Source organism: Lates calcarifer, linkage group LG21, assembly GCF_001640805.2.
Source record: "Lates calcarifer isolate ASB-BC8 linkage group LG21, TLL_Latcal_v3, whole genome shotgun sequence".
Classification (NCBI taxonomy): Eukaryota; Metazoa; Chordata; class Actinopteri; family Centropomidae; genus Lates; species Lates calcarifer.
The window spans coordinates 4,605,747-4,677,835 of record NC_066853.1 but is presented as its reverse complement, the minus strand read 5'-3'; the positions used below and the strand labels follow the sequence as shown (position 1 = coordinate 4,677,835).

The 72,089-nt window shown below is 41.4% G+C and overlaps 1 protein-coding gene across 4 annotated transcripts; it reads right to left on the bottom strand.

Annotated features, from left to right (window-relative positions):
• Nucleotides 1-34,005: 34,005 nt before the first annotated feature.
• On the bottom strand, nt 34,006-71,558 carry ets1 (v-ets avian erythroblastosis virus E26 oncogene homolog 1). Of its 4 annotated transcripts, none has more exons than XM_018698900.1 (10): nt 71,334-71,558; nt 69,858-69,959; nt 65,891-66,038; nt 46,060-46,179; nt 45,122-45,322; nt 44,753-44,830; nt 44,071-44,316; nt 42,377-42,637; nt 37,595-37,713; nt 34,006-37,277 (listed from the first exon to the last, which is right to left on the bottom strand). In XM_018698900.1, exons 1-10 carry the CDS (start codon nt 71,541-71,543, stop codon nt 37,062-37,064), a joined length of 1,701 nt encoding a protein of 566 aa, XP_018554416.1. In that variant the 5' UTR covers nt 71,544-71,558; the 3' UTR covers nt 34,006-37,061. The 4 variants fall into 4 exon arrangements, with proteins under 4 accessions (XP_018554416.1, XP_018554417.1, XP_018554419.1 ...); XM_018698901.1 differs by having other exon boundaries at nt 69,858-69,956; XM_018698903.2 differs by lacking the exons at nt 65,891-66,038; nt 69,858-69,959; nt 71,334-71,558 and adding an exon at nt 57,881-58,267.
• Between the last annotated feature and the right edge of the window lie 531 nt (nt 71,559-72,089).

Here is a 72,089-nt window from a genome sequence, read left to right as displayed (position 1 = left end):
TTTCCCTCTTTACCCTCACTGATAGACTTTGATACAGTTCCCATACCCTGTCCCCCAGTGGCAGCAGTTCTCTATGATATAATCCATCCCTCACCAATTCACTCTCTTGCTCACTCTCTTTCTCTCTGTGTCTCTTTGGCTCACAATGCAATGAATAAAAGTGATGATTTGTTATCATACTGACTTTGCAGGGCTGGTGCACACTGAGGTCACACTGCAGAAAACCTGTGAAACCACACTACCCAAATCTGACATTCTTGTGAAAATAAACATGGAGATTTGTCAGTTTCATTTAAAGTCTGTAAAGATCGTGTTGATTTTGATTTTCACTCCCTTTCCTTATTGAAGCTCCGCTACAGAACACTCACATAATAGCAACAAGTCATGAAAGCAACATTTGAGAAAAACAAATAGTAGTTTCAGTCTGGCTTATTATTGTAACTGTGGCCTTTGAAAAGTATCACATGGTTTACATGCATGTAAAGGCCTCGTCTGTGCCTTTCCAGCTGCTGACAGTACAACTTACTCTGAGCAGCTATCAGCTCCATCCTCTCAGCATCCTCTTAGGAAGGAAGCAGGGCAAGCTGCATTAGTGCCTCACAAGCTTTGCACTGCCATCTCCTGCAGGGACACTGGTTATTTTTGGACTGAGGGTGGATCACGTTACGACTACGAGAAGACCCCTCAGACAGGAAATCACCCAGCACGCCACCCAGCAGCTCCTGCATTCTTGGCCCTCGGCCCGACTGACTGAGCACTAGTTTGTGATTCAGCCCCGTACACAGACAGCGATCACAGAGAGGAAAGCCCAGCAGAACAGGAGAGCCATCTTCTTTTCAACTCCGGATGACCTCTTCCCCCATTGAAGTCAGCGCACACACAACCCATCAGCCCTGTGTGACATGAATATATATCACCACACCCAGTGAGCTCGGGCACACAGAGGTTCACAGTGCTTGAGCAAGATATGTTGAGCATATTTCCAAATAGAGATTGTTATAGATCAATATACATTTTGCCAAGCAAACATGCAATTGACGCCATAGTTATATTATTTTTGTTCATTCTAGGTTCAAAATTTGTTGTGTACCCAAAAGCATTTTAATAAATTTGAAAATATTTTACTCAGCACAACATTACAGAAAGAAAATGCTGGCACGCAGCATGTTAATACCCCATGCATGACTATCAAAACTGTATTTAAAATCTATGATTTATGATGAATTTGTGTTATTTCAGATTGTATTTTATTTGGTTTGTCTATTTGGCTTACCATAAAGTGACAGATGGAGATACATAATAACTCCACCCATCAGTATCAGGCCAGGCCATGAATTCATGCATGCTTCTATTACTCTATAAGCATCAATAAAGCTTATTTTTCAGTTTCTCACAATGAAGCAGGCTAATGCTTACACAAATTATGGTTTAATCCTGCAATGGTCTGAGGAGGTGAAAGCAAGATTAAAATCAAGTTTCTACATGACTGAAATATTTCCTGGATCATTACCGTACGCTGACAAGACACTGCATAATGCAGTCATGTGTTGTGCTATTTGTTTCATGTGAACATTCCTGGGGTTAGCTGAATAAACCACACAGTTATTATGTGGGAAATATCAAAGGCTGTGCGGCCACCAGGGCTGAAGTGGAGAGCGTGGGAGGTTTGTGACATACCCCCTGATTTCTCTCCATCTGCCCACCGAAAACACGCATGTGCTGTGTTTGTGTGCGTGTGCGTGCGGCATTTGTGCCTGTCTGTGCATGTGGCTCGGAGCGGGGAGACATGCTGTATCTAATGAGGTTGTTTGGCTGTGTTGCAGTGGACTTCCACCTAATTTCGATGAAGCATCACAACACCCTCAGCCAAACTCCTCCCAGGGGGAAACGCTCAGTAAGTCCATATGAAATGTGTATTTTAAAATGGGCAATATATCCATGTTGTTTTGACACAGAGTGTTAGAAATGTGATGTGTGTAAAATAATTATTCGATCAGCCTCGAGTCTGTGCCAAATTAAATCAAAGCTGGACAACTATGTTTTTCTTTCTTACAAAATAATCAAATTATTGTGATTTCCTGGATACAAACTCCTCAGATTGACTTTTCATGGTTTTGGTTTTTGGCAGAGCTCTTTTGTTTGTCTGTGCATCTCAGTGTGTTTGAGAAAAGGAATGTGTGCCAGTGCCTTGGTTTATTGGTGTTCACATCAGTCTGACCTCAGGGTGTAAATGGCTGTTTCTTTGCCGTTACTTCACCAGCTCAGGTTGCAATTCCTCTCTTGGACAACACAAGACGGAGGTGACCACTGCCCTGACTAACAGTCCCTGCTCTCTCACATGCAAATTAAGAAATGCACCAAATCTCCACATCACTTCACAGCATTTGGCACCCATTATGGATTGTTTATGTATGGGCAAATAAAAGTTTAAATGGATACCAAATGTACTCTTCCCTCACATACACTTCTTCCATGTACATACACACATGTGAATACAAACACTCTGCACTCTTAAGTATAAAAGGGAGCAGTTACATACTGGTGATGTTAGAAACAGATATCTGGAATTGATCTAGTCAGCTCACATTTGACCCCTGCCCTGTAAACACACATGAAAATATGTGTGATCACCTCTTATTTGCAAGGACAGAGGGACACTTGACACTATAATAAATGCCATAAATGTGAATGTCCTTGTGAGCATGTGTACAGTCCCCAAAAGTGCAGTTGTCAGAGAGATATCCTGTGGTGTGGGGTTTCAGCTCAGTAATGAACATCGTTGGCCTTTGCAGGTCTGTGAATGTTACTGACACCTATATTACTGAGTATTTATAGGTCTGGTTTGTAAACCTCGGCACGACACCCTCCTTTTCCACTGAAATGTGCTTTTCTACAGATTTGCACAAGCCAATAAAGCAGACAGAGTGCATCCTACCCATTACTAGCCTCCTATGTATACTGGCATCACAAGTAAGGTAATAGGTGTAAAGAGATGGAAAGCTATGTAGGAGGATAACATGTAACTCAAGTCTAGTCTCATTCATCTCACAGTTTTTCTCACTTTAAATAGCAAATAGCCTCACCTTTCAGTTCCTATCTATATGTGATGAAGGGCATGGTGGTATTCATCCACTCTGTGCAAAGAACAGCTGCTCAGAAAGCTAAAAAAAAAAACAGCACAGGAGCAAACTATAAATATGGGGATTAAAGGCAAACTTCTCCCCCATACTGGCTTGTGTACAGTACATTCATTGGTTGGAAGGTATAGAGAGAGTGAGGAAGAAGGAGTCAACCCCCCCATGCCCCCCTTTCATCATTTCCCCACTCCCTCCTCACTGCTGCTGCCCGAGAACCCACCTTCATTAAAACTCACTAGAGGGTTATGAATGGGCCTGTCTGGCGCACTACACGGCCTTGAAAGCCCAGCTGGTTCCTATTACAGACTCTCACAGTGCACGTGTGTGTGTGTGTGTGTGTGAGAGAGAGAGAGAGAGACAGACAGAGAGAGAGAGAGAGCTCAGTCATCTGACACTGAGGGGTAACAGGTTCTGGTTAATCCCTGGCAGGTAGCTCTGATGAGACCCAGAATTCAGGTGCGGCCAGAAAGGAGCAGAGGTGGGGTAAGGGAGGGCAGAGACTGTCTGTAGATAGAGAGGAGGTGGGGAAGAGAGCTTTTCAGGCCTTATAGGGTGTCCATCTCATCCCCCAGGACCTTCATCTCCATTTCTCCTCCTGATCACATCCTCCTCATCCATGTCCTCCACTTCCTTCCTTCTTTCTGTTCCTCCTGCTTCCACTCTCCTCCTGTGTCAACCCCCTCCTCCCCCCAGTTCACATCAGTCACCTCTTTCACTTCCGCTCGTCCTCTTTCACCTGCCTGCCCTGTGTAATTTATAGTAATAAAAAAAAAAGAAAAGAAAAAAGTGTTGTCCTCTTTTCTGGTCAGACATTATTTTCCTGGCTGCAATCCAAACATGAGGATGGGTTATTGGGCCCCAAGCCAGGCATTTTGGGCCCATTTTTATGAAAGTGTATAAATCTGAGTGAGCCACACAGGGGAGGTATATATGTTCGGTCCCATGGCCTTTTGTTCTCATGTTAGTCTCTTATTGCAGCAACGGGGGTGGGGGGGTAAGGGCTGAAAAAAACTGTTCAGATGAACAGCCCATGGTACAGTAGCTTCATGTATCATCCAAACAAGAGTAGACTTCATGCAAGTCTGAGTCTTAGTGGTCGATTTGTTAAAGAGAATAATGGGAGTTACAAGATTACTATCATTATGAATCATAATTACAACATAAATCCATGTAATCCTATCATCTCTAAATTATATTCCTTCATAGCCTTTAATGCTGTAGGCCCACATGAAAGGAGTCCTTAATGTACATTTACTGAGAAGGAAAAAAAGACATAACAGCATGACTGGTGTAAAAGTGTATTGGTGATATTACTAGCCATATGTGCATTGACGAATATCATGCTTCTTTGAGTGACAGATGCTAGCTGCACAGCACTGGGGTCATGGTGACAAGGGAGATAAAGAGGACACGTCTTAATTTATGATAGCACTTTGTTCGACAGTATGGTTTAAATTGAGTCTACTTACACTGCTCACCCGCCCTGTCCCCACTTTTATATTCCCAGGCCTTAGTAAATTGCCTCACTTGCATCAAGTTTTACATTCTCATGCCCTCCCAACCACCAGACCCCCCAACACCCACCCCTGACAAACAGATTTTTTCCCCTCTCCCCTCTTTCTTTCTCCCATCACCAACACCCTCATTCACAATAGCAGCTTATACCCCCCCTCCATCCATCCTAAATTGCTGCACAGTGCAACACATGTGCTTCCAATTAGTTTTTCTTTCGTGAAGAAGTGAGGGTCCTCAGACCACCGCCTCCTTCTTGTATTCACACACCCCCACTTTAGTTCACATGAACACATATGTGTACAAAACATTAGGAACACCCTCTTAATATTGAGTTACACCGCCCTTGGCACAATGCACATCCTAGTAGTCTCAGTGCTTAAAAGTCCCTTTTATTGCCTTCTCTGTATTTAATGTTTGAAGAGGATTTTGATGTAATGGGTGAACTTATTCAGTGACTCTTCATTCTATCAGACAGCAAGTACTCCAGCTAGACAATACAAATAATTACTGTATGTTACCTGTATATGCTCCTAAGATACAACCATAAGTCTTTATAGTTTGTCTCTTACTGTACTGATCTGACAGAGTCATTCTGTAAATGTTAAGATCCTCTCCAACAATGTGAAGTTCTGGTTGTGACCACTAGAGGAGCCCCTATGACACATGAACGGCACAGTGACACTCAAACACTCAAACTAGTTGTTGGTGTAAGGGTCTGTAGCAGGGAGGCTTGTTATTTGTCACTTCAGTGAAATCCTTGCAATCAACTTTGCAATCATCGTCCAACCACTAATGGTTAATGTGGTATCCTCCTGCCCTCAAACAGCCGAGGACTCTTGGAGATCTTCCATAACACATCATTCAATGTTAGACTGTACATGAACTTTTATAAAATGGGAGAACATAAGCATATGCACACACAGACACATTAGTTGATTGTTTACCGGTGACTCACATAGCAGCATTGTTTAAGTGTAGTTGTTTTCTAGGCCGCTGCTGCAGCAGCTTATGATTGAAATTACTGTTGCCAGGGAAACGCTCTAATTTGGCTTCATTGTAGACATTGTGGTTTGAGCAACAGGTGCCTGTTATTTTTGGTTGCTTTGTTGCAGGGTGCTGTGTTTTTAAGTACCTTTGTTTGTGTGTGCGTGTCTGCAAGGGTGTATGCACAGAAGTTTGTGTGCTGATGTGTGTCCTACCATGCTACCTTTGCATCTTCACAGGGACAGAAATACACAGCCGCAAGCTGAGACAAGCAGGAGCAAATAAGGCTCCGCGGTTCGCCGAGCTCCGCACCCATGGGATCCATAGCATTTGTTTACCAACCCCCCTTGAAGGTGTGAGATTTAAAAAAAAAAGAGGTTCTTTAAACCTCGGTTCACACAACCAAACCAGGCCTGAGGAAGAAAAAAAGAAAACAGGTTACCAAAGTTGTTGTGTGCTCTGAATCAACCGCCACTCAACGTGACCTTTCAATTTTTCCATTGCTCTGTTTAACTAAGCTGATGCATAAGGGTTTGAGCTGACAGGTAGGTTAAGTAGATACACTCTGATTAGACTTCGCAAACACCAACCCTCTATCTGCAATATGAAACTGAGAGTAGTCCATGCGTAATATTAATTTAAATGACAGATGTTAAGACATCAGATCTTGAGATATAGATTTTACTAATAATTGACATTTCAGAGATCTGCAAACTATATGCTAAATGATTACCGTTGTGGACTGTGTTAAACCCACATAGAGCGTAGACAAATTTCAGTCAACTAATATGAAGTTTAATGAAACTATTAAGTTGTTAAGTTGCATGTTTTGTTTTTTTCAGACTAAAAGGCAGGCTTATTTTTTTATTGCTGCAATTCCATGTGCTTTATATAATGTTAAGAAATGCATTAGAACAACATTTTAAATCTGAAAAAAGGGAAATAATATCAAATAAAGAAGAATAATTTTGGATCAAATTAGCACTGTTGGGGTGCAGTAATAAATTAATTAGGTTGCCCTGAATTCAATAAGAAAAAAATGTGCAAGAGACATTTTTAATTTAAATCTGAAAGTGGCTTAAGTTGCAGGAAGTTGGTTCCATCTGTATGCACCGTAGCAGTTAGCAGTGTTTGATTCTTACTTGAGGCACTATACCAGGTGACTGCCTCTCTAGGATCTAAGGAAATTGATGGGTTTATATTTTCCAGCATATCAGAAAGTCCTGCACAGTCCTGCCTGTGGAGTTAAGTCTGACAAAGACATACACACACAAAAAAAAATATCTTAAATATACATGGACAGTGGTCCTAATGGTTGTTTGGAAGAGAGGCTAATGGGTTTTGCACAGCTCAACATTTCAGCCATCCATACAGAAAACGACTGCAGACAGTGGCAGGGGAGAATTTCCACCACAAAGCTGTCTACAGCTCTGTGCTGCAAATTCTTAAAAGTGCTGAGAGCTTACTAAAATATTCTGATATTAACAAGGTCAGACCAGATTCTTCAACCATCACACAGCAATTTAAACTTCTGGTAGCAGCAGCAAACTCAAAAAACAGAGGTAGCAGAGAGAGCCACGCAGTGATGTTTAGCACACAGTGCTGTTAAGGAAAAAGAGACACACAAATCACATATGCACTCATGCTCATGCATGAATATTGACACACACACACACACACACACACACACACACACAAATGTACCTCACTCTTGCCTGTCCCTTCACACATTCAAGGCATTCAGTGATAAATCTCTTGCAACCAAGACGGGGGTCTTTTGACCTTAGCCAATGTGTCCACCCACCACAGGCCCCAGGGAGCCCACCTCCCTCTGACCTACTGCCTGGCTGATCTATGTTTGAGAGAGAAACAGGGAGAGAGAGACAGAAGGAAAAAAAAAAAAAAACGGCAAAGAAAAAGTTCTCTTACCCTGTGACCTCTCTCCAGGCCCCGAGCAGGGAGTGGGGTTGAGCCCACCACGCCACATGAGGCTCCACTGCATGGTGCTTTCCTTCTCTGTTATTCCAGCTCTCTGGTTACAGTCCTAAACCCAAGGGGGTCTTTAACGGGGGCCTTGGGATCACAGGCCTGACTGTTAACAGCTCCAAGGTGAAAGGCCTCGGACACTGCCCTAAGCCCTCCATGTTACATACTCCCCTGGCTTAGCAAACTCCTGGGAGACTTCAGCCTGCTCCCTGGGGTTCTGTGCAATGCCTAGTTTGTGCCTAGCTTTAGGGATATCATGGTATTATATTACTGCTTGTGAGCACTTTGTCAACATAGCATATGACACATTCATTCTTCAAAAGTATGGCTTTAAATGCATAGATAATTTAATATCTTTATGTTACCCAGTAATTATCAGCAATATTTACTTGATTCTGACATGTCACCCGACCACCATCAATATTGTTTCCTCCTCACAAAATGATGGATTGCAGAAGAGAAAGTGAACTTCTAATCATTCAAATATATGCGTGCTTGTCAGTTAAATATTCAGCTTTTGTTTCAGCCCTTTTCCTGACCCAACAATTTATCTTTTTGACAGTGTGGCGGTGTTCGGCTCAGTGAAATTTCCATTATCTCTCAAACCATTATCTGCTTATGTACCACATTTGAACCTGTCAAAATCAATCCAAACGTGGTAATTGATGTGTGATCCATAGCAGGCCTAAAGACCTTCTGCTCTTTTTGTCAAAATTACACTTGTCATTTTCTATCTGAAGACATGCCTCTCAAGATAACAGTTGTTCTTTTCCCACAGGTGTGATTTGTCTCTTTTGTCATTTCCATTTGACTCCTCAGCTCCCCCCTCTCAGTTAATCACATTAGTTTTAGAGGTATGTGCCTCTTTATATATTCAGAAAATCTACAGTTGCAAAACATGTAACGCTAAACTTCATGGCATCTAAACCAAGTTAGATAAATTACATATATAATTAAATAATTGATTAAGATCCTCTATCCTAGTCAACAATGGACTGTGTTTTGCTGAATAGTCAAGAAGCAGAGCGTTACTTCAGCTACTTTCATCTTTGCTTGTCAGCAGAGAAAAATATAGCCACAACAAAGGTTTTGGTGTCGTATCCATAATCAGTAAATCTCACACTCACAGTTTAATATGTCCTCATTTATATCAAGAGTAACAAGTTTTTTGTTGTTGTTTTTTGAACATACACCCAGTATGACTCAACCTGTGCAAAACAGCATTGGCAGATGGCACACCGCGATAATAATTATACTGTTGTGTCTGGCCCGGCTGAGGATTTCCTTTGGGAAGTGTCTGGCTGCAGTTGTAATGATGCTCCATTCAAACTGGGTGGAGGTCCACTGCTTAACAGCTTAACAGCCTGCTTTAGGTGAAGAGCAGGATGACCCTCTTCCCTCAGACACACATATACACCAGTGGGTGTATACACAAAACCCACCCACCCCCATACACACAGTGAGGAGCCAACTGGGTGAGTGATGCCCAAAGTGTGCAGCTTCTATTCAGTCACTGGATTGGGATACATTTGACCAGCAGTCTTTCTATAAATTACACAGTTTTTGTTGTCTGCAGTGTTAACTACATCAAAATTGTTATGTTTTTTACACGTTTCTTTGAGCCAAAACATATTCATTTGATAATGCAACACAATTATTTTGTTTCAGAGACAGTACAATCCTTTGATAAGACCACCTCTTTGATAAGACTGTTTGTTCCAAACAATGGAGTCTTGAATTATCATGCACTTCGGTCTTGTTTTGCAACTGCTCACTTGTGTCTCCCCTGACCCTTGGCGTTCTGCTATCTCAGCCGTGCAGACACATCACACCTACGCTGGTCAGCCAGTGGCCTTGCTCCCCTATTGTCTCCCATCCCTCCAGTTATGACCCCGACCATCACACTGCAGGGGTCTGTTCCTATTTATAATAGGGGGGTTTCCTCCTCTTGTATTGTTGCTGTTTGCCAGCACTTCCTCCTTTCATTCACTGACCTCTTCTCTACTTCCTGTTTGTGTGGTGAATCAGTGGTCATCCCAAGGGTAGTTTTGTAAATTCTCTTAATTACTCAGGATAAAAAGGGTGTGGTCAAGGCAACATATGGAGTGGAAGAAATCTGAGTCATGTCTTGATCCCCTGTGATGTGTCCTATTATGGTTACATTATCCTGTTGGACCAATGTGAAGTAGTGAAGTATGACTTTTTCCTTATGATTGATGGCTCTACAAACTGAGCTACATGCCCACAGCTGTCTAATATGATATCTGAATGATCCTCGCAGACTTCAACATGGTGCTGTCCCGGCTCAGTGGTGAAATAAAAAAATGCCAAACTGCAGGTGGTCACAATAACGCGTGTAACACAGGTCCAGATGGTGATTGTGCAATGTAACATGGAATAGTGACTCACAAAACTTATTGCTTGCACCTGTTGCATGCACATTATCAGGGTGCACTCCATTCATTCCCAACAGAACAGTCTCTGAACTTTTTGATTGCACCTCATACATTATGTGACAACACGTCAGTGATTTCCACTAAAAAAACATATGTATTCCTAACACATCAGTGGATAAATTTTTTAAAATAAATTTACCATTGATATCAACACATTCCTCCTTAATTCAAATTGATATTACACTATTCAGAACAAAAATTATCATCCACTGACCCTGTCTTCAAATCTATTTCATCATACAACCCCCAAAGGCTTAAAACACCCAATTTTTTGTGTTGTTTTGAAGAGTAATCGACAGTAGCCACTACTACTGATGCTAACCTTTTTTATCAACTACTCATATCTTTTCACACTCTTACTCTGAGTAACTTTTCTGTAACTTTTCCCTGCCACCAAGGACCCATTATTTATCAATTTATGAAGATCCAGGCTGGTGGTGTGCAGTCGCCTCTGATTGCAGAACAATCTGTGAGTTCCACTTCAGATCTCATGTCCCAAGAGAGACCTTTTTATAGTTTAACAGGAACCAACCCTCCCCTGTGGCTTCTACTCATCTGTGCGAATGACATAGTTTTCTTCATAATTTATCTCTGTTATTTTCTCCTCTTTTTCATGTTCCTCACGCAAAGTAATCAGCAGTCATAAGGGAGGAGTGAGTATATTTTTTTTTGTGGTGATGGTGAGGGGAAGGGTTAAAAACTGGAACACAATGATACTTTACAGCTTAAACTCCAAATTACAATCACATGCATACACAGTTCTGCCAGTTTTGTGCCAGTCTTTTGTTTTTCATAAACTATGGCCTCAAGTATTTAGATGAGCAATTGAAAATAAACAATACAGTTGACACTGCAATTCAATATCAAACAATCTCCAGGACAACAATGAGTTGAAGTGTGGGCAATGTGAGTGAATGGCTACCACTGATGCAGACTTCACTTTGTTGCCCATTCCATGTTAAAACTATGGCAGGAAATGATGTAAATGGTGACCTGGAGAGGCAAAAACATTGTATAAAGGGAGTCTCATGAGAGTCTGGCTGACAATGGATCAAAATGAGACCAGGAACAATGGAACACAAGTTAGTGACAACATTCACAGCCTCAACCAGATGCTAGTGTGAGAAAAAAAGAAAAGAAAAAAAACTTCAGTTTGATTATTTGGACCTTTGAGCTGTTGAAGCCAAGGCTACGGCCCACCTGGATGTTACAAAGCCTCATCATACAGAGATGGGAGGCTGAACTCTAACTCACGGGCTCTTATCTCATTCCGACATCTGTTTGCACTGGGTCTTCCAGATGTTTCCTGCTTGGCTTCTGCTGATTCTTAGCAGGGCCAAGGGCCTGTGCACTTGCCTGTCCTCCCAGCCCAGTGTTGGTGCTAGACCTTTGGGTCCCATCAAATATGTTTACCTAAGGCCCCAAGCTGATAGTAACTTGGCGACAAGGCTAAATCATATTCCAAATGTCATCATCTGTTAGAGGGAGAGGCAAGTTATTTTTGATACAGGGCAAGTGCTTTGGCCTTCAAGAGGTGCAAATGGGAGGATTTTCTAACTGAAGACTTTCTAATCCAAAAGGACATTATACAGCTGTACTAAGGTACAGCTCAAATTGTCAAATATGATAATCAGCCAACTGCATGTTAGTCATTCAGGCCTACGTGACTCCATTCACTGCTTATTTCAGTACCTAATAATGTCCTTTGTTTTGTTTAAGAGATAGTTTGAATGGCAGCCAAAGTCACCTTTCCACTAAGTGCAATTCCAGACTGAAATATGAACAATAACTTTTATATCTGATGTAATATTTGATAAACAATGCTAGTCTAGACACGTACACAGCCTTTTTAATGAGTCAATATAACATCATGTCATCAGCTTTTTGTAAGATGAGTGCTGACAGAAACTTGGCATTGTCAAAATAAGCAATCATTATGTGACCATGTGAGGTAAGATTGAGTAGAAGAATTTTTGAGAATTTTTCCTGTAAAAATGAATTTGTGGGGATTTATCATAGCCGCTAAAAATCTATATTTTTGTGTTGACAATGGATACCATGAATATTTTTATGTGAAAGGTGTCACATATGTACTGAATCCACAGAGAATTATCTTCAAACTCTGCAGTTCTTCTCAGCCTAATATACTAGCCTTTTTCAGCTCAATACGTTTGTTTCACAACCCATAACGTTACAGTTTCGCTTCATTCTCACTGTGCTCATCAGAACAACAGCACAGTTTAAGGTAGCTGTTTTCAGCAAAGCACTTTAAACTTACCATATCTGCACCACATCACAAGGCCTGAAGAAGTTGGCGAACATGGTGGGGCGTCTGGTGGATATTTTATATTCTTCTCTCATTGGAAAACACAGAGCTTAAAAAAAAGGTACTATTTGTAAACCATCACCACCACATGCACTGGGCATGAAACCACATTCAGCAGGTGAGAAATGTACAAATAGCTCCTTTAAGGGAAAGTGACTATTGGCCAGAAATCCAGCTCCAAATGAACTTATGTTGCAGTGGGATGAATATAATCAGTAACTGTATTTTAGCCAACGGAAAAGGTGACAGTTTGTTTTGTTTTGCTGCCCCAAGTGGCCAAAAGGCTTAGTCATATTGGGCCATCATTTGCACGTAAAAACAACATTGGAAAATAGAGATTCAACGAGAAGCTGTAGAACTGTGAACATTCAACTTGTTTCTGGTAAAATAGATTTTTTAACTCTGTCTTTTATGATAAACAACTATGGGATCTGAAAATAAATGTGAGCTGTTATTGTTATGTGACATGTTTAGCATATGTTGTGTTCTTTTCTTCTTTTCAGATAATATGCAAGAATTCAATTCAATTCAATTCAATTCAATTTTATTTATATAGCGCCATATCACAACAACAGTCATCTCAAGGCACTTTTCATATAGAGCAGGTCTAGACCATACTCTTTAAAATAGGTATTTACAGAGAGAGACCCAACAAATCCCACCAAGAGCAAGCACTAGGCGACAGTGGCAAGGAAAAACTTCCTTTTAAGAGGCAGAAACCTCGAGCAGAACCGGACTCAGGGTGGGCGGCCATCTGCCTCGACCGGTTGGGTTAAGAAGGAAGAAGAAAGAATCAGAACCATAATTCATTAGGAACAGAATTGAACAGTTGTAATAAAAACCCTCTTGACCCTGAATGTCAGCTTTGGGTCTCACAAATTATACAAACTCCATAGCACTTTGGATAAAAGCATCCGACAGATATTATCTTTCACCCATGCAGTAAGCTGATGTCTTCATCAGGCTTTGTTGGTGGCTCACTTGGTCGTCAACTGTTACATTTACATTCCTTAACCATTATCTGTTATGGAGTTGGTCATAAACTAAAAACTAAACAACTAACTATGTTGTATCTTCACTTCCAACCTTACTAGTTACTCTATAAAGTGTCCCCATGGGCTTGCCCAAGCTTTGACCTTTGAAAGATGAGATCTACAGGGATCAGTGTTTTACCACAGCTTGATAATAGTCTGAGACAGTCTCTTACAAGATGCTGAGTTACTCTATCATCTCTGACAGCGGTGGAGGCTGCTTGCCTATCTCCTGTCTCATCCTCCTCTTTCTGATATATGTTTTCTCCCAACTCTCCATCTAACCCTCTTCCCTGCAAAACCACCCTCCAAGTAATATCAGCCCCATTCCTCCTGTACTTCCTGCTACTGTTTTTCTGTCTTTCCTCATCCTCCTGCTCTTTGAACCAACACTAGTGTAGCATTGTAACAATATGGAATTAAGTGGGACATTTACCATCATTTATCATTGTTTCTTATTGAAAAAAACATGCAAGAAAAGTGACACAAAACATATTTTATTACCAACTAATTGACCTACACTGTTATTTTATTAACACTTCATTATATTGCCTCTGAGACCTAACACATACCACTCCCTTGACACATTCTTATAACCATGCAGTGTTTGTATGTATAGCAAAAAAACACACTTATGTTCTGTTTTTGGAAAATAACATCTGCTGACATGTATAGCACAAGGTGTCTGTCACACTAGGCTGCGGTGCTGCAAGGCGAGACGAGTCTGAAGATACACACAGCACATATTACATCATGACACATTAGTGTCTGAAGCCTGCAGACAGATCGCAGAGACATTGTTTGATGGTTTGTCAAATGCGTAAGTGCCACTTCTCTTCACCCACACACACAAACAAACCCAGAACCCTACACCACCCCAGAGAGACAGCGTTCATTGTTTTTTTTTTTTTTTTTTTTTTTTTTTTATCCAACTGTAGATGACAAAAACTTCAACAGAAGAAAGATTGGTATGAGCAGGATAGGAGGATAGCTAACACTGGCAGATAGCTATGTTGACAGGGATATGGTTCATGTAAATGTTTTAAGTAGTGTAAAAAAAAAACAGTGGAGCCAAGGTATCACACTGTTTTGGTGTAAATGGCTTTGTGGTTTTTCAATCTTGCGTCACTGTAAGGCTGCAATTATGTCATTTCTCCTGCTTGTTCATTTGAAACATTTCCAGAGAAGTGAGACTTTGACAACAAAATGCAATCACCTGGAAATGTACTGACAAATACAGAGACGTATTGTTTATGTACATGAGTGTCTGTCAGATCAGTGATTAAGATTTGAGATACATTGTATAGATGTAGCACAGGAAACTGCAGCCTGTCTTAAGCCCGCTATGTAAATCTGTTATCAGTTTTGAGTTTTTTCTATTAAGCGTCTATTCCTGGTGAGTTACAGTGCTCACACCACTGGCACTGACATACATTGGCTTTCAGGCATTGGGATCTATTTAATATCCTCCTACGTTTCATTTGAATTATAAGGATCAGAGCATATTTATAGGATGTACTGCCAAGATGTGTGATTCTTTCCAGACCGTTTGGCACAAGGTTTTGCAGAGTGCCCTGCAGATGGTTCTTTTATTCACCTTATCTGCCTTTTTTTCCCTCTCATTTTTCTTTCATAAAATGCTCCAGCTCAATCTTTTTTGGAGAAAGAAAGAGGAAATCCATCAGATCTGCACTGGTGCACCATACCTCTAGGCTCATAAATTGTACATGCCTCAAAGTAGCAGGAAGCACAGGCCTAATAGGGTGTATCCTCCAGGTTTCCTGTTAGGTTAACCCACTGGGTCTGGGGTATTCTACCTTGCTATTGGATCATAAGACACAACCTCCTCTTGCCCTAACACTTGAACAAAATGAACGGGTCCATAATTCAGTCAAGCTGCAAAGACACCACTGAACAGTTATTATGTACCATATTGTATTGTATAGTTTTTTTTTGCACTTTCTACAGAAACATAAGCCACCAAACCCCAAGCTATTTTAATGCTGTGGTTTGTATTGTTGTCAGTCACAGAGAACAGTTAGATCTGTAAGGTGATTTGAGAGGACCAAACAAGTCACAGTGTTACAGTTAACATCTTGTTTGTGTGATAAAGAATGATCAAAAAACACACTTGTCACCTAGAGATTGGATTTCTATATCATTATAAGCATCACACTCATTCAGATGTGCACATGCAAACACCACTGATTCAATTCCCAGCTCTTCGCTTAGTCTCTAGGGGATGAAGTGTGGCTGGCATTGAAAGGGTTAAATCTGAGCACCGAAGACTCCAGCTCAGAGCACAGAGAGAGAAACAGAGAGGCGATCAGGTGCCCCATCTGGATCCAATCCCACCTGGGCCCAGATAAAAATAGAGGCTGGGTGATGTGCCATTGGCTCCACCAGTCCTTCTTCAAAGGCATTAGGGGCAGGAAGGCTCAATACTGATCCACAGTTTTCTTCTAATTTTAAAATCACCAACTTTTCCATTAATTTTATTTTACAGTACTGCTCAAATTTCGAAAAAGTAAGTCTGTAGGAGCCCCCCCCCCCCCCCGGTTTTCTTACTCTTCATCTCTGTCCTGAACGGGTTGCGGGTGTTGGGAGAAAAGTTCTGCACCAAAGTTCCATTTCTCAGCAGCCGCTGTAAGTTAAGGTTAAGCCAGTAAGGAGATGGCCACGGTTTCATCACTGAATTGAGTTAGGCCTTTGAACCATGGGGGTCACCCCCCTTGTGCCTCTTTTCACAGATAAAATGCTCAGATAGGACATGTTGAAAGGATATGTTTCCAATTTGACTCGTGCCACCCTTATCCCTCTCAGCCCCCTCCTCCCCATCATCTTTCTTCCTATCTCCCTCCCTCTGTCTGCCTCCTGTCTGCCTCGGTGCATGTGTCAGACAGCTGATTAATTCCCCAGAGGAGAGAGGTGGAATGAGAGAGAGTGGGGAACACAAGAGGTGAATTGATAAATCATCTCTTTATTCATCCACAGGTAAATAAAAAAACATGGCACTGCTCAGAAATACATAGATTTACGCCCTGACACCAACAGATGCTCTGCATTAATGTCTTCCTGGCTTTGGTGTAAGACGGTAATTTATAAACTGCTTTTACATGCAGACCCCAGGGATGACTCTTATCTCTTCTGCACTTATGTCTGTAGTTGCTGCAAGAGAGCTTGTGTGTGTGTGTGTATGCGTTAAAATTTAATAACAATTTGGCTTATGGCCACACCCCACTGACAACAGAACTTCAGTCATTAATCGCATAGCATTTTAAAGCCATTTTTGATTTGATTAATGAAGTCTATGATACAGTATGCAACAAAACTGAGTGCACTCCTGGTTAATATCACTAAGTTTAATAATTGTTAAATAAATGTTCATTTCATGTAATTCTATTTGTTTTTAGCCAAAGCCAAAGAAGAATGAAGCCAATTTATCTGAAAAGCAGATCTTGATCTCCCTGATATGGATAATACCAGATTTGCACAAGTCTAGGGAGAGATGTTCTACCATTCTTTACAGATGATGCTTTTCAGTTGCTCTCTCCTGGAGGGGCTTTGCTGCTCTACCTTCTACTTTTTTTACTTTTTTCTTCTTTAAAACTGTTGTTGCAGTGTGTTTTGGATCATTGTCATTGAATTTTCTATTGTTCCAGGATTCTTGCGACCTGGAGTCAATCATTAGTGCTTCGGTACACAAACTTGTATTCAAAATGCAATCCATAAATGTCATCTTCCCTATGCCTTTTGCACTGATGCAGCCTCAGTAGGCAGTGCACAGTCAGCCCAGACAACCAAGCCAGGTCCACACCAAACACGCTGGACCCCATCTGACCCAAACAAATTTATTTTGGGTTAATGTGACCAAAGATTGTGCTGCCCATAGTCAGACCTCTTTCCATGGCCTTTGGCAAAGTTTAATGTTGCAGTTTTGTGTCATTTTATGAGCAATGTTCTTTCACACTGTCTGATCAGATAATCCTTGTGCTAGGTCAGAAGCACTTACCCAAATGTTTTTTTAATGCAAAATTGCAATAATACTGAATTGCACAATAGTGCAAAACAAGGAATAAAAGTAATAAATCAAAAGCATGAATCCAAAACAAAATGAATTATTAAAACAATTACCTCAAATATAATCAATTAAGAAAAAGCCATAAGGGAGTCCGCCTGTCTTAGATCCACAGTTGAGAGGCTTGGACAGCAAAGGCCTGGTCTAGCAATCTGGTTTCCTACCTGTTCTGGCAATTCCTTACCATGTGCAGCCATGTTGCATTAGGCACAACCCAGGGTAAGTTTTGCTGTCTACATTAGATGAGACCATTTTTAAATCACATTTGTCTTTCATTTACATCTCTCTGTGGAGTTCTATGTCAGCACTATCACTGTACTGACATACATATGTGACTAAGCCCATCTGATGACATCTAATCATGATTAAAAACAAACCATTGTAAGTATTTACCATTTTTCACACAGGTTCAGACTCAGCTGTTCAATCTTCACACTGTTTAACACCAACTACAACTGCTTTCAACACAGTGATTATTATTCATCACTCTTTTGTAAACATGAACCATGGCTGTAATGAATAGATTTCGTGCAGATTTCTCTCTGTAAATGTTTTTCTAATTATATTTAACAAGGTATGAAATATGCAACAGGGTGAGAATTGTGTTATGTCAGTTCATTGAGAAGCCCAAGAGGGTTTTGAATTTTCCTTTTGAGCAACATTTGCTTTTTATTCTCACCACCTGTTCTCCCCTCTCTCATCCTCTTTCTATATATACACAATACATCTTAGGTGCTTGGCTTGTTTGCCGTATTACCACAAGCTGGGTGTGAGGCTGATGTAAATTTCATTTCTGGCATATCAGAGCAGAGATTGGTCTGGAAGTGTTAATTTGGTTGGGGGGGGGGGCTGCCAAAAGAGGAGAAATATTCCTTCTGAAAACTCCAAAGTTGTCTTGTGTTTCAGCTGGCTAAGCTAAGCCACTGAAAAGCCTGTGTTCAAGAATTACAACCATTTGAAATGTGTATAGTTCCTGCAGCTTCACTGCAAGGACAGTAAGGGCTTCTGAAGTCCTGCTAGCAGGTGTGTGAGCTAGTTATAGATTGTTATTGTTACCAAACACCTCCAAACCATATAGAGTGGCTCTTTTTTAAGTGTTTTATATTTTTATATTAATTACAGTCGCAGCACAGGGTAGTTCTGGTAAAATAATTTGTCAGGTCTACAGGTTTTACACTTATGCTAATTGCCCTGGTTGTTGAGGTTTGCCCTGAGGACGACAAATGTCCTCTTACCTTCAGGAAGTCCTTATTTTAACCCAAACCACGATCTTCCCCAAAAGCTAACCAAGTAGTCTCTGTGCCAAAACCTAACCAAACTGTGACCGTTCCACAACCTTAACTGAGATGTCACTGTTGTTACCATGATGGTGAAGGTGCCTGCCACATGTGCTCCTGTGGGTCATATTCGAGGATGGGAACAAACAGCAGAAAGTGTTTCAGTAGCTTAAAACTTAACCACATGTGGGACAGAGGATGCAAAAAACCATCTCCAGTCCTGAACTTTGTCTACCCACCAGTCTGACCTTTCCCACGATTTCTACGGTATGTGGAAACATGTTTCACTGAGGATAATCCAATTTCCTCCAAAATAAATTTGGCAATTCAAGTTAGAACTGCATGAACAGGTTGTAAATATGAAAATGTGCAGGGGAGACTTTGGAATTGTAGTAAACCACTATTGACGATGTTGGGCTGAGTAATGAAAAATAGTACAGTTTCTGTACTTTTGTTTTCAAATAATTTGCTTTACTTTACAACTTTAAGTTCATAAATGCTCTCAACATCTTGACTGGGATTCCTTGACCTCAAGATCTTGCTTTCAAAGCAGCTGCCATTATTGCTGCTGAGGCGCCTGTCGGTATGAACCAACCTATTTTGGCAGGGAGGAGATGATTGTGTTGGAACATTATGTTTATACAAGCAGTGTACCATGCTGTTGAACTTACAGTTAATGAATATGCAGCTCTTTGAACTTTGATATTGCAAAATAGCAACCCGTTTGTTAGACATCTGCCCAAAATCGGTACAAAAAGCAAACAAGACGCTATCTAAGTGAACCATCCTGGGCCAGAATTTTGTTATATTTTGTGTTTTGAAATAAGACTCCACCTTAGTATGTGACAGTGTATGACAGGCAGTGGCAGTGAGTTTTTATCAGTTAGACACGTTCAATCAAAACAAAGGATGTCTTGGTTTGTGTGTGTGTTTTTTTCCCTGCAGAGCCGTTGTTTAGAGGAGGGTTGTGGTGCAGGGCCCGTCACAGAGCTGATATTTTAGTCGAAGCTGGTTGAAGGTGCTCAGCTTTGCGGGTGCAGCAAAAAATTACTTCTGGGGTGGAGTTTCTGATAAAGGTGGTTTCCTGTATTTGCTTCTTTTAGCGAGGGACTCTGTGTGTGTGTGTGTGTGTGTGTGTGTGTTTTCAAATGAGAGAAGGAGAGAGCGAGAGAGAACTATTGAGTAAAGCAGTTCCAGTTAAACGGAAAGTGTAGAGGATTGTCAAATCAGCAGAGTGTATCCTCTTGGTCATTCCAAGAAGCTCAGTGTGTGCGTGTTTATGTGTGGTTGTGTGTGTGTGTGTGTGTGTGTGTGTCTGTGTGTGTGTGTCTATTCGTGAATGAAGGTACATGTGCGTGACGATATGCATGTGTGACCACTCCACTCCTAATGCACTCTGTTTACAACTGTAGAGTAAGTTGCTAATGGTTGCCTGGTCAATGACCCTCAAAACAGACCACCTCCGCCCTGTCTCCTCCTGCTCACTAGGCCTTATCTGTGCCACCACTGCCGCCCACTCACTCTCATCGGCCAACAGGGAGGGGTGACTGAGTGTGCAGAAACTGAAAGTGCTGTAGCAGCTTTAGTTACTTTGCACACACATTGATGCCTACTGTAAAGATTTCAAGAGTAAGAACTCCTCTCCGTAGATTTGTGGTCTAAGTCTGAAGCTTCCCACAAGTCACAACTGTGACCAAGAATAAAGTACATATTTATACATATTTTGACAATATGTCACTGAGTAAAACTTAAATATTGTGATCACACAGCATGTAAAATAAAAGTAATAAATTGGTGCAAATTAGTTTGCAAGCATTTGCTTTCACAAACTGGGTCATGACAGGATAAATGTTAAGGCCTCTTTTTTGACTAGACCCAAATGCAGACACAGACTGTGGAGTTGGAAAGTTGATGGGAGAGTGAAAGGGGCACTGGTGATGGCAGGGACAAGCAGGTGAAGATGAGGTGGAATGGTGGAGCCCTGCTGCTGAAAGCAGGTGAAGGGTGTATGGTTGCAGGCAAATGTGAAGCATGGATGGCTAAAGCAGGGTGACAAAACTGGCACTGGAGTGTCAGGCGCACGAGACAACTAACAAACACAAGAAAATCACTGCAAAAAGCACAAGCACAAGCACGCTAAACGGGCAAGCAGCTACTACTGAATGAGCTGGCAGAGACTGGAGGGTGAGCCAGGGTATTTGAGCAGGAGCTGATGAGGTTGATTGAGAGCAGGTGTGGAGTTGAGCCAGGAGCAAGGTGAACAAGACCACGCCCACAACACATACACACACATACAAAGACAGACACAGGAGGAGGAGACACGGGAACACTGGAGGCAGGGCGGAGGTGTGGCAATTAGTTTTTAAACGCCTGTGTTATTTATCCATATAAATTATTGTATTGAAAATATAGGCACTATTAGATTAGATTTGGTTGTACTGGCACTGTACAGAAGTACCAGTACTACTTGATGCCATGCATATAAATTCATAGCTGTTTTATCTCAGTTATGTAACCATATTATGTACACTATGGACAGAAACCAATAAATAGTAACAATAGAATGGGTCTGGTCAGGTTATGCACAGTGTAAACAGCAAGCAGGTATGTAATATGTACAGTGTTAAAGTCTGTGTGAAAGAATTCAGAGATTTGTCTCTAAACACATTATTTATGTTTGAAAATAGTTCCTGAAAACATGTGTAAAGTCAGTAAACTAGTAAAATATTTCTGCATTTTGGAGTTGAACCGTTTCACAGTTTTCAATCACTTTCACTCTCAAGATTTAATGGGCAGGTCTGAAGCGGTGAAAACGCTGGAGCCACCACGCACGTAACCCCGCCCCTAAAACTGCAACCTTATAAATAGCAGTGCTTCGCTACTGTCAGTGCTTCTTCCACTGGACCGCGGGTTATTATAGTTTTTGCTAACTAGATATGCCGTCGTCCCGCATATGTATCCAGTTGTCACTGAGCTGTACTGTTCGAGTGGGCGTGGTTTCCGCCTCCTGCGGACACGCCCCCAGCGTCTCAGAGCAAAGAGAGCTGCTTATTTTTTCACCTAATTTTGTATATTTGCCGATTTTTTTAACCATTCAAATTTAGCTGGGTGATTGATAGCACATTGTTTCAGTGGTGTGACAACTCAGAACACATAAGTGTTACTGCTTTACACAGACTTTAAAGAAGACAGTATGTAGGCTACCATTAAATACAGTTATTAAGATAAATATATTTACATTCATTTTCACTTGATTAAGTAATTAATTTTATGCTGATAGATGCATGATTATGCACCGATACTTCACAAAATGACATTAAATGTTGAATCAGCAAATAGTATTAATGGGTGAAACAAAGAATGTATGCAGAAATGTAAGCAAGGTCCACATGTTGCGTAGGCACACTGAGTTGTTAATATTATGCAGTTGTGCGATGAGTCATTTGAAAAGGATGACTACAGTTTATCTTTGGATATGGGAATAGACATAAACACAACAAAACATTGATGTTAATCTAATTTAGTTGCTATCCCGACAAGATCACAATAAACATTTTCTTTTCCTTTTTTTCTAAATTCAAAAAAAGTGTCGCTTTTGTCAGTCATTCTGATCTGCTTTGTTTCAGTTTGTTGTCACCTGACAGTGAGTCCCTTCACAACACACATCAGCTGTCCTCTGACTCAGTATGCTGGGATGACTCCCTGACCACGCATTTGCTATGGGTATCTCCTCACTGTCCATCTCTCTCTTTCTCTCTCTCTCTCTCTCTCTGGGTTAGTGACTACAGGGGGAGATGGTGAGAACAGTGGGCCGTAGCCTTTCCCAGCCACAGCCCAGAAGATTGCTGTGGAGCAAGGAGCCCACCTCTTGCCTCAGCCCCCAGCCCCCGGCCCCCAGTGATGTGGGAAAAGCCTGGGAGGGTGTCCCACTGAGCGTGCTCAGGCAGTAGTCCCAGGCTCCAAACCTATCACTGCACCAGTCATCCCGGGTCCAGCTTGTTAAAGACAACTTGCTTCATGAGTGTTTTCTTTGCTGTGTTGTTTCACCTTGCCTCAGACCAAACAGAAAGTGCCACACAAGTTGCAGTGGGAGTCAGTGAGGTTGAATTGCGCCAGTGAGTCGTGACTTCTTGTTACCACTTTAAAAGATCTGTGTAAACATGTGTTTGGCTTGCCTGAAAGAGTCACGAGAAGGCTATTGATTGACATAGCTTTAACAGTTGTTTTCCAGCCTTAAATCTCTGGTTACTTCACCCTCATTTTTTGTTACTGCTTTTGTTTTGCGTCAAGCAACTGTTAGAATCATTACTGAAATAACAACCACTTTAAGTGTAATGACTCTTATCCAGCTGCATGGCTAAAATATGAGAATTACACAATGTCCATGTGGAACGAGCGGGATCGCATGGTGGCTTGGTGAGTAATCTCTGGCTAGTTCCAGTGCGTTAAACTGATAAAGAGCAGGAGGATCTGTGTAGTGTCAAATCCTATAACAAACCAAACACACAGACACGCGCAGATAAAATAACTTTACACCAATGCAGCGGATGAGAGTGCCAAAACATGGGGAAAGAGGAATAAAGAGAGATCATTGACCTTCATCTGGGTTTAGAAAGCATTACCATTTTAAGATTCTTGCATGTCAGCAGTAGTCTTTGCCATGGGAATGGGGATATTGTTCCACAGCTTACACCTCCTCTGTCACAATGTTTTCATGTGAGAAGAGTAGATCAAGCAGAGCAGAACTGCTCTGAAGTTCCAAGTCCAATGATTTTTTTTTTTTTTCACAAAATACACAAAGAAGCATAAATCATGACTGCTATATGTTCACATGCACACCCTTCCCTCAGCTGAGATTTAGCCAACCTATTGCACTGATTCAGTGTCCATATGTGAGGGAGCAGATTTTTGTATGGGAAACTCTGTGACCTGAGGAGTGCTTGTCTGCTCCTCAGCGTGTGAACGGCCACCATCCTCCCTCTGTTTCCCCACGCTCCCCTTCCACCCTTTCATGCTAAACATGGCATTATATTTTTCTCTCGTCATCTTTAGGTTTCATTGTGTCAGAGAGGTGGTGACCAGTTGGCATGCTGTGTCTGCTTTACATTAGCTCCGAGTCACCAGGAGAGCCTTGTTTACACTGAGACAGGGACACTTGAGAAAACAGCCAGGAGAGAATTTGCCCTCATTTGTATTTATTTTTTCCTTCTTCTTTGAATGTTTCATCTTGGATCTTGTGAGATCTTGTGTGATACATGCACTGTCAGAGACGGGGGGCAATCCAGCGTAAGCAAGGATTGCCACAGTGTGTGTTTATGTGTGTGCATGCGTGTGTGTGTGAGAGAGAGAGAGCGAGATTGTGGGGTGGGGCAAGGGGGAATGGTTTGTGGTTATGTGAGCAAGCTTCTTGGCACATCATCATATGACTTTATTCTCTCTCACAGTGAGAAAAAAAGGGGATGTGAGCACACAGGTTGTTTTATTGTGGAAAAAAAGATCACCCTTGCAGAGTCACAGTAAACATATGATTACATAGCAACCACAGAGAGTTTTTAAGCCAGTTTATGTAAATATAGGTGAGATACTATTGACTCTGTGGGTTTCCACGATATTTGCTGCTCATTTAAAAATATACTGAAGCCCTTGTCCTGCGGTGGTGATTAAGGGAGAAATATTTTGCTGATGCCACTTACAGTATACCTGAATGGTACTTAGAAGGCAAAGTTACTCATTTTATGCCATTTGTCTGCTTCAGTTTCGCAACATCAGCTGCAATTCAAACTGTCAAATACAGTAGAAAATCAGACTAAATGAGAAACAGATTTTGGTGAACTATTTAAGAATTGCATTATGTGTCAGTAGTAGTCTCTAGAATTAAAACTGCACATAAGCAGTAGGACAACTTTAGGAAAGGTCATTTTAAGATTTTGTTAGGTGTTTTTAATGCGTAATGAACTCAAAGTTCAAAAACTGTTGAAAGACTACCCATTCAGTTAAATCGAGAGGCTTACTAATGTTGGCACACCTAAAAATGAAAAGCAAACACATAATCATAGATTATTACTGCACCCTGGCTTTTTCAAGGTAAGTTCTCCTCAAACTCAATTTAAAAATGTCTCAGACTGGCCACTTTGGTCCCCCAGAATTCTCTGGTCCCTTCAAGCTGCCAAGCACAAATACATTTCCAGACACAAAAAGCATGAGTGCTGGAGGTTTATGTGATATCACTGAACCAAATCCTTCCACAGCCTGAAACAGTTCAGGTCAGTAGTTACTGTAAAGAGTTGGTGGTCATGGTGGGACAGAGAAGGGTGGAGGTGGCTGTGGTGCTCCACAGGTGAGCGACACCTGCTAAGCTTTACCATAGGCACCGGAGCGCTACAGTCCCCTTGGTCACACAGCACTCAGCTAAACATGACAATGGCTCAGTCAAAGTGCTATATTGAGCCTGAGTGGAAATTACTGATGTTTTGGAATTGTAACAAATCATCTACTGGAGCATGATCAGACTGCCTGTTTTTGGCATAATACAAATAATTTATCACAGACATTATCAGCTTGGGAAAGTTTCTTTTTACGGTTCAACAAAGATCTGAATGACTAAATGTCTTTATGATTGTAAATACAACTGCTTTGGTGTCCATAAAAAGTTTAACCAAGAAACAGTGAAAAAACAAGACATGAGATTTAGTGCAGTTAGCCTCACTGAGGCTGTTAAGTACAGCAGTGCTTTGAGATAAACACTAACATAGGAATGATAACATGTTTATAGTGGCAATGCTCACATGCTGATGTTAAGCAGATATATTATTTACCATATCCACCATCTTAGTTCAGCATCTTTGTAAGCTAACATTTGCTAATTGACATGAGACAAAGTACTCCTCACTGCACTGATGGTAATATAATACAAATTTTGCTGGTACATCATTATAAACCACCTGATAGTGATGCTACTAGAAAAGGTATGTTATCACCAAAGTAACCAGGATTCATCCTGAGAGGAAACAGAAATGTTTGTAGCAAGGCTCATAGCATTCTAGTTGTTGAGACACTTCAGTCAACTCACTCAAGGTGGCTCTAAAGGAAGAGTTAGAGGATCACCAAAGTTATTGGGATTCGGCCTCTGGTGGCCATGTATGTATATACTAAATTTTATGGCAACCCTCCCAGTAAAATATTTCAGTCTGGATAAAAGTGGTGGACCAACTGACCAACAAACCAACATTGCTGTTCAGAAAGCCATGCCACTAACAAGGTTAGTAAAAAAGAAATGCATTTAAAGTGCTCAAAAGAATTAAATGTATGCAGCTACTATTTTGTATCATATGTCTCTGTTTCCAGTCGTCATTCTGTTATGGTACCCTCTCCTGATCTTCTGATTATTCCTCTGGTCTTCTCCCTGAGTGCCAAGGGAGCTGCACTTCCCACTTCTCACTATCCCCCTCTCTGTGTTATCATAACTCATAGCCCAGGACCGAGCAAATGTACTTACTGTTATTGGAACAAAAATAGTTAATTCATGTTGTATATATGTGCCTTCACACAAACCCTGAGTGTTTCTGTCCTTTCCCACAAAACTTTAACCTCTGAAGTGCCAAAGGTTGAAACAGCTTGCTTCTCTCACTGTGGTCTTTGCAAAAGGGGATGTGCTTAAATTCCTCATGGGGACAAGACATTTAGTAGAGCTCCAGCCTTTCTAATCAGAAGGAGTTTTACTGGAGTTTTTCCAAACCACTCATTTATAAATCGAACCATTATTCCTGTATTTCCAACCTTTTGTGGTACCATTCCAATTTATCTTGTAAAAATCTCAGTCTGAGCTCATCTGTATGGAGCAATTACTCAGCCACCTCCTCCACAAGGTAAGCCAAAACCGAGCATGTAACATGTCATGAAGCACATCATCAGCCAGTTCCCATGACTCACTACAAACAGTGGGACAGCAGGTGCTGAGATTTGGCTTTCCACAGCCGCCTCCTCTGCTGTACATCTAACTGAACCATACAATATTTGCACTGGCTATATTTTATGTTCTCTGTATTTTGTGTTTGCTGTGCAGGGCCCAGTGAGCTGCGTCAGAGGAAGCAAGTGAATCAGAGAGTTAAGCCAGACAAGCACTAGTGAGCAGCCTGCAGTGAAGAGCATGCAGGGACTGAAGGGAAAAGAGGGCAGGGCCAGTGAAGGCGATTGAAACTGTACCAGAGGGGAAATTATTCACTTACTTATGTCAAAGGATTGGGCCAATCAATGAAATGCATTACCAAAGCAACATGACATTAATATGTCTTTACTTGAACAACATATGAAAGGATGGTGTGTGGATAGTTGATTTAGATTTGATGATGTTCACTGTCTTTCTTTAAAGTACATTGTTCATCTTTGCTTTTGATCACAATCTCAAGCTATCCCAAACTCATTTATCCTCTTATCTATCCTCCATCAATCATCATTCAATCTTATGCATTCACTTACAAAATGTCTGGTATGGGCAAAGGTAATAGCAAGTGAGTTTTTGTGATGTGATGTGAATTTCAACACCTGTGTCTGGTGTAAAATGTACATTTAAACATACCACATGAGTATCACATAGTAAGATATCATGGTACTGAAAGAAAGAAAGAACACACTTTCCATAAATCGTAACAGCAGCAAACTTAACATGAGTCTGACCTTCTTCTGGAGTGACACACTATAGATTTATTAGCTCAGACTGACCCAGGATTAGTCTCGAAGACCAGTCAGAACTACTGTGCTGTAAATCAAGCTCTACCCAGCAGGAGCAGGACCACAAAACCAGTGGTGTTAAGGGTCAAAGATCAACCGAGGGGGCTCAAAATCAGACAGCCACTTGTAATATCTTTATTTACTTGAGGCCACAGTTCTTTCATTACCAACAGTTTCACGGTGTGTGGTTTTTGATGCACTGATGAGTAATTATAGTAGAAATTACAATAGCAGTTATGTGTAATGTGTAATTCAACATTTCCTGGAAGCTCAGTAATGTTAAATCATACATTATAATATACTGTAGATAGTTCATTATTTTTCTTTATTGCTTTCTGTGAAAAATGTTTATATTTTTGGAGGGCTATCCCCTAGAGTTTGGTCCAGCTGTTGCACAGAACTGTTAGTAATAACTCCCAAATTTCGTTTGACCAACCTCATAACCTCCAAGTTATTTCTCCCATGATTGTTTAGCGGAGGGGGCCAAAGCCTATTAAGCAGTGTGCTGGCAGAAACAACACAGTCAGCCTTACTGATAATAGTGAGCTATTGCTAAGAACTGGAATAACTGCTGCTTACATTGTGTGTTTCTCTTTGGCTACAGTGAATCAGCATGCTTATTTCAGAATATCTGTGGAAAGTACCTGCTTTAACAAGCAAGGTTTTCTGCAGTTTGTTGACTTGTTGTAGTTGAAAGTCTCACAATAGGAGCAACAGCGATGACCACACAGGAGGACGGAGCTGTGAATGAAAGACAGAACGCAAGTAAGGGAAAGAATAGCAGAAAGTAACGCTTGTGGTCAAGAAAGTTGACTGGTGGTACTATTTTCTCATGAAAAGGGTGGGATGAAATGCTGAGGGCAGCAGTTGCAAGGATGTTCACTGTGTGTTTGAGTGTGTGTATAATTGAAAATAGTTTTCTCTTTACCTGTTTCTGCCCTTTTTACTCCCCATTCAGTTCAGTCAGGTCTGATTCATGGTCTGATCTGTGAATAGTGATCTATCATTGTTTGTAGTAAAATGTCGAGTCAGTTACATATTAAAATGACAGCTGTTGAATAAACTTGAGTTAGATAATGTCATAATGCATGTTCAGTGTCGCTTAAACAATATGACAAATAGAACACAAAAGTTGTAGGAAAAAGGTTGTCTTTTGTGAGTGTGTGTGTGTGTATGTATGTCTGTGTGTGTAACCCAGACAGCAGGGAGAAAGAGAAGCGGCCTTTTCACTAACATTGATTGGAAGCAGATGTTGGCGAAAGCCAAGACAGAGAAGAAAATGTTTCGGAAAATTCTCAGGGCTCAGCCTTCCCTTTCTGGGCCCTGGCCCGGGCAGCCAATCATTGCACAGCACCCGCTGGTCTTAGGGGTGAAAGAAGCACTCCTATTGGATGGAGATTCAAACGTGGGCGTTGGGAGCAGATGTCCTGGGAAAGTTGCTGAATCCCAGTCGACTCACAGTAAAAGAAAAGCGAAAACATTTGCTTGTTCAACTGGACAGTGACCAAAACCTGTTTTAATCCAGCTGAACTCTCTCTCCCTATCATTCTCCCTTCTAGTACTTGTATGTATCTTAATGCTCCAGCTCTGTATATAGACTTACACATTTCAAATAGAGAGACTTTCAAATACCTATTCAATTGACTCACAAAAGGAAACCTAAGAATATTTTGTAAGAAAAGAAAGCTGACTTAGAGACCTCTCTTTTCTGGTGTCTTCTTTCATCTAGTTTGGAGGCGACATTTGAATGAATGCAGTTGAGAGCTTCCACACCTTTGCCATCTCCCACCACTAATTTCTCCATCCCTCCACATCTCTAAACCCTCCACTCCAGCTTTTCACCCCCCTAACCTTCACCCTCCCATATTCAACCTTCCATTCCATCGCTCATCACTCTTCGTCTCCATCTCCAAACCCTTTCACCTATTCTCTCCCCCCATCATCAGCACCCTGATTCAGTCACACTCTAGTTCACATACAGTCTCACCTGCACACAAAGCCCCATCTTACTCCTTTATTGTGCCAGTCTATTGCCTATTCACAGCAACAGCAAAGCACAAATCAATCATCTTTCCTAATGGAAAGTCCACATTAACATGAGAGGACACTCCATTTCCGTCCCAGAATGCCAGGTCGACTGGTACCTGAGCGTCAGCCAATGCACACCCGGGGGCCAGCAGGCACTCTCATTTCAGGTGGGATAGCAAGGTGATGCCGTTAGGTCCAGGGGTGGCTCTGAGAGTCAATGGTGTATTAACTGAGGATGCGACAACGGCAATAAAAATGCAAATTACCAGCCAAAGCATTGGATGGCCTGGATCTGCCCTTCATAAGCCTGGATAATACAGTCACCACACCTGCCAAGCCATGTGGTTCAACAGATCTCAGACACAACAATACAATGGATGAGGGGAGGGGAGGAACAGAAGAGGTTTAGTATGTGACAAACCATAGCTTTAGCTAAGGAAGAAGCTCTTTTTATTTGAGTTAGTCATAGTAGCCGTCATTCTGTTTAATTTGTATTATTATAATAAGAAAGTTCATGTACAATATTGAAGACACTAGACATCATTTGTCAGTTCTTGAAATTCAATACAAAAATGACTTTTACCTATTATCAGTGATTCAGGGGTTTGCTGGTGAGTGACAGGAGGCAGATTTTCAATCTTGTGCAGGAATCTCCATCTATATTTGAAATGTGTAGCAAGTTATTTGTGCTGGTGTTTCTTGATGACAAATAGCAGATATATGTGGAAGAAAAAACACCCAAGCTTGTCAAAAGTGAGCTGTAACAATCCAGCAATGAGTGGAAAGTGAGCCCAGGTATTTGAGCAGGAGAGCTGATGAGACAATGGGTAGCAGGTGTGGAGATTTTGCCAGGAACCAGGTGAGTAAGCCACACGTATACACATATATATATATACACACACACACACACACACACACACAGAAGGAGGTAATACAGGGGAAAACATGGAAACACAGAAAATGTGAAGACACTGGACAAAGGGTCCCAAAGTGTGCCAAGAAAACATTTTCCACACCGTTACACCACCAACAACCTTGTTTGCTGTGAATGTTAACTGAGGCTCCTGACCTGTATCTGCATAATTTAATGCATTGCACTGCTGCCATGTGATTGGCTAAGCAGATAACTGCATCAATAAGCAGGTGTTCCTAATAAATTGCTTGGGTGTATTTTATATGGCTTTTTGTTAACGTGACAGGAGATGTATAATTTATTTGTGATCCCTTATTCTTCACTCCTCCATTTGTTAAGGTCAACAACCATAATGTTCTGTTTTCATTTAAATAAAAAAAAAAACTTAAGTAACATTTTACTACTCTAGACATTTTCTGTTGGTTCCTGGTCATAACTGAGTTTCTGCTATGTGATACACATTACCTGTCCTTGGTAACATGACTGATGTTATAATGACTGGCCTGGACATATTCATACAAGGCCAGTGCACTGGTTTCCAAAAACCTAATTAGTAACAGTATGGCAGTAGACCAGATCAGCAGAAGACAATTCCATGAGAAGGGTCATATTTGAGAAGACATGGTGCATCTAACTCTGCTTATGTTAGTCCCTGGACACCACTGGAGTCCATACTGGCCCAAGTCAGCCCAACCATGAAGGACAATAGAACATGAATACATCCCCACGCAACTGTGTCTTAACTCAGGCCATCGGGGCCCCTTGGGACACATTGGTCATATTTCACAACTTCTCTGCGTAATGGAACCACTGAGTTGGTCTCTTGTGCGTCACAGGGATTCTCTTTCTACGAAGTTAATTTAGGGCAGAGAGGATAGATATAGTTGTGTTTCATCCTTATCATAGCAGAGGGTCCATTAGGCCTTAAATCTAAAGACTCTAGACTGCTACAGCTGAGATTTTGCCGTAATAAGATAAGATAATCCTTTATTAGTCCCACAATGGGGAAATTTACATTGTTGCAGCAGCATAAGTGATTGAAAAGATAGAAAAAGACATAAATATGAATAAAAGACTAGATAAAAACAAGAGAGTGCATTAGCATAGGGACATTTGGTATGTGTGATACTCTGTGCAACTCTAAAATACTAAAAATGCTTATAGAACATTTCTGTTGAAGCCAAAGGGTGGTCAGGCTGTATTTCAGCTACCAGCTGCTCCACTGATTTTTACAATTCATTGAGATGACATACATATGTACTGTAACATCCTCATATGGAGATTTATGTAACTAGCTTTGGAGATTTATAGCGTGCATACACTCTAGTTTCACCACATAGGCAGTTTCCTCTGGTGCTGTTCACCAACCCTGACGAGTGTGACTGGTTTAAGAGATACAAGGACAGATTTACTAAATCTATTACAAATTACTGTCAGGACCACAGAACTTTACGCTGCTAGCTGCCACATGTTTTCAATTTAGTGTTTAGTATTTGCTAAGACTGATTCTGTAATTTGGCCCAGCCACAGCACTGTCTATTATTTCATTTAAATGTTATGCTGCTAATTAAGACTTGATCCAAGGCAAAGGACGTGTTGGAAAGCAACAGAGTGGAACAGAAAGCTCTGCTACTCCTGTCAGCTTGATAAAGGGGTTGGTAATTGAATTAAAAAATTCTAATAACTGGTGCTTCTCCAAGACCTTCAGTCACAGACGTAGTTTGTTCGGCTGCAGCAGTCAATCATCATTTATGAGTCAGTTTCCATTCCCAGTCTCACATTTCTTTTACTCCCACACAAAAATACATATTGCTTGAACTCAAAACTCTGTTATTTTGCTGCCACTTCACCCCATAAAAAAGTTAAGATCAAGTGTCATTTGACCCATTAGAGTGATGCAGTTTTTTAGTAAAGCAACTGTTGATGTTTTTGCCCCCACCACCACCAGGGATGGGGGCTGCAAATTAGCCTCAACAAAAAATGGAACCATACAGACATACATAGGCCAAACATCTGAATGCACAAAACCCTGCCCACAGAAACATACACATTTAACATGTGACAGACTCATGATAAATACAGGGGGAAATTATGATGTCTTATTGATTTCAGCCAATAAATTCACTGCAGGCATTAAAGTTCTTACTGCAACAGTGTCCCTAACATGGCCAACTTCATGGCTACACCAGCTCATCATTTAATCCCCCTCCTTGTCTTTTTCAGTCATGTTAAGACTACATGCAGGAGACAGATGTAGCTTGGTAAGACCCTTTAGATAAATATTTAGGTTTGAAATCTGACAAACGAGCTGCACTCCAGTGTCAAGAGAGCTGTAAGCTGCTGACGACAGGAGGTGATACTTTCTGTCGGGAGAGGCAGAAATCATCCAACATCTTTCAGCGACTGCCAGGTGTGACAGTTCTCACTTTCTGCACAGACTTCCTCTTCTCTTTATGTCTCTCTCAGCTGTCTTTCACTTTTAAACACTGCTTTAAATCAGTGGAAGCTTTCTTTGAATGAGACATGGGGGGGTGGGGGGCTTGGGATTGGGCAAAGTGTGTCTGCGTGAGCCAGCTTTGTGTCTGGGTTTGGATGTGGAATAAGCAGGTATGAGTGGTATCATAATCGTTTGGATTTTGTTCCAGGTCTGTTGGAACATGCACTGTATGGGCAAGTACTTAAAAACCTGCCTCTCCATCACGTCTGGTCTGGATCATCAGCCCAGTCAGAGCGAGGGAGGTGGAACAGGAGAAGAACCACCTGGGCAACCTCAGCCTGCCCTCTGCCAAGAACATCACCGACAGCTCCCACAGAAGAATATTGGTTTGATTCTGACAGAAGACAGCTCTATCATGTTTGCTTCTGGGTTGCATGTGAAGTATATAAAATCAGTCATGTATGTACAGTATATTTCGGTTCATGTGATTTTTACAATATGTGTCTTATGTGATCAGCATCACTGTCATTTTTAGATTGCTTTTGTACATTGTACATTACATTTGCAATTTATGTACATTTGTCCCAAACTAAACTCACATTTTTAAAGACTTTGTTTTTTTGTTTCTACATTTAGACTCATCTTCTTAAACTGAAAAACAGCCTCATCTATTGGACCTGTATTTTGGCTTTATTGCTAGACTACTACAGCAGGGCCAAACAGCTGTGCAGTTTGGGGCGGCGGGCCATGCCGGTATGTTTTCTATCTACAGTGGAATTTATATGAGCCCGGGGTTACAAGCACATGAATGGGCCCCAGTGTGCTGGTTCTGTTGTGACGTCACCTCATCAGTGCACATGGGACACACTCATTAAGACTGGGACACACCGTGGTCTGCGTGTATTTCAAAGGCAACCTAGACTCCCTTTGAAGCAGCAGTGTGTTGTTTTGAACAATGGACAGATTTGTGACTGTTCAGTGAAAATATATATCTATCCATCTATCTATCTAGTATATATCATTATAATAGTATTAAGAAATGTTGTTGTTGAATAGCACAGTATCATAATAGTGTATGCTCATGAATGAAAACAGTGAAACCACACACAATTATCAAATCTTTGTTCACATATATTTTATAACATTTTGAAGTACATTAAGTACATTTTAGAAATAGAAGCTACAGTTTATAAAACCTTTCCAGCAGAAATCATTGATGGGCCAGCATCAGCCTTTTTTTCTCTAGCAGACAGGTCTATTTTCTATATAAAAAAGGATAAAAAAACAAAAACAAACAAACAAACAAACAAAAAATATCGCTACATTATTTTGTCCTGCGCTACCTTTAAATTCCCATGAAAGCACCAGCTGTCTGCATCTCTTGTCTTTTATAAAATATAAATTATTGAAAAATATTCAAATGTTTGTGAACTAAATACAATAAAAATGATCTCATAAAAAAAATACAGAGACACTATAAAATATACAAAAAAACAACATACAAAACAAACCAAAATAAAAAAAGGTTTTTCCTTCTGAATCCATTCTGAGATATGTATATGCCACAATCTATTGGTGTGTATACACTTGCCTGACTACAGTTCATTAATACATAAGACCTGCAGTAATCTCTGACAGTTAACAACAGTATATTTTCCTGACAAAATAATTTTCAAAATATTAACATTTTAAGTAACAGAATGTTTTCTTTAAGCACATTGATCTTATGAAGTCAACCATACTAACATTATAACCTTGTGTTGGGAAAAAAGAAAACTTTTTTTTCCAGGGCAATGGAAACCGTTACAAATACATTTAAAAATCTGTAAAGCTCTCTTCAACATAAACTGACATTAGAAAAAAAAAAAACAACCTGAACACTACAGTGTTTTGAAACCTTGACGCCAACATGCAGAAAAGAATGAAAGTACAGTGAAGCTTATAACCAATTTATTTGTTGAATTTCTTTGTATCGGATGACAAGCTTGAAGGTTTGTGAGTCAGTGCTTGATGATAGTGGACGAAGCTTGTTACCAATTGAACATTATGAACATATACAGCATCTCTTTTCTGCACTCAGTGGGAAACCCAGATCAGCAAAGGCGTTTCTCTTTGTCCTAAAGCTGTGTGCTTTCCAACATATTAACAAAAACATAAAAGATAACACTTTTCCAAAAATGTGAGAGATTTCTGGTCCCTGTCTTCCAACATTGTGGACGATACCCGAAGCACCGTGGCCAAAGACCTCACATGAGTTTTGGTTATTATTCCTGCTTTGTCTCTTGCTTATTTGTGTAATCTGGGTCTCAATAAAGCATTATGAAATACAATCTGTACAAATAGACATCTCAAAAGCTATTTTCATCCATATGGGTAACATTCAGCCACTGTAAACAATAACATTGTATTCTAAGATGATTTTTCGACTTTGGCATTTCCCATAAGGCCAGTGTACAGCCACTGTTCCCACTATTGGAAGGAGACTGCTGCCAATTTGCTCAAATGTAGCCAGTGAATATCTATGCATGTATTCTGAGCAAATTACACAAATATGGGTGGAATCACACATGAGTTACATACTATGAATTGAATGTTATTTTGTTCATAGATAAGTAACACACAAACCTACAAATTAAATACAAATGTCTGTCACTAGTCCTACACGTCTCTATTTTCATTTAGTTTTCAGCTGAAAGCTGCATCCAAATTAAATACACAACCCATGTAATGCAAACCTCAAACCTGTGTCAACTTGCACCATTTCTGTCAGTCACTGTCTATCAGACCTCACAAGTGATCACTGACTGCAGTATCCGCAGATTCCTTTCAGTCACCTTCATCTAACCCCATACAGCTTCTAATTCTCTTGTCAACATTTTTTCTCTTGCCTGTCCCTGTCCCTTCCTCCTACACTGTACCTTCACACTATACTGCAGCCACTTCCTCTTGGCCAAAATGTACTGCATAAGAAAAATCTTAGGATTTTGTAAAAATCACTCCCTCAACTACGTCACTTGTGATTTTATTGTACAGACAGACATAAAGACTATTCAAACACTTCTAAAGCAACGCTAACATGGACAGTGAACCGACAAACTATGCATCTAATCTGCACATCAAACAACTCTTCTTACCAAAGACTCCTGAATTTCCCCACATAGATTGTCTACAGTTTGCTAATACTGGTGGTATATGCAAAAATGCATAAGTTTCAGTCACAATATGTGTCTCTAACAAGGTGGCAAACATGTATGTAAAGGTGAAAGCGTCAGTTTCAAAGCAACGGCTACTTTCAGTTGTCTGTCTATCACACTCTCTGGGTATGAGTAATCTCACCAGGTCCTCACACCTCATAAAAGCACAGGGCCAGTGTCTATAGTGTTGTCTGATAACGAATCAGCACATTTCAGTTAAAGGCTCCTAAAGAAGAAAGCAGTTAAACTTCTGATGGTGTCTGATATTTGGTTCCACTGTGATACCTTCATTGACAACATAAGAAAAATAATCTTTCCAATATATGCCTGGTAGGTAGGTTTACATTGGGTGTTCTCAACATCACTAATACAATACTGGCACAAGCATACGCTCCTTAAACAACAAATTATAAATGACACTTTTTGGTCCAAGCTGAAAACTCTCTCCTTGCCAAAGAGAAACAGTGAACATATATCTAAATACATTTTGGCAACTGTTTTCATAGCAGGAACTTTCCGCCCGCTCTCTGTTTACCCCAACAACAAAATTAATCATTTGATTTTGCTCTTTTTCTCTCTGTTCTCTCACACTTTCTGTCTTGGTCCTCTTGTCTCCCCACTTTGCTACTAAGGCAGAATGGAACCTGAACTCTACCCGATAGTTCTCCATCTGCCTCGAGCTGCTAAATAATACCGGTATATATCACACATACGCACGCTCACACACACATGCGCACACACATCTCAAATGCAAACAGTATGAATACAGGCTTTTGGGTTGTGCCTTCTTTTTTAAAACATGGTCTGAGAGACAAGAGCTCGAAGTTGACAAAGACCTCTCGGTCATTAAAAACATTTTGGTCCCCCAAAAAATGGTTTGCCGATGCTATCAAAACAGTTAAGACCACTTTACGAGCCCCAGTCCATGTGGCTCCTTAACATTTGTCTTCACTTTCTTTTTCATCTTTGCTTTCACTCGTCTGTATCAGGCTTTACGTCCAACATTGCATGCAGCTCCTCAGGAGTGTACCCCAGCAGGCTTTTTAAGTCACAGACAAAGCGGTAGACGTAGCGTTTCCCCGATGTCTTGTGGATGATATTCTTGTCATAGTAGTATCGCAGGCCACGGCTCAGCTTCTCATAGTTCATTTTGGGCTTATTTTTCCTCTTGCCCCACCTCCTAGCAACCTAAAACAATAGAGGGAATAAACTACTTAGTGCAATAAAGCCATATTTCCTGTAATCATTGCTAAACGTAATCATCTACATTTACATATAAGTGCTGAACAGTTAACTGTACTTTGGTTTTTGGTATTACTAAGACATTTTGAAATGAATCACAACTGATGTGAAACCTGCAAAGGTAACTCTTCCAAAAACACTAATGGAGCCAAACAAGGCATGCAAATGTTCTGAAAAAGTAAGACGACATCTTGTTCATCTGGTTAACTACTTAGGACCTCCCAGCACGTGTGCCAGTGACCGGTGGTGTCACGACCTCTCACCTCATCGGGGTCAGAAAGCTTGAACTCCCAGCCGTCGCCTGTCCAGCTGATGAAGGACTGGCAAGACTTGTCGGTCAGCAGCTCCAAAAGAAACTGCCACAGCTGGATGGGGCCGCTGCCTGCAGAACAGATGGGAGAGGGAGAGAGAAGGTGTGAATTTACAGAAGAGCTGTTTATACTGAGAAGACACACTGTTGTTGGTTGGACACTGGGTGGTGAGGGGGGTTTAATTAGGCAAGTGTGAGCCCAGGAAAAAGATATCAAGATGCAGATTTGGGATGCACCCGAGTTCTGTTGTCCTATTGTTAGTTCAGTGTTCCAAAGTACTGTATTATATATAAAGATACAGTATGTTGCATCTACTGTACGGTATGTTGATGCTAAATGAAACCCAAGAGTGGTAAAACACATATTTGAGAAGGGGAAGATTTCCAGTATAAAAATATACATAGAAAAAAGAGACACATATAAACATGTGCAAAATCTACATATAGTTACTGCACAGCAAGGACAGAACATCAAAGAGATTGAAAATACTTGAAAAATGAAAGAAGTGCGAACCAGATAAAAAAAAAAGGATGAGTAAATCTCTACAGTGTATAGTTTTGCTATGTATGAAAGTGTTAAATATGCATGCCAATTATTCACTTAAGTCTGAAGGGGGACAAAGTAAACCTTCTAATCTGGGTCAGACTGAAGTACAGCAATGGAACCAAATGTCCTCCTAAATACAACAGTCCCATTCATCATGTATTCCCTTGTCTGCCGGTTGCCCTGTGCAGCATGTGAATCTAGAGTCTGAGTTCCATACTGATGAAATCACTGGTTTAAAATAAGAGAGGCTGCCTTCAGTAACACATCTCAGAGACTAGAATACAGACTGTGTGTGTGTATGTGTGAGAAAGAGAGCAGTTGCTAAGTCACTGTAATGTTACAATGGAATGCATTTTTCATGAATGAGGAGTAATATAATAACCTGATAAAAACAAACTTCAATGTATAATAAAAGTTTATTACATCTCATGGAAAAAAAAAGGGGGAAAGCAGAACAAAGACGACCAAAAAAAGGCTGGTTTTGTCTCTGAACTAGATTCACAGAAGTACACTTTGATCTTGTGGTTTTTCAGCATATACACTAACCCACCCACTTTTGAGGCTTGCATGTTGAAATCACACCTGCCTATGCAGCACACCGCCTCAGCAAAACTGAAGCTAGGCAAAAGTTAGCTCTCTCGAGTGCCTAAGAAAACCAAATATGCCCTTATACAACACAAACAAAAGCTTTCAGGGAAATAGATGTGTGGGCTGAACACTTGAAATGGCGCTTCAGAGCCCTCTTTGCTCCTGCTAGGATTGGAGAAGGTGCATGACAACAGCCACCCCGACTTTGGAAAATAAGTGGCTCTGCAACACTGAGTCTCTTTCAGACAGAGTTTTTACTCACATACCAAAAGTCTGCAACTGTAACAGTGAGCCCACATAAGGGTGATACAGTGCCCGTTTACCAGCCCCCTGTGCTCTCACGCCAGAATGTAGGCGACCCTCTGACCAAAAAAAAGGACGTTTCCAAAAATATGTTTCAAGTCTCCATGCACAATGGGACTCATTGAAAAAGCATACAGTGTGGGGTTGGTAGGGTGGGGACTCCTATTCACAGCAGCGTTAAGTATTTGACCCATGGCATGCTAAATGAGTCTTGAGCATATGCAGCTATAAGCAAGAAAGCAGGGTGGTGGCTGAGGCTCCAGCTAAGGACTATTCTGTGGATTATTATTTTTGTCAATGTAAAAATGACAAATCAATCAAATCATGATTACCATATTAGAAAAGGTGGAACCAGCTAATATGTAGTCTTTAACTTGATGAATCACTTCAAGGAAAGTCTTTATGTTTGTACTTGTGAGACAGAGAGAAAGAGGAGAGAGACAGCAAATGAGACAGACAGAGTTTAACGTGTTGTAAGGCTGCCTGATGTTACTCTAGACAGAGGTGTAAATGGCGAATTGTCACAGGAAACCACGGAGATGACACGAGGAGGTTGACTTATCTCTCTATAGCCTTATCAGGCTCCCTGTCCTCGCTACAAGTGTCACCTGTCACCCTGAGACTGGGACAGGAAGCTGAGCAGAGCAAGCTGTCAAGCTGTCATAAACATCAATTTGGAATATTACAAAAGCCTGTTTCTCTATTTTGAGGTTTGATTTTTTTTGGGGGGGTTAAGGTTTTTCTCTCTCATGCTCGCTTTCTACCTCTATTTCTTCATCCACCTACACACAAGCACATGGACACGCACATCTACACACAAATGCTCCCATGTTTTAAGGACTACACTCTCCTCACACTGCTCCTAATAACAGCCAAGACCAGAGTATGCTGTTCAGTATTTTCCTCATTCAGGGAAATTGGGGTATTTTAGCATGATTTTTTTTCACCTTTCCCTTTTCCCGTTGTGTAAAAGCTCAGAGGAAGCACATTCCCCTCAGTAAGAATACATTACTATGCATTAGGCTGGAGACACTCGCAAGGCTTTCACGCATGACCTCTTTGGAGTCATCTGTGCTTTCTTAATAACTGATACATGTCAGACGTCACGACTGAAGCGGTAAATGGAGTCAGAATGTCATGATGTGCATTTGCAAAGGTGGTGGAAGAAGATATCTCCACATGCTTAGGTTTACATTGATATAACACAGACTTCTGTCAAAGCAAACGTTAAAAGGCAGATTTGGTTATAGTTTTTTTCAGCTCCACATCAAACTAAAACTATTAACTACTATTTACATCTCACTATATCTGCTTATGCATCATATTTATCTTTATATATTAATTATTAGTTTCTTGGTTGAGTCCACTTTTATCAAATGGGGTGCAGGAGCAACACAAACTCTAATGGTCACTGGAAGGGCTTTTAGACTGTGTCTTACTCGTCATTATTTGATTACATGTACATTACGACATCTTTCCAACATCGTTACGAATGAATGACTCATTGTTCCATAAGTAGCTTTTGAACTAATAACCATACAGATGACCAATTAACTTGTGCATACCAACTTTGGGACAGTCCATTGAGATCTGATGTATGCATTGTTAGTGACGTTTGAAATTTGCTTGGATTTCCCCTTTTCCAATGCTGGCAACCTCGCAGCCTTGTGACTATGATTTAAACACGGCTGAAAAAGTCCCAAACACTTTGGCGTTAAGAGACGATTCAGTGTCTACAGTGTAGCTGTTCAATTCTCTTTACAATCCACTTTTGAAACAGTAGTGTATGTCATAAAGACTCAGCTTGAACTAAATCCTTTACTAATGTCCACAAAGGTTTAATGTTTATATTGTTATGTAACACATGCACATTCTCTTTGTGTTAATACAGTATTTGACATTAAGTGTCAGTTTACACAATACCAGATCAGCCTTAAAGTTCTTTATATCAGTTTTCTTAGCTCATATACCAGTTCATATCCTAGTGTTAACATGCACATCCTGGTAAAATCTTAAAAGTAGTAACAGTAGCAGTTTTTTTCATAAACCTTTTTAAACCAAAAACCATGACAGATGCTAAAATAGTGCACTTGCTTTAAGACGAGCGTGCAAATATCTCCACATCTTACTGAACTTGAAGAACATATATAAACCAGCTCTTTGAGCGTGTACGGGTATGAAGATGTTTTATGAGATGAAGAGATAATTTTACTCTGGTGTTATGTGCAGGGGCAGGCATAATTTCTACGTTTCACCAGCGTTGCTAGGACGACCTAGAAAAAATAGGTTGAGATGCGGGTTGCAGATAACAAGGAGGTAGATGATAAGTGAAGACAGAACAAAAGGGTGAGAGAGGGTGAGAGAGGGTGAGAGAGAGAGAGAGAGAGAGAGAGAGAGAGAGAGAGAGAGAGAGAGAAGAACAACAAGAAGAAGAAGGAAGAGAAGAAGAAGAAGGTGCGAGCGAAATCTGTTTTGTTTCCTGTAATGTGCATGACTTGGGCTGCCTGGGTAAAAGGTGTTTTTTGTTTTTTTTTTTTGGTCTAAAAGCAGTGCATTAAGGCACCCCCACATCTGTGGCTTTTGCAGAGCTCAACAAGTGTGTTGCACTGAATTTTGTTTCTTGTAGAACTGGTGGAGGGAATTCTGCACCATGTGACAATATTCCTTCCCCCAAAAATCATGCACATAACACTTTGGGTTTTATTTGGCATGATTTTGAAATATTCACAACTGAGATTTCCTGACAATAAGATGTGTTAACCTTTTAATTAATAGAGATGAATGATCTAGCCTAGGCAATGTTTAAGGATATGGGATTTTTCTTCATTCCTTTTTTTCATTATGTACGAAAGTGAATGTCAACAGATGGAATCCTTTAAGGCCAAAAAAACAAGACATTGCATATTTAAGTCTTCTGATGCCATGCAGACTCCACAACCAATGATCATGAACACCAATATTATTCTTTAAATGTAAACTTTACCATGTTTGAGCTCACTTGCATAGGAACAACTGTTGTAAATACATAAATAATGTAGCTCTAAATGTTGTTACATTCTGTAACTCTTAGAATTCGTAATGGTTGTATTTCCTGGGATTGTGCATACTGCCCAACTTAAAGGCACACCATAATGAAACAGAGCTATGATTAATGTTAGTGCTTATCCTTTGCTTTTCCTGCTGTGACATTTTAAAAATGTCTGCTTTGAAAAAGGTGTATAAAATGCTGCAGCACTTTTCATGGTAAGACTCTATAGAAAATTATAATGTATAAACTATGACCTCTACACATCTTACCTGTGTACCCTGCCAGTGCCGCTGCAGGGATGACGGGTTTATCCTTGCTGAGGTCTGAGCGCTCCCTCACATAGTCTTTGAAGGTGCCCTTGGGCTTGTGGCCATGCAAGGCAGTGGGATAGTCTTCCGAGTCGAAGCTGTCATACGAGGGTACCCGCTGCAGGCTGCTGAATGAAGACTGGCTGCTCCATGACTGGGTCAATCGGTCACAGCTCTCAAAGCTCTCAATGCTCTCAAAAGAGTCCTGGCCACCGAGTTTACCTGAGTGGGAAGGACGAGTGGAAATGCAAAGACAGTTACATTTTTAAATTAAAGTTGTTGCAAATGAGCAAACTGTAAATTTTATAGCATATCACATGAAAAAACTCTTTAATAAACCCTGATTTGTATTGTGTATGATTTTATTATACATTAAAAAAAAAGTTCTAAAATCATGTGTAGCTATTTTCCAATGTGATACTTAAGTGCATAAGAATGTAAATTGTAACATGTTTTCTGTGACCTTTAAGAAAGGAGCATTATGTTAGAATGTGACATAAACAACACCACACCAATAAATTATATTCCTTCTCACTAAGCTATATTTTTTCTGCACTGTGCCACCTCTCTGTCCATTTCACACCTCATTTCACTTGTACAACCAACATTTGAGTTTGATTTTAAATGAAAGACAATCACACAAATTGCCCTGCTATTTTTGGCCTTGGGAAAGATAAGAGGAGTCTTTCAATGGTGAGTCATTAACAAATGACAGATAATGCAGTGCCTCGATTAATGCTGAAATCTTCAATGGCTGAAATTGAAGCCACATGTGGATACCAGTTGTGCTGCAAAATACTTTCCCACGTTGGGAGAGCACAACGCTACGCTCAAAAGCTTGGTATGTGTGATGCATGAGGACTAGACCTCATACCTTGCAGGCAAATGCTTAGAGCACTGTACGGGGGCTTGTATAGTGCACTTGGCACATGCTATTCATTTATACAGATGGGGATTTGTGAGAAGAAAATCCTAGCTTTGTGACTATAAATGTAAACCATGCTGCTAATTCCTCTGTAAACTATCACTGGGAGAGAAAACAAGCCTGTGCATTCAGAAAAGCAAACAATTTCATGAGAAAACCCCACGCTTGCTAGCTGAGGATGACACCTCTATCTCCTTACCCAGAACCTTAAGGCTGAGTCGAGGAAAAGAGGCCAACAGAAACAAGAAGAAAAAAAAATTCTTGAAGGTTACACCACTTGAACTGTTTTACATAAAGGACAGGCGGCAAGAAGAGAACACGTTGTGGCTTTGGTTCGTGTATCACTCTGACAAAAACAATAGGGTTTTCTTTTTTTCTCCAGCCCAGTGTAGAGTGTATGAGGCGGGTTTGCTTGAACCACAAACCAACCAGAGGGCCTGCTTTTCTTCTTTTCTAATACATGCACACTGATGTGGCATGACAAGATTCTGGTAGCTTCAGCACAATAACATGCACGCATACACCCACAGAGACACTTAACATTTAGCTGTACTCACACAAACGTGCACAAACACATACGTGCACACGTGGACGCATTTATCAACCACTCAATCCAACAACATTCAGGCGGCACATTCTTCAATGCAGTGCCTCTCCACACTAATCATATATTCTTAATATCTTATCAAATAGTAACTATATTCTTCATGTGTAGTATATAACCCCTCACCTCTGCTGAGGCGTCCCACACACATGTTGTCAGGGGATACCACCTCCTGCTTGACAGAAAAGTAGTCCCCCTGCAGCGGGTTGAGGGGCGTGTCCCGCAGGATGACAGCAGGGTATTCACTCTCATACTTGAGCGTCAGCAGTTCCTCTGAGCTGATGGGATGAAGTGTCTGGTAGGACTCTGTGATGAAGCCGGGCTCTGAGTATTCAGAAGGGGGGACACACTGAGCATGCTCAACACCGTAGCCTGGAGATACAGAGGAAAACGATTGTAGATAGAAAGCAGAGAACGAAAGCAAGGAGCAAAACGGAGGAGGAAAAGATCAATCTCAGGAGAGTGGAGTCATTATCCCTCTTGTGCTGAACTGCTGCCTAAATGCTTAGTGTGTGAATAGTCTATAACAAAACACAGCCTTGACTGCATAGGAAGAATCTTGGGACATTTTTGGCAAGATTATTGGTCAAACCTAACCTCATACAATATTATTTTCTGTGATATATGATATATATAAGATCAGCTGCAAAGCTGTACTGAGGACCAATATCCATTTTCACACTACACTAAATCCCAATCCTCTTTCATTCACAACAATAAAACTCTTTTTGCATTTATATTCATATTCTAGGCATGTATCTTATGCTATTACACAGGGTGATTAACAATGAGTGTGATGAGTACTTACTGACAAAGTAGTCTGAGGTATAACGGGATTCCTGGAAGTTGGAGGTCAGTCCATTGATGGGATAATGCTTTGTATCCTCTTCATGAAAAATAGATAGAGAACGTCAGTGACCTCGTCATTGATTTCATGTATCATGTAACTGCATCCAGCATGATCAAAAATTAATGACCTGAGCTAAACTGTGTCTTCCTGTTTGGCTTCTGTATAAGCAAGTGCCTAAACTGGTGCGAGTAGTGATAATCACCCCATTTGGTGTGAGTGAGTTTTTCTCATATATAGTATGGGAGATAAAAAAGTCTCTTAGCCTCTAGTCACTCTCTGCCATAAAAAATGCCATAAAAATCAGTATATTAACCCTGAGGGCCTTACCCTTTTGAAGCATTTCTAGATGTTCCCAAAGGATGTCACCCACAAAGTCAGGTGCTAAGTCCAGGAAGCGCTCCTTCCCCATCGCACACAAGCTGGCTCCGTTCATGCAGAATTTGTCAAAGTCAACATTCTTCAGACTGAACTCGTTCACTGTCCACGTTAGCCACTCAGCCACATGGTTTTCTGTCCACTGTCTGGGATCTGAGGAGGATCAAAATTTGTGACTGATTTTTTTTAAGTAGCTTAGCTCTACTTGCGGAACACATACTACACATAAAAAAATTATGTGATTATTCAAGCATTGATCTTGACCTGTGAAAGTATGGCAATCCAGATTAAATTTTCACTTTTCTGGTTCTAACACTGAGAACTGCAGCAAAACACGTATTGTATAATGTTGTGTTTTCATCGAGAGAAAACTCTGACCTTTGGTTATGCCACCAATTTATACACTGCCTCCGTGGTAAATACATTTAGCAAGTTGATCAACAGCAAACAGGGAGGCACCAGTGGATGTAAACAGCAGAGGTAATGACAAGCAAAAACCACAGATATAGCGTGGTTACACTGACTGATAGTGAAAAGTCCAGCCGTTTCCAATCAGCTTGAAGAGGTTCTGCTCTGAGCCTGAATTTAGGAAGCCAACTGATTATTTTACTGTTGGTCTCTGAACTTTGCAGTCAGTCAGTCTGCCTGGGCTGAAATGTACTTTGATGTAATGCCACTTCTGGAATAACTGGCTTTCTCCTGCTTTTCTAAGAGATATCTCCACTGTATGATCTACAGCAGTCTATGATGTGAAAGGATCTAATGAATGTGTGTCCCCTAACATGTGACATGGGGCTCATGTTTTACAGATGAGATTTCATTCCCCCAATGCAAATATTAACAGGGATTAATTAATTGAGACTGAGAATACAAGCAGTTTACAGTCTTACCTTTGGGAATCCCCAGTCGCTGCTGTTCCTTTGTGAAGCCGCTGAAGGTGGCCTTCAGAGCCTGAGACATCATCTCTTTACTTCCTGGAGTTAGCAGGGGGACATCTCCACACTCCGGATCTGCCAATCACAAATTACAAAGAACATTGATTGTGATATTGTTTTGAGTAATATCAATATCTGTCTCATTTGGGATTAGCGTTACTAACATGCTAATATTATATACTGCTATAATTATTATTGACAACCCAAACTATAACAATGCATGCTGTATTGTATTTCATGCAAATAAAGCTTACTGAATGGGAAATTCAATTGAGACAGAGAGAGGGCGGGAAAGAGAGACTTGTGAATGTGGTTCGGTTAGTTTAGCACAGACACACACATGCACCCACACACACACAAACAAAGTCAACACAGTTGCGTCTGACCGTGATCAACAACATGGCTCAACAATTACATCCCGTCTAGACAGACACTGTCTCCACATCCATCAGATCCAATTCATTTAAACATGAGCTGTCACACCATCAGATCTGATTGGTTTAAAATTTGAGGTAACACTGCATGTACACTATTTCGGCAGACAATACACATGCATATTTCAGTGGGCTGAATAACAGCAGATTCTGGAACTAAGTGCAGTTTACCAGTGCGGTTTATGATCACGCAAGTGCCTTTGCTTTTTTTCCTTTTTTTAATGTCTACACTTCCTGGGATTTCAGATCTGGCATTAAAATAAACTCACACATTTATTTGCAAATACTTACAAACACTAATCTCTCTCCTACCCACACATCCTGGTGTGACACCATGACCCCTGCAAGCCCTCCTACCATGTCGCCCCTACACAGTAGGCCTACTGTCACCAGACCAAGCATGGGGTCAAACATTCTGAGAGGTCAAGGGTCGAGGGATGAGGTGATGATGTCACTGTGGCTGCTGGTGGGTGGCTAGGAGATATGGGGGTGGGCTGTCTCAAGGGTCTCAGTCACACACTAGGCTCACTGTTCTCTGCTCACAGCCAGTGGGCACCCAGTAGGGAACAGAGCTCCCTTTGATGGCTTTAAACAGTGCCTGATGACTCGCACTCATCTAATTAGATTGAGCAGGCTGCTGAAGTGTGGGATAAGGGGGCATAACAGGGGAGATGATGAGGGGAGAAGGGGAAAGACCCCCGGGCCACTTACACAAGAATAGACAGCTAAAAACTGATAAGGCTGAGACTTAACAAACGACTTGTAAATAGACAGAAAAAGGCCCTATACAGTTCCAATTAACTGCCGTGTATTTATCATTCAATCTGCAAAGCACCCACACTCATTTACACAATAAAGGCTGAAATATATCATGATCTGTTAGAGTCTGAAGTATGACATAATAGCAGTATTTTGTCTGATCCACTTGGGTGGTAATGTGCATGAGGCAAAACTTCTACAGATCACAACAGGGCATCTTAGGGCTTCAGCAGGTTAAGATGCACATAAAAACAAAGTTTCAGTCAAGATTGAACTTTTGTGTCTTTCTCTCTAGTTTAGTCTTCTTATCAATTGCAAGTCAATTTAAACAGTTAAAACCAGATCACAATAGCCTCGGCTTGAGGCCAAACTAGTGATGAGGAAAAGTTGTGTCATTCCTCTCTCAGAAACACCATTCGTTTAACCCAGATGTTCTGGCATCTCCATTGGCTGGTGGTTTTATCTTCCAGCAGTACACTGGGGCAACATACAGTTCATGCCTGTTTTCACCACTCGCTGACGTCTCGACCTCGCCTGGAATGCACAGCAGCTGTCCCTCCTTTGCCCATGTAACCAATGTCTGTCTGGCTGTTTGTAAAATTAGGTCTCCCAGTTTCTTTTTTTCTGTTTTTGGCTCTTTTTTTCCCTCTATTTTCTCTCTCCTCACAACAGACCCGAGACAGAGGACAGACAAGAGCTCTTTGCTTCTCCATGTGATTCAATTAGGACTGTAATAATATATTGCTCTCTGTTAGACTGGTGAGCAAGCAGAAAGTTATTCATTCTAGTCAGAAGTAAAAGCAAGGTAGAGGAGCTGAGAATAAACACTGCTTTATAGTCTCACATAAGATCTCTGTTACACTATTGTCAGACGCAGCTCACACATCAAAATAACACATGCAGTTTCACAGTGAAAATAAGAGCTATGCAAGTTGTCTTCATGCAAAAGGTGCCCCTGACAGCAAGGTTGTCTAGGCCTCCACTCCACTCATTTTTCTTTTAAGTAGTGTTGGTAGTGCAAAAACGTGCATGTTGCAAATGGCTGCAAACTGAGATGGGACTGGGGCTCAGACAGTCTACGCTTTGATGTGAAGGCAAAGGCGAAATGTGGCAGTTTATTTAAGCTGGATCGAGTGGAGTTTGTCTGCACTTTCGAACCGTTTACACCCCTCCCTCCCCATCGCTTTTATCAACCCAGCCCCAGCCTGTACTTGCCCACACAGACTTGAACCCACTTTAGCACTAAATCCTCCATCAAAGACACTCAACACCATCTTGCATGAGAACTACCATTAGCCACTCTAAAGAGAGAAATATGTGAACCATGATTACAGAGCAAATTAAAATGAGAACTGCAATTTGTGTGATTTCTGTTGTTTTTATTTTGAATTACGCCGCCCCCACCCCCCCAAAATGAGTTTGATGTGGGATTTTTGTTTACTGTCTTTCAGAAATTCAAAGCACAACAAATGTCTTCTAAATTTAGACTCTTAGGTGACAGTGCAAATACATTTTCAAAACACATTTTGTGATATATTATATGTATGTTCATTGCTTTCTTGTGTTTTTGTGATTTGAAATGAAACCCTGCAAATGTGAAGCAGAGGTCACAGCAACGCTGGAAGGCAAACAAAAGACTTAAAAGTGCAACGATAATAGAGCAGTCTCCATGGTGAATGATCCATATGAAAGTTATCTGCGGCAGAGCTAATGTACAGTGTGCATCCATTAGTGAGAGAGGCGAGCTTGAATCTCGACAATCTCTAGTAAATGATGAAGTCCTGATAGGATTTCAATGCCTGTGAGTCCCATTAGATACAGAATGGTCAGTGTGCTGAGAGTTGGAGCATCCACAAGTCATCACTTTCCACATTAGACAGTGTGGGTCTGTCCACAAAATGAGTCCCATCCACTTAGCCCACGAAGTGTGGGAGTGGGTGTAAATCACAGGCAACATTATGGCATTCACATTTCACTACCAAGACTCAAACTAAAAACAGTGTCTGCACTGAAAAGTCTGAAATGAAACCATTTTCTTCTAATGGTGTAGAGAGAATAATAAGTTCAAATATTTCTGAATGGGAATCACTGATTAAGTGAAAGTAATGCTTATTCTGGATGTAAATGGTAAAAGGTATTGATTAGTCACTCCCCTATTGCCATAATATGATTAATGAACAGTCTGCTGAGTGCGACGGTAATATATCTCCAAGGGATTCTAACTGACAGACTGTGCACCTTTACTGACCGAGCCCCAACTCAGCCTTAGATGGAGGTTCAGTTTGGCACCTAAGGCTGTTAAAGTGACACACACATACACACATACACACATGATCTAAATTAACAGTCCTCTTCGCCTGTGTGCCAGAGCGTGGGCGTGAAATTGGGATTTTTGCGGCTGGGGCCAAAGTCTACAGGACTAGAATGGGCAGGGCTGGGCAGGGCAGGACAGGGCCGGTGGGAGGACAGCAAGGGAGCATCTTGAGTGGGTGAGGGGTGATGATGGGGCAGGAGTACTGGTGGGGGGTGAGTCACTAGCCTGTAATATGAGCCCATGACAGGACAAGAGAACTGAAGGTAGGCAGAGAGAGTGAGAGAGAAAGAGACAGACGAATGAATGGGAGGTCTCATAAAGCTCCCTCTCTTCTCCTTGTCTCTGGAGTGACATCACAGTGGGATCAGTGCCATCTCCCAGCCTCTGGCGGAGACTTGGTTCATTCATAAAGCCTGGACTGCTGCCTCCACTCAGAATGATGCAATGATACAAGCAGAGCAGGCAACCAGACCCAACAAATAAGGGACAATATGCTTTCTATCATGTGATTGAGCTATAAATAGCCCTATAGAGTTTATCTAATGAGTGGGTGTGCAATGGTGAAAGAGCGGGCTGTAAAAAAAAAGAAAAAAAAAAAGAAAAGAAAAAAATTGAGCATGACATCTAAAAGGCTATTCAAAGCTGAGTTTTTTCAACAGTGAAACACTTTAGGTAGTATGAGTATATGGTGAACTTTTTTAAATACATGAATGAGCCCATTTCCTGTGGCTAAGTCGCCACTTCCTGTGGGAAGTGAGGTGAGTTGTGGGTTCAGGTGAGGGTCAAACATTTCAGATCGACCAATGAGGCCTCATACCCTTCCAGAATATCCCTACATGCACACAGGTACATATCAGCAGGGTCATGACAAGGTGGAGGAAAAAAGAGAGGAGGCCATGGCTACATGCCAAGGGTTTATAATCAGATCTTTAAGGCAGACCAGTCTACCCACAGCAGACCAGAGGTGACAGTGGTATCTGAGAGAGCCTTTGATGGAGATCTGTATCTGGACCCCTGGTCTGAGAACGCAGGGTCATAAACCCAACCGACATGAAGGGGCCCCATTCAGCGCGACGGGGTGATAAAGTGGTGGCTGAGAACTGCAGTGGAGTGAGAGGAGGAGGACGGGGTGGCAGTCTGGTTTTGAGAGGGCTGCTTGTTCAGCCAGTCGCTCCGCTGTTTAGATTTCCATTTCAATGCCAAGGACCAGGAATAGATGCGTAGGCCTGGCTCAAGCCAAGAAGAAGCCAGACCAGACCTTAACCCAAGCCTGTTCCAATCAGGACAGTGTTAACCTAAGGAGATCCAGTGCACAAACCAGGACCATCCCACCATCACTGACAGCAGTGCTGAAACACTAGTTTTATTCTTAGGTCTTCACCACTGGCTTCTGGCTGCCCTCTTGAAGCACAAACCTGTGGTGGTGTAAAGCAGCTGTATGGGATGAGGCCACAACTGCTGACATCTGTCTTTAGCCATGAAACTAGAGTTGTCCAGGATGATCAGCACCACAGACACACCGGCTACTGAAGAAGACAATAAGTGAGACTAATACCCCATGGCTGCCTTGCTGTCTTTCTTTCTTCCACTCCCTCCATCTCTGAAATCATATTATCTTATGATGTGAAAGTGCATTAACTCTACTGTTTATGCCAAAGTCTCAGTGCTTGATATGACATTACCTCTGAGTTTGAAATGATCCACATCATCGCCAACAGGCGCTTAGCATATTTTTGCTGAAAGCCTGATGGAAATTCTTTTCTTTCCAGAAGAACTAGGGGGGCAGAGACAAGGTGGAATTTGGCTCCTTGTTGCTTATTTAACTGCCTACAAGTTTTGTTGCTCTGTGATCTTAAACAGTATGAAACAGCCTGGGCTTTAGGTATGCCTCAAGAATTAAAGGTTAAGCAAGAGTAATGTACTTCTCATAACAGCCTATTGCACAACTTTCAAGTTCTCCATTGCTTTGAGAGGGCAGATAAATAATATTGGGAAAAAGCTAAAACCTAGTATGCACTAAAGCACGCCACAAACAGTAGATGTCTGACAAATCTCATTCAACTTGAAGGTTTTCCATGACCTCCATATACGTTAAATATTTATAATGAAATCACTGCTTAGTCCAAAAGGATCTGACTTCTTTTTTTGTTTTTGGTCCATCAGTGCTAGCCATAGCAGCCAGAAAAGTGAAGTGACAGGCAAGCACTGTACTAGTATGAGTGCAGGTGGTGCTAGCCTAGCTGTATTCAGGCTAGCTGCCCTCCCAGGCTCCATCCCCTGTTGTAAACAGACATGGGATGCTCTGGGGGAACTGTTTAGGCGTTAAACCAAACACACGACATATCTGACAAACAGTTTACTCTCTGTGTTGCATTTTTTCCACAAAACATGGTGCCTGCCCCATTATTTGTCCAAACTGATACATTCCACAACCAGGTTCCTGATATAAGTGTGAATTATGTGGGACAGTACACAGCCAAACATTCACACGTCCATGGAACCGTTTGCCCCTCGACTGTTCTTTTGTGGTATAGATTTGTACTTAAGTCTTTTAATGGCTGGGTCTAATTAAACATCATACATATAGAAGAGCTTGTTGCTTGTTTGAAGGCAAGCTATGGGCGACAGATGGATACTTGATAAATAAATTCCCCTGAGACCACAGTGTTTTCATGTTACGTGCCTCACATTCCACCTCTGTTTTACAATCACTAATGTGCTTCTCACAGCTTTCTTGTTTTTCCTCTAATGTGACCAAAAATTACTTGTGGTCTAAGTGGCAAAATGGTTTCAGCTCAGAATGATGAATTACTCTTCTATTTTAAGCTCAGTGAAGGCTCTATCACTAATAGGAGCATAAACCGTCAAACATCTGGTCACATCTCTCCTCCTTTATCTTATTTAAGATATGTTGTTTTTCATGATGGTGTGAAACACCTCAGGTTTGGCTGACTACGCTGACGAAAAGATATAAACCACAACCTGATAACTGGAAAGTTACAACTCAAGAGTTTTGCAATAAAAGATGGAAGTAATTTCCAAAATGTGTGCATATCATTGCAGTTTAAACTCACACTCACCTTGTCTTCTCTATCTCCCTCTTTCTGTTTCTCTCTTTTTCTCTCTCTCTCTCTCAGACACATACGCAAGCACAGACAGGCTGTGACTCATTCCATCAAAGAATGAGTGGACTTCAGAGGATATCGTGCCTGACAATGTGACTGGTCATGATGAAAGCAGTGACCATATCTTGTAAAATTCCTGCTCAATGACTCAGTTACCTTGTAACTATGCATAAAACAAACACATATTGTAGGCAGCAAACAGACCATCTCTAATGAGCATTTATGTGAAGCCAAAAGATTATGTTCCTCAAACACAGTAGCATTTCTGTAAGAAAATACTGTCAAATTCAAGTTTTGGACATGTGGGCCTACAGCTGATGTAGTCAATAAAGGTGACTCCTTGTAATATATAGAGCTGATACTAGGGAGGTAAGACTAGGCAGACAAAGCTGCTTTTACTTTCATGGCTACAACTCCAACAGCAGCCTAAATACTACACTGAGTCGTATTCCTCAACCTCCTCCATGGCTCCTCAGAACACATGTGCCTCCCATCTGACTGCATCACTGAGGACCAGCTCATCATGAGCGCCAAACAGTCACACCTACACAGCAGAGCCTGCCACCCACACAAACACACCTTCTTTATCAGTCTTTGCTTTGGCAGGCCAAAAAAATCAATCAATACAACTCTGATGCTGTAGGTCTGATACGCATAAAGTCTGTGGCTGCGCCCCATTTGTTCACCTGATTACAAAAACAGCACGCAATGCATACCAACTCCAAAAACAGGTGGTGTACAGCTAACGCAGACAAAAGAGAAAACAAGGGAAGAAAATCTGGAGCATAAACTGAACAAAATGAGTGACATGGCCTCATTGTGGACAGCTGAACATCCGCGGTGAAACAAACCCGCTGCCTTTCAGGACAGTGGACTGATTCTCAAAGCAGGCATGTTTCTAAACTAGCCCAGTTTCCATTCCATTATAGGAAACACAGCTCCTAAATCTAGAACCATAAAACAGAAACAGCAACAGAGCAAGCAGACAAAAAAAGTTATAAGGCACTCAGGACGATGTTGAGAAACGTGGGCGGTTGTGGAGCCATTTTGGGGCAGAGTCAGGCCAGTTAGGGTTCACAGTCAAGACTGGTAATGTAGGGAGAGGGAAGGTCTGTGGTGGCTGAAACCAGTAAGTGAGCCAAGCAGACGCACAGTCGGAGAGCCCGTGGCGTGCAGTGCAGCAGGCGTCTAGTGCCATGACTCAAGGATTACAAGCAAGGAATGACTGGGGATGGGACAAAAGTGCACTCCCCAGGAACTCACTCTACACCACATCAAGGTGTCGTGAGAGAAACTCATGTGGCCAGCAGAAAGACATGGAAACAGAGGAAGAAAGGGAAAGGAGGGGGAGGAACACTGGAGGAGGAACTGTGTGAGTGGGTGGGTGAATGATTGAAAAGAGTTGTCTGTTAAAAAAAGAGCTTGTTAATGCTTTTATTTCCCTGGCCAAGGAACATATTTTCCTTTGTTTTGGTTGTTGGCTTCTTGTGGAATGTGAGTAAAACGAGAAGCTGTTGAAGAGTGATTGCTGGGAGAGGCACTCTAATCATTTTGAACTCTAACTATTTCTTTTTTAGCATAGCGAGGACTATTTGGTACCATCATATTGACCACACCTTGGAAGAGCTGTCTCTCTTCATCCCTGAAACACCCCCCCCACCCCACCCTTCTTTCTCACCATATGCTTACTATTTAGCAGACTGCTGTATCTAGTGCTAACACGCCTCACTGTATGACTAAGCTTTATAAGCAAAGATTAAGGCGTGTATTCACCAGAGAAGGCATCAAGATAGGGCCCACGCAGCGTAATGGTTTTATGTTTATATGGACAACGCAGCAGATGACAGGCTGAATGAAGGGGCAATGAATGAAACACTGGCTGAATGGGGGGATCCCATTTGATGTAACATAGTGGCATCACTCAGCAGCGCGGGAAAAAAAGAAAGACAAGGTCATTGCGGAAACTTACAGACATCCAATTCACTAGTATCTACCCAGTCTGTTGACAAGTCTGACCAGCACAGGGAAGCCCATTGAGCAAGCTGGTATCTGTGGCTGCCTAGGCACAGACATGGCTTGGTCAAACACCACCTAATGACATATGTGTGATGCACTGAACACTGGACTGACTAATCGAGTTCTGATCTGGCAAAACATATAGGCCTCAGTTTGACACAACGCGCATCAGATGAAAAACTGACCTGTTTGCTCTGTTTGGCCCGATTCATTGACAGACCACATCAAGTGAAGCCTGGATCACCCAAACAGTGTTTGCACAGCTGCCAGCCGGCCACGCACACTCAAACATTGGCATATATTACACTGCACTACTGAAGGAGTGCTGACACAAACACAGCGAAGCAAAAAACCTGACGCTTATGTAACTCCCTCTGTTCTGGCACAAGCTACCCTTCTCCACACTGTACCAACATGGGAGGCACCTTGGAAAAGACAGCCAGTGAAGCCTTTCTAAGAATCATTGGTGTGGTATGGCCGGTGTGTGCCTGTGTGCACACGGTATGTGGCGGGCGTGGAAGGAGATTCCTTATAAGGTCTCTCAGCAGAAGCATCAGGCATGCTGTTATAACAAACAGCAGCATTTTGATCAGATAAAAAAAAGTAAGCCTCCCCCTCAAACTCCTTCTATGCCTCCATGCTCACAAACATTCCTGTCAGTCACTGAACCCTGACCTGTTGAACATAGAAGGAAAGTAAAGGAGGGACAACTCACTCAATCCAAAACAGACTTGTACTGTCAATGACTGACAGCTCTCGAGTATCAAATCTATTCTCAATCACAAAACAATACTACTTGAATATGCTGTTACACCCAAAACATAAAGGAAAAATGAGGCTCTTGTGCTTTCATGCCAGTAATTTCACAATCCAACACCTTCCCTGTTAAGTAATGTTCTCCCTTATCTTTAAAACAAGTCTCTGTAGAGCTGCCAGTTTTGTTATGGCTACATGATGTTTTCAATAATAAACTACCACAATCTGGGTTACACTGACATGAGTATGCTGTGTCAGGAATTGACTGCTACAATTCTGAATAGAGGAATAAAACCTGGGTGGAACATTAGAAGACTTGTTTGGGTGCACCTCTGACCCTGGCAGTGTGTGAGCGCTTTAAAGAGAATTACCTCTGCTGGAGAGAGAAAGGACAGGCTTTGGGTAAGTTGACACTGGCTGCACTTCCGCCATAAAGGAAAACAAACAATATAGAAAGGTGGGCTTGAAACCACTTGTGCCTGTCAGTGGGGTATGCATGTATATATACTATGTGGTAGCAGGTGTTTGGAGAAGGAAAAAAGGCAGTATCTGCATTTTCCACAGTTCCATAGCTCTGTACTTCCAGAGCAATCATGTCTACTGGGAGGACAACTACTTTCACAATCCAACAAATCAACAAATGTGTTCTGGCTTTGTATGAAGTACCTATCTCTGTCACTAAATTGTAAGAAAATAGGCTGTCATACATACATGCATGCAATGCATACAGACATCAATGATGTCCAAGGAGTGAACATAAAAGAATGTTTATGTGTAAGGGAGAGATGGAGAAATGTGATGAGTTGTGTTTGTGTGAAGTTGTGAACTGCTCCTTGGCAGCTTCAACTTGACCCCAGTGCACCAAAGTGAGCATACGCAGGAGCAAGCATTGCGAAATGGTTTTGCAAGATAGCACTACGCTTTGGCAACTTAACTGCAGCTGTCAGCATTTTTTACGTGACTTTGTGAGATGCCTATGCGAGAATCTATGCACTGCAGGTATTGACAGTGAGGAGAAGGTGGTTAAGGTGGTGAGTCACAGCCCCTTTGTGGGTCAACACTAGCAATTAGTATCAAATTTCCATGATGCATCAATGCTGTTTGCTGCTTTACTAAAACTTGGTGCCACCTGAGCTGCAAAAACACAGGGGATTAGTAGCTACATGTAAAAAGCTGCTAAATGCAAATCATCCAAAACATGCCACCATGTGCAACATTTGTCTGCGTAAAAATGAGAAGTGAAACTGCTCAAAGTTTTAAAACCCAACACAAACACAGCTCTCATTTGTGGGTTTCCCTGTCTGTGCCCTGGACTACCCCTGGGGCAAGCCAAGTCTTCCAGGCAGCAGGGTCAGAGAGGCAAGCCTCAGCACTGCAGATTCATCACCTCAGCCTGTCTCTCCTTCCCTCTGGAAAGTCAGTTTCAACCACTGGGTAGGAGGAAGGGGGTGGCAGAGAAGAAAGGAGGGAGGGGGACAGAGGAGACAGTGGGGTTGGCGGAGAGAGGGGGGTAATTAGGCACCACTGCTTGTCTCCCATGCCGGCCGGGCAGAATGCCCTGGCTCTCCCAGAATGGCACTGAATATATGGGTCAGAGATGGGTGCTTAGATGGGAGAGAGAGGGGATGGTGACAGATCCCCAGTGAGATCAAAGCAGGATGAAAGAGAGAGGGATATCATTTGTACAACAAACCCAAAAAGCATACTGTATATCAGTAGTCAATCTAAGCACAAATACACATCCAAAACAAAATGTGATAAAACTGAACTTAAATAAATATGCATGGAAGAGCAAAAATTAGTTTCAATTACAGCATGATGAGTTTAAAACAGTGTCTGAAAGAATGTCAGCAACATGAAATAATGTTAAAACTCAAGAACTGCCACTATAATTTTCAATTCTATATTCAACTAAACATTTTTGTTGCCATGTAGTGTGACATTTCATTTTGCCCACCTGACATCATTAGGTCTACTTCTGTAGTGAAAACTGGAGTCTAATAACTTTTTCATCACGGCACCTTGTTCACACACATCATCACACAATGAATTGTAAAAGCAGACCAGTCAGAGCCTGGTTCATTCAAAAAATAATAAGAAACACACACATACAGGACAGCCTAGTGCATGACTGTAGAGCCTCTGGCGTGTATTTTTCCTCAAGTGTTGCGTGTTGTCCAATATTGAGCAACCATCAACGTCTTCACGCTGAAACATCAGAACGTTATGTCCCTTTCAACGCATATATCCACCGAGAATTAACTCTGTGGTTAACGTCAACGTAATCAGCCACCATCCGGTTAGGTTACAAGGAAAACATTTTTAGTCTCGTGTTAACTGTCAAGCTCTTACAGAGGAGTTGTATTACTCACCGTCCATTTTTTCAGCCTTTATGATTGTTAACGTCGGTTTCATATCGACAGCTGCCGTCATGATCATCAGATCAGCGTGCCTTAATAACGCCGAGTCCCTCTTTTTATTCTAACAGCTCCAAAAATACAATATAAGGGAAAATCTTCTCTTCCTTTTGGCGCCCAGGTCAATTCTACTGGCCGATGTTTTTTTTTTTCGCCTTTTCCCTCACGCTAATACACCGAATCAGTTTTTTGAACTCCTAACTTATCTCTCTCTTTCCCTCTCTCCCTCTCTCTCCGGTACATGTACACACACTCCCTCTTTTCCTCGTTCTTTCTTACTCACACACTCACTCACTCCTTCCTCTCTATCTCTGGCTATGGGCGTTGCGTTGCGAAGAGTCGGAGCACGACGACAGCTGAAAGGGGCGGTGTTTAGGGGGCTGACTTGCCAGTTGATTCACAATTCAATTACAATGCCCTCAATCCCACCCTTCTACACGTATACGCGCGCGCGCGCACACACACACACCCACACACACACACATGCACGCACGCCCCCCCCCCACCCACCCACACCCCCTACTACCACCTCCTCCGAGTCTCTGTGTGAGAACCAACTTGTACCAAGACCCCTTCTTCACGTCATCAGGAGTCTAGATGTTCCCGCAAATTACTCGCGTTTTACGGGGGATGAAAAACACTCTGGAGATGTGAGAGCTGCTGAGTAGCCTGGGAGAAGACTGTAGTAATGCTAATGGGGGGAGGGGGTCTATCCAAAGATGACAGCAAATAATTCATTCAAGACCTCAATCACACCATTTTTCATATCCAGAAATGCAATCAAGTTTTTAAAAATATAATTATTTGCACAGTGTATATCCCTAAAGAAATTATACTAGAGTGTTTCAAGGGGACAAAAACAACATGGAGTACAATATGGTTACCACTTTGAGCACCTGTAGAAGCATTATAGGGACTCTAATGTGATATTTTTTCTGACAAAAAAAGGAAATCTGTATTTGGAGATGGTTTTAGATCTTAAAATAGTGACGCACAAAGAGATTAGATTTAGCCTAAGAGTGAAGAGTCATTAACTGTGAACTAAAAGGAGAGTCTGGATTGTCTGTGTCCCATATTCTGCAGGTCCTGGCTTCCTCATAACTTGTAACTCACCCTCATAAACACCTCAGAGTATTTCCTGTTCACCTTGTACTGATCAATGAAGAACAACCATGTTTTTTTTTTTCTTTAAACAGCTGCAAGGTATATCTTTGCAAATATAATGATGAATAGAAGTAAGGTATAAAGATAGTTCTGAAATAAATCAAAATGGGTCTCACAGAGACCAGTGATGAAAATGTAGTTTGGATAAGGTATTTTGCCTTTTCTAACTCTCATTTTACATTGCTTTTTTAAAAGATTTTTGTGCTTTCTTATCTACAATAATCAGGAACAAGGACCATGCCTTACTGGAAATTGAATCAAGAATTTGTCCTGCCACTGCAAAAGAACAAAGGCAAGAGAAAGATTGGGCTTTTCAGACACAGTAAGACTCCACTCTAAGCAAACCACTGCCATTAGGGAACACCTCCCATGGCAACAGAAACAGTAATAACAGATTATAATAGTAATTCTCACACATGTTCCACTGGAACATACTGCTGTTAAAAAAAATAAGAAGAAAAAGCCAGAAAATCAAGCTCTAGCTTGAGGAAGTTGTATGGACTCAGGTTAACACAAATGCTCTACTTCTTTTGTTCATTAATGAAACAATGTAAATGGTTTCCTTTAAGGCGTTAGCCCTCTTTTCCATATGTCTAACCTTATCATAAGCAACCTTGTAAGAGTGAGTCATACGGAGCAACCTATGATGCACATCAATATGATACTTCTGCATGTACTGTACTCGTCTATTTCTAAATGGGATGATCTGGATGGAGGCTGGGGAGCCAGGGATATTGATCACACATGGATTTTTAAACCGGTGGTACTTCACTGGCTCCATTAGCAGTCCCGGATCAGGTTTCATTGGCCTGATAGGAGCCTCGTCTGGGAAGAGTGCTGGTGGGTTCTGTGGTGAGAGGAGCTGCCTCACCAGGGGCAAAGTAGTGGGGGGTGATGGAGGAGAAGAATTGGGGGGGGGCAGTACCTCTCACTTCATCTCAGTCAGTCAGTCTCTCACTCTCTCTGACTGGACCTCTTTGTTTTCTCTTAATGAACTCCCTCGTATCTGTTCTTAAAAGGACGGCCTGGGTCCTTTTGTGCCTAAGGGCAGCCATTAGGGGTTTAATGGTGTTGCTGACTAATATCTGGGCTGGCGTCACTGTAACCCATTTTAGTATGGGTTTTCTTCTTTCCATCTTTGAGTACTATAAATCCCCAAATTAACACATATATGCAGGTTAAAAGTAATATGATGAAAATGAATTAGTAAACTGCAATCCTAAAAAAGTCATGTAAAGGGGAAGCAACAAAGTGATTGCAAAAAGCATTGTTGCTTTAAATTCTTGTTGCCAGGAAACATCTGAGTACATTTCTGTATCTCAGTACAGTACAGTACAGTATGTTACTGATTTGTTTCTGGGCTCTTAGACAGCCTGGTATATAGTGACCCTGAATACAAACACAGCATGAACACCACACTGACATGAGGAAAATAGCTTCTATAAAAATCGAATGGTAAAATACTAAACATTCAGTTTATCTTCATAGAGATCTCTTTATCAGCTGCTTCTGTCAAAGTTTTGCACAATACAAACCCAAAAAAGAACTATTGTTGAAACAAATTGTGTAATTTCCTTTTGTGACAGAGGGATTGTTAATTGTCTTACTCTCATATAACAACCAGCCAGTGTATGAACCAGTACACTTGAGGACACATGTCCCAGATCAAACAAGTTTTGGTTTCAGTGTCTCTTTTCTTCACCTGGCAAATGCTGTTGCCATGGTTTTGACAGTTAACTGGCTTCACTCATTTGCGTTGCAGTCTAGCACCCCTAGCTAAAGCAGCTCTCTCTCCCCCTTTCTCTCTCTCTCCTTGCTGCTCTCTCCTGCTTGCTGTCTGTCTCTTGCTGGCACATCTGTGCTGCCTGCCTGTCTATAATCCTTAGATGTAACCGTTGCACCTGCTACTTTTCACAGAGTTAACTGAAAGGTTATTCGATTTAGAGCAATCCATACAGCTGTCAAAAGATATTTGTCTTTGATGTCTGTGCCCTCACAGCAAGTCACAAGTTGCTTTAAGTATTTGAGATCAACACTATTTTTTCACATTTACAAATGCTTAAGATATAAATGATTAGAGCAAAAAATATTTCAGACAATGGATATGGCCTGACGGGATTGGTATGTTGTGTGAATAGACAGCATTTAGCATGTAATCAATCAGTCACTCATTTACAAGCACTCAAGCAGGCACACAGATGGGTGACAGACATGCACACACACACACACACACACACACACATATGCAGACACACACACACAGAGAAAGAGAGAGCAGACAGTGAAACAGTAAAACAGTGGGGTCCTTGTGGCCTCTGTCTAGTAGCCCAGTCTCAGCTCTATCTGTGGTAGATGCTGCCTGAAGGTGCCACAGGCTGGATGCACTCCTGCTGAGATCAGAGGCTTAGTTGGGACAGGAGCGGTGTATCCCTGTGTGTGTGCTCATGCACGTGTTCTGTGCTTGTGTACATCTCTCTCTTGTGCCTCACATTCCAAAGTCTCTTCTGAGAGTATGTGTGTGTGTGTGTGTGTGTGTGCATGCATGCTACTAAAGCGTGTGCATATAAGTGCACTGGGAAAGTAGCAGGGCCTCCCTGAACAAAGGCTCAGCTCTTTTCTGAACAATTAGCTTCGCTAAAAAGGACATCTCTTCCTCCATTAGCGGCACCACGTGCCCCCCATCACTCCATTGTGCAGATAATTCAATTATCCCCACCCCCCTCCGAGTCTCTTTGCCTCCCAGACCTCCCTCTCCTCGTCTTGCCCTCCCTCCTCCTCTGCTACCACCACACTCTCTGATAAAGCTCCGCTAGTCCTCACAGCTGAGGGGAAAATACATCAGTCTGCGGTTTTAATTTATTTCTCATTGAATAAATTAAGGTTGTACATTATAGTAAGTAGCACCACTCAATGGAATGGTACACTCTGAAAAGATAATGATCCAGCTGTGAAAATACAGTTGCTGTTTGCTGTATTCTGTTAAATGTTATATAAATGCTCTTAATATTGAATTACTACAAGGAAAAATTGAACTTTAACTACTGTAGATTGGACTTGATTCAACTATGAATGCATATTATGAGAAACAGTAAGAGGTTTTTACTCTTACCATTACTGGTGCACACTCATTGTAGTTAACAGTCTGTGAATATTGCTAAGCTCACGATATAAACATTAAAACAATGGGAGGTCTCTCCTAGGATTCATTAAAGCACCACCTTTCCTGATGAGCGGGAATCTGTTGCATCATCACTTGTCAGCAATTGCATGTGTTTCAGAAGTGCATGTTCTCTAACTGAAGAGGTTTGTAATTAGTCACTACACTATCAAAAGGAACTTTCTACACTCACACTTCCTAGAAATAAAACTTAGAACTCTCTCTGGGAAAGGGATACTTTAAAAATCTTTTAAAAAGCTAACAGGAAGTATGGAGTCATTCTCTGAGCAGGGTAATAGCCAGTAGCTGTTAGTGAGGGAAAAATACTGAGACATTTCTTAGGGTCACGAGTATTTATTTGGAAAAATACTCAAATAAATGGCTTATCAGAAGAAAATTATATGTACCAGAAATTATTCTTTAGGATGGATTTCTTTTAGTTCGGCAAAGCAGTACTTTGATTCATGGGACATTCTAATGTGGAAATGCACTCAAATAGTTCAAAATGTCTTTAAAATTTCTGAGAATACTTCTAATCTGCAAATATACAGTGTAACTGTTACACATTACCTCTTCCCTCTGTGTATTGACTAACACCTTTTGCCTCGCAACTATCGTCACACTACACAGTTCAAATCTAGGACTATGGCAGCAGCATAGCCCATTCCTCCACAGTTGTCTGTCGCTTTTCCGTGTTTCCACTCTTGTTTTGTTTTATTGTTGGAGGGGGAAGTGTGCGCCGGCCTGATTAGCATCACTGTTTCCTCCTTTCCCATAACCCCCCAGACCCCCACAGGCTGCCTGTTTACTTTTAGAAATAAAAAATGGGCCTGCGCCCGTGAGGACGTGCCCCTCATCAGAGGCGAAGTCCCCCCCTCCTCTTCAAGACTCCAAATCTCAGATCCTCCTCCCCTCCCCTCCTCTCCTCTCCTCCCACCAACACCAGTCCCAGTCCTGTGACTTATCCCTCTCCTTATCCGTCTTCTCTCCTCAAACTGTATTCCGCCCACTCTCCTTTGCTTTCCACCCTGTTCCCCTCCTCTTCCAACTGTCCAGCTGTCAAATCACATCAAATAAAACACAGGCCAATGGTCCCTGAGTGCCAGATCACAGCTGTGTCTGCGTGTACTAAATGGGAGTGCATGTTTAAATGTACAGTGAACCCACGAGTGCCTGGGAGTGGATGTGTGTGTGTGTGTGTGTGTGTGTGTGTGTGTGCGCCTGCTTTACTGAATGGGAGGATGCTGTAATACAATACACACCAGAGTACAGGGTGTGAATTTAATGAATGAATATGTGGAGTGTGCATCACTGCAGGATGTTGGTGGAGTGTGTATGCATGTGTGTGATATCTGTGCCTGGATTTCAATGGAATCTCACAGAAATACACACTTACTCCATTTTTCCCACACACACACACACACACACACACACACACACAGATAGGCCTAGTGAATTTCCACAATGGGAGTTTACAACAGGCCCTGTGGTGTGAGTGTTGGATAGTGAAGAGTGGAGCTGGGTTAGTGTAAACATCACCATGGCATGGCTGTTGTCAGGAAACAGTGTGTGTGACATTGGGCTCTGGGCCAAACATGCGATGGTCCTGTAACATCCAACATCCCCGCCTCACATCTGCTCTGTACTCTTTCTTTCTCACACTAGCACATTTCATTTTAACAACAACCAATCCATTCTCAAAGAAAAAAAAGGACTTCAGCTGTGAAAACCTACAGTGTGTAATGGAACCTCTTTAAAAGTTAAATAAAAATATGTCATCCAATATATCCAAGACAGTGGATTTAGCTTGTGAGATTTCTGAATGTTGTCAACTTAGGACTTACCCTTACCTTTGATGCCTCAAAAGGTTCCTGATATGCTTTTGTTTAGTGATCACCTTGTAATTGTTATGCCAGTAAATTCTATAAATGGCTTATCTGAATAGAATTTCAATTCCAGTCTAACTGCACTGAAAATTGAAGGAATAATGTAAGAGGAGTTTGCATTTACACCTATTTGTTTTCACTTTGACAGTTTCACTTTCAAACAGAATATAAACTTACAGAGGTGTCTTATATAAATGCTGCAACCCCACTAGTGAAGTCATTGTAATATGTTATATCCCAGCAAATCTTCAGCTGATTGCTTAAGATGTTTTCAGGTAGATTAAATAAAACATTAGTATAATGAGCAAAAATATAATCATGATTTAAAACTGGTTAAAAATGAATGGTGTGTACACGTGACTTCAAAGTAGAAATCTCTAAAGAGCCAAATCACTTCAACAACAGGACGATGCTGAGTAGTTTGCAGCTTGAATATGAGTATACAGAAATTTTAAGTGCAAAATATTCAAGGGGAGACAGCGCTTTCAGTTTGAGAGAAATGAGTCAAAGCAACGGCTGCTGAGTGTGGAGACTGTGTCAGAGGTTACTGAGCTCTTTTGAGGTTAGCAAAGACTCATAATGCCATAAACTGGTAGCGCAAAAAGCTCACATATATGACACCACCAACAAGAGCTAAATGACTCTAACAACATATCCAGGTGGCTCAAATCCACTTAGACCTGTGGTCTGCATAGTGTAGGATTTAGGAGAGGAATGAGGAAAAAAAAAGGTCAATGCTCGGTCATTTTTTTCCACTCAGCAATGTTTATGTCAACGGTTTAGCATTGGGAGCAATGAAGTGAGGGCTGTGAAGGAGTGTGTCTCTGGCAACAAACATCAGCAAATCCCATCAAATCCTGACTCCCTCTCTCTCTCTCACACACACACACACATACGCACACTCAGACCCCTCCACCTCTCCAGAGACCAAGCCAGAGGCTTGGGAAAAAGATGGCCGCCCTTTGGCCTCATGTCTTGCCCCCTGCATCCAGCTCAGGGAGGTGACGGAAGAAAGCTTGTGCCCCTCAGCACCCCTACCCTACTCCCGTGGCGTGCGTCCCAGTCCACCCGCATCAATCACTTTTGAGGACGAGAAGAGGCCGGAGTCAAGCACAGGCAAATGCACTGGAAGGAATGTTCCAGTTTAAAATAAAACTCATTTGAAAAAAAATGAAAGAAAAAATAGCAAAACAGGACTGGAGGCAGAAAAATGCAGGGCATTTGGTTGTCCCCAGAAGACGAGTAGAGACAGAGAAAAAAAAGAGAGCAAGAGGGGGTATCTGGTAAAGGCATTGCCCTCGGGGTCAGCATCACCAACACTGCTTGCACAGAAGGCGCAGAACAACAGGCCGAGTCAAGACTGCATGCATGTGTGTATGTGTGTTTGTTTGTGTGCATGTGTATGAGTGTCTGTTCTAAAAAGACAAGGGAGTTAAAATGTGTGTGTCAAGATCACTGACATGAATGCTAAAGTGTGATTGATTGCCCATTTAGCATTCCAAAGTCTTTTGTTTGCTTTAAGTTGTTAATCCACAATGAACTTCTGACTATTTTTTGACCGTTGTATATCAAAGCATGTACTAATTTAATATTAACTTCATTAGAAGTACCATTACATTTCAAAATGTTGTAAAGTTAGGGGTCTTTGATCAAAAATCAACAAATACAGTATGATTGACTGTTACTGAATATACATTTTTCCTCTTCCATTTACCTCATAACATGTTTGAGGTCAGACTTTCTATGTCCATTTCTCACCTGTAGGACACATGTCATGTCCGTTGGGTACCTCCTGCAGGGGTATATCCTGGGGGTAAAGGGGCTGCGATGGGTAGTACTGCTGCTGAGGGTGAACCACGCCTGGGAGCTGGGTCTGAGGGCCCACTGCCACGCCTCCACTCTGCCTCTGGAGACAGACAAACATGGTTTATCCAATAAGAATTGAGAAGCATGGAAAACTTAGATGTGGCATATGTAGCACAGCTTTATGATGTGTTTTAGATGTGAAACTAATAAAACTAAAATATTTTGGATGGAATTCAAGCTATAAAATCAATTATTTCTACTGCTTGAATTCCAAGCACAAACTCATATTTGAACCAGTGGATAGGCTGTGCAACTTGCCAGTGTTTTACTATTCTCAAACTACATCAGTATGTGTTTTCATGTAAGAGACAGGTTTATCCAGAGTTTTGTTTGTTAACTAATAAAAAACTGTTATTTATGTGCCTGGGGATGTGGTGGAAGATTAAGCTAAAAACAGCTGATCAAACTATCCAGTGGCTTTGGCCAACAGAGCAACCTTGGATTTTGAAAATGAGTTTTTTTTCATTGTTTTCCCTCACAGATAACCCTTGCGGCTAAATTTGACTCTTTCAGTTTATCTTCGCTGTGTTGTTTTATCCTGCTTATCACAGAACTGTTCACGTAAGAGGTCACTCCAAGGGGGAAGTCTGCAGTCAGCACTTGACAGGGGAGCCAGAGGAGATATGAAATTCTATGTGGATACAAGAGATAGTCGAGGAGAAGATAGCCACTTCGCCATTTATAGCATATCAAAACCTTCATTTAACAACAAACAAAAACCTCAATAGATATTGTTGGACATTTCAGTTTGAAACTGATGTGAACAGGGGATTGACATTTTCTCACAGAGTGTGCCTAACTAGACATAATATGCTCTTTAACTTTCCCTGTTCAATCAGGGTTATAAAACTTGTTTCTATAATACATTTTGAATGTTGATATAAAGTGTTTCCTCAGCTGGTGTTGAATTAATGTATTCTCCACATTCATGCTGTAACATGTAATCTGCTGCCTGAGTTTATGCTCATTTCAAAAGTTTTCTCAGACCGTGTCATTCGATGAGCAACAATTGCTCATTATATCTTTGTAACATGCCAAAGGAGACCAAGAGCAATACCACAGTTAGTCTCGCCAATGTGGCTGCCACATGGAGGCACATTAGACTGTCACATGTTATATGTCATATATGTAACTGACAGACCAGCTGACAGACTGACTGCCAATCAGATAAGCAGGCCCTGTATAAGCACAGCAGCATTTATCAGTACCCGGCCAGTTTTATGGATGGCTAACATGAGAAGAGGATCAGGGAGGCTAGTTTACGAGGCTCTCTAGAGCTTTGCGTGGGACGCTGCCATCTCCTATCAGGCCAATCAGCAAGTAGGAAAAAGTTAGATAGGTATGGAGGAAACCACATGGATGATTTATGGAATTAGACAGATGACAGAGATAACAGTAGAGATAACATCAACACCATGATATTCTTTGATCAGTTCAAATGTAGAATAACTTTCAATGCAGAGGTTAGTCTCTATGTCAGAGAATGAACAGAGGCAGCTAACAACAACCTTAGAGGAACTTTGTATGCCTTTTCAGTGTGCTCTAAGTGATAAATACTATACTAAGCAAACTTTCTGTACTATCCACTTTTGTATGTATTTATACTCCACATAGAAAAAAGGCACCAGCATGGCAGACATGACTGCAGCTATAAGTCGATATAGTTGATAAGTCGATTGTACATATACAATGATTAGAATGGGAGTGTGCTACAACCCATTTATTTGTGACAGGACAAGTTAACAGCCCATTTTAAACTATAATAAAACCATGATAAAACATAGAGAAAGCACTGGGACTTTAAAACAATACAGTAAAAACCAACATTTGAGTAGAAAAAGGCCAGAAGGCACTGAGATCTTGAGCATAAATTCTCACTCCTGTGCGGTCTGACTGACCTGGCACATTACCTAGTGATAATCCAGTCCCCTCTTGTGCAAATTCAAAGATCTGACTGATACAGGTTGCGAGGAATGGGCCACAGCATTTATAGTGATTATATGCAGTACACTATAAATAGGTTAGTGTATTTGATGTTGTGCCTCCTGTCTAAAACATTTGTAGCCTAGATTAAGATTTGTGTGTCATCAAAGCGGATTCATAATTATAAACACTTTCATCACCTGTCCGTTAACCTACAGAGTAACTAAATAAGGAGTGTATTTTTTAAATCACACAATGTGTTTTGCAATATGGGAACATAAACTTTACTGTACTCGCACAAATACAACAGAAATTTTCCATTGCTGTAAGGAACCACTTTCATTCCACATTAGTGACTCACCTTTCTCATGGTCATACATACGTACTTTTGTTCTTTCTTTAATCGCCACAGATGCCCCCTAGTGGTTCTAAGAAGAAACTGGGCTACAGTTGTGCACCTTGGCCTTCTTGGATGGTTTAGACACTTAACAGAAATGATCTGTTGCATCTGTGCTTTTCCTACAACGACAAACTTCAATATCTGAAATCCTTCCCATTTACTGTTTAGTGTACTATTGTGTACCTCCTTCAATTTCAGTCCACATTCACAAAAAAAAATTCACACACAAAAGTAGTGCCTATGTACACTATATGTACACTCTACTATCAATACAATGCAATGATTGCATTTTATAGATACAAAAATAACACATCTGTCAGTGATGACGCAAAATGGCAATGATTCAGAAGGTATGTCACACCAAAACTACGTAAGCGAGAGTGCTGCTCTGTATGTTACATGTATGAGAACTCATACTGTTCTATAATTTCTCTCCATGTTTCTCAGTAATTGAAATCACCTTTGCAGTGAGGTGGCTCTTGGTATTTCTTTTAACTGCTGGGAAGCCCTGTTTTTTTCTCCATTGTTCTCTGCACACAGTCTTTGCAAAGCAGAGACGACACTGACTGAAAGTAAACATTAAAAATAAAACACGCCAGGCCCTCTGCTTTTTTGCTGATAATTCATGTAAATTCACGAGAATGGAGCTACTGAGATGACCCAAGTTCACCTTTTGACCAAGTCTGTCCTGGTATACAGTTGTTTCAATTTCAAAGGCAAGCCCCACCACCTGAGCCAATTAGGATCCAGGGAGCTGTATCCTTCTATGTTTTCTATCAGGCCAGGGTGGGGTTGCCATTTGCATATAACCTCAGCCTCTTATCCTAATGTGCCAGCGCTCTGCATACAAATGGAGGCATTTATTTTGCCGCTCCTTGGCCTTCACCCTTCAAATGCTCTCCTGACAGGAATCCCAATGTTCCCAGCTACCACTGTCTCTGACTCTGTATTCAGCTCTCTCATTTGGAAAGCATTTAGGGCCTTGGTGTTCTTGCAAACAGACTGCTGCAAAGCACTGTGCAGGTGGCTTAGCTGAGAAAAGTGTTATTCAGTAGTTATGGTCTGACTACAATCTGATTGGTTAGTGGCAAGATTGGAGGCCTACAAGTTTCAATATTTACAATGTTACTTTCTAAAGAGAAGTGCTTTTTGGCGGTGGCTGATTGAGCAACACAGAGCAGTTCATAGGGGTGATTTCACAGCCTTCTAGAAAATTATCTTGTTCAACAGCTCTGTTTCCTAATTTTTGACGAAATCACAGGGAACACCATGTACAGATTGAGACACCACTACCCAACAGGAGAAATGGTCAGATAGAATGTGTTCCTGTGAGGTGATGGAATCCAGAGTTGCTAACACACATACTAGCTCACCACTCATATGCTCCTGCACACATTCCTGCACTGCCATGTGCCTGAGTGGTTATATTCACACGTGCGCACACACACACACTCATTCCCTCACACTCCTGCCCAGCTGTGTGGTAGGTAGCTGAGGCAGCCTTAACGCGGAGGTAATTTACGAGGGAGGTCTTACCATTGCGCCCAGACGGTCACAGGGGTGAAGGGCCGGGTAGGAAGAAACTGGATCCATGTAGTAACTCATCACGGACGCTGTGGACAGGAGAAGCAGGACCTGCTGAAGGGATCAACACACAAACAGATGAGGCAGGGTGGAGTGACCTATCTATCACACACTGTTTACACTTTGTGTGCAAGTGTGTGTGTGTCTTTTTGTGTGTATATGAAGGTGTGAGAGAAAGGAGAAAGAGATGGAGGAAGAGGGAATGGGGTCAAAAAGAGAAAGAGGGGGCAGAGTGAGAAATTTGAGCTGTTTCAGTAACTTGCAACATCAACTGCACTGTTTAGACGGCTGAAACCTGGAGCTTTTTAAAAACCTTATTTTTTAAAATCATGTTTTCCCAGCCAGCTTTTGCGTGATTTAAGTTTTAGGGCTTACAGGAGTTTACACTACAGTACTACACTAGATATTTTTTTATGTTAAAAATTATTTCAACTGAAGCAAATCCATCCATCCAGAGACTTGTCAACATTTCCATCACTTCTCCCTCACCATCTCCCTCCCCTCTCCTCATGCAAAACTGCCTCCTCCTCTAATCTGCCTCACCTCTTCCTCCTCCTCCTCCTCTTCTCCTTCCTCTTCCTCTCCTTCCTCCCCTCCTACACACTTTGCTTATCACTTAACATTGTTTACTTGAAGCAGCATCAACAAAAGAGACTGGAAACTGAGCTGGAAGATTACATTAGAGGAGGAATGGTGTATATGGGCAGTGGCAGGTCCCATCTTCCTCACATTCATATGTTAAGCAATTTGGAATATCTGGTTTGTGGCAGCTGCTGACAGACTGAGGGGAGATGCGCCATGCTCAATGCTTGCAGATGTTCACCAGCTCAAAAAGATTCAGATGCTCTTGTTTCAGAAAAAAAGTACCCATACACAAAGTGAATAATGTGCAAATCAGTTCTGTCATTCAAATCCATGCACTACCTTTAGGCTTTTACTTAAATGTCATTGAACCCACACCAAGTGGGTTAAAAAACAATAAATCAGACTAAAGCATTTATATAGCTCTAATGATGCATTTTATCATATGAAAAGATCCTATTTATACATTATACATTTTGAGAGCTCTAAATGAAGGCAGTTTCAAGCCCACAAAAGTGAAGAGAATTGAAAAATCTTGATGCAAAGTTCATTTTAAAAAGAAAAGAAGACGTGCATATAACTTTTATCTGTCGAGACCTTTCTTTTGAACACTGCGTAGAGGTCGCAAAAATGAGTAGAGACGAAACAGGTCGAAAGCAGCGCATCCCAATTAAAAAAAAAGCGCTGCCCGTTTTATGAGAATTCCTGACGGGAAGAACAGAAACTTTAAAGCCAACACTTTCCCCCTGTGCATCAAAGAAACACCGAGCACCGATAAAAGCACACACCCTCTCAATCGATCATTCATTTCTAGTTAATTTTGGTACAAAAAAACTTTGCACTTACCGACTGCGGTGTGAGAAGTTTGCTGTGAACTGGAAGCGCTGGGCAGCTGAGTGTGACAGCTGAGCGGTGGACTGCAGAGATGCTGTACCTGCTCGCAGCGAGTCCCACAGAGGAAGGAATATTATGCACACTTTTAGTCCCTCCCTCAATCGTACGGTGATCCACTCCAAATCCTATTTTTCCTCTGCATGTAGTCTTTGGACTTAACATGCAGTTGTGGTTCACATGCAACCACAGTACAGGTGTAAACTTGTAGAGAGCATATGGTGATCAGCAATGGGTTTGGTTGGACCAAACTTATCCTGCCTTACATCCCTCAAATCTCTACTTTACTGAAATATTACATTATCTTGTGGGTGAAGAAAATTTATCTATGTTCAAGTCAACTATGAGCTTTCTTCAGTGCTTTGCAGTGAATCTAAACAATGAAGTTATTAAGGAAACAATTAATTTGTCATTTATTAGATTAATTCCTTAAATAATCCAGAACTACATTCTCTCCTTGTTTTGTGTAATGTTTCATTAAAACAGTCTGCTTAAAACTAATTTTGAATTAAGTTTGTTTATTTGTTGTTTTGTTTTCCTCTCACACGAAGCCAAAGTCTTACTGGGAAAAATAGCAGGAAAGAGGGAGGAAAGCATCACATGGAGACGGGTGTGATGACAATGACAATAGCTGATCTTCCTGTGATGTTGTCATCTGGAAAAAAAAACACACACAGACACACACAGATGTGTGTGTGTCTGTGTGTGTGT

Excerpts from the sequence above, each read along its gene's own strand:
- ets1 (XM_018698900.1), bottom strand. The coding sequence starts at position 71,543 with ATGTTAAGTCCAAAGACTACATGCAGAGGAAAAATAGGATTTGGAGTG. Across the intron at positions 45,323-46,059 it reads GCGACTGGGGATTCCCAAAG|ATCCCAGACAGTGGACAGAA; the intron begins GTAAGACTGTAA and ends GATCCTCCTCAG. Across the intron at positions 42,638-44,070 it reads TGTGGGACGCCTCAGCAGAG|GTAAACTCGGTGGCCAGGAC; the intron begins GTGAGGGGTTAT and ends CTTCCCACTCAG.